Below are 72,089 nucleotides of genomic sequence, written 5' to 3' on the forward strand. Positions count from 1 at the left end.
TTAAAAGACTATAAATACATCATGTTGCTATAAGAAGAGAGAGAGAGGGAGGGCGAGAGGGAGAGAGAGAGAGAGAGAGAGATGTCTGGATACTAAGATAAACTCTATGGACACATACCAGCATAGCAGCATGTAGCAGTTCCCACATGGAATGGCAAAAAGAAAAAAAAATACAAAACAAAACAAAAAAAACCTCCCTTAATGAACATGAACCTTCTTAGTTGTCCTTAGGTTATTGAAGAAGAAAACAGGCAACTCGAAGAAAGCTGGTTCTGAAATGTTATTTTTTACTATACCCAGACTTGACTAAATTTAAAAAAATGGTTTAATCAGTTTCTGATTCAAATACCAGCTCCCACCCTCTGTGGTTGGGAAAGCAGGAAAAGATAGTTAGAAAAGACCTGATGTAGGTATCAAATTTTCTTTTAAAAAATTATAATCAGCTATTCTATTTTGTCAACTTTTAATTGTGGTAAAATACATATAACATTAAATTTACCATATTAACTATATTTAAGTGTACATTTCCTTGGTATCAGGTACAATTACACTGCTATGCAAACATTGCCACAGGTCATCCCTAGACTTTTCACATTGCAGAGTGAAACTCTGTACTGGTTAAACAACTACCAATGCCCCCTTCATCCCAGCCCCTGGTAACCATTCTACTTTCTATCTCTGTAAATTTTGACTTCTCTAAGTCCCTCAAATAAGTAGAATTACACAGTATCTCTTTTGTTGTGATTTATTTTATTTAGCATAATGTCCTTCAGAGTCAGCCACACTGTAGCGTACACCACAGTTTCTTTCCTTTTTAAGGTTCTATTGTATATCTATACCACATTTTGCTATTCATTCATTCATCAATGAACACTTGGGTTGCTTCTACATTTTAGCTTTGTGAATGATGCTGCTTCTAACATGGGTGTATAGATATCTACCTCTTCAAGACCTTGTTTTTAATTATTTGGGGTGTATACCTAGAATGAAATTGCTAAATCATAGGGCCATTCCATTTATGAATTTTTGAGGAACTGCCATACCGTTTTCCACAATAGCTGTAACATTTTGCTTTACACTCACTGTGCACAAGGGTTCCAATTTCTCTGTATCATCATTGACACTTGTTATTTAATTTTTTTGATAGTAGCCATCTTAATGAATGTGAGATTGATTCTCAGTGTGGTTTTTATTTGTATTTCCATAATGATTACTGATGATGAGTATTTTTTTTCATATACCCTTTGGCCTTTTGTATAGTCTTCTTTAGAGAAATACCTAAATAGATTCTTTGCTCATTTGGGTTGTTTGTTTGGTTGTTGTTGAGTTTTGCGTTTTAGGACTTCTCTGTATTTTTGGAAATCAATTCCTTATATTATTTATGTTTTATAATATATGGTTTGCAAATATTTCTAATATTTTGAGGGATGCTCTTTTACTCAATTGATAGAATCTTTTTGCACAATTGTTTAATTTTCATGAATCCCAATTTATTTTTCCTATTGTTACCTGTGGTTTTAGTGTTAAATCCAAGATATTTCCAAATTCAATGTTTTAAAGTATTTCCCTAATAATAGGTATTACAATAGTTCTTATAATTAGGTATTTGATTCATTTGAGCTAATTTTGTATATGATGTTTTGTAAAGGTTCAACTGTGTTATTTTGCCTATGGATACCCAGTTTTCCCAGCATCATCCGTTGAAAATTGTCCTTTCCACATTGAATGGTCTTGGCACCCTTGTCAAAGATAATTTGTTCGTAAGTGTGAGAGTTTATTTCTGGGCTTTCTATTGTTCTATTTTATTCTGTTTTTCTATATGTCCATCTTTCTGACAGGACTACAGAGTTTTGACAACTATTGCTATGTAGTAAGTTTTGAAATCATGAAATGTTAATTCTCTAAATTTGTTCTATTTTCAGGATTTTTTTTACTATGTAAGGCCTTTTGATATTTCATATGAACTGTAAAATAAATTTTTCTAATTATTTAAGAAAAGTCACTGGAATTTTCATGGTAATTGCATTGAATCCATATATAGCTTTGGGTAGTATAAACATCTTAATAGTAATAAGAGTTTCAATCCATAAACATGGGATAACTTTCCATTTATGTTTTATTTAATTTATTTTAGCCTCATTGTGTAATTTTCAATGCATAGAGCTTTCATATCCTGGTTTAATTTCTAAGTGTTTCACTCTTTCTGATGCTATTTTAAGTACGATTATTGTTTTCATAATTTCCTTGTCAGAGTGTTTGTTGTTAGTGTACCCTGCTCTTGTGTATCCTGCTACTGTGTGCCCTGCTACTTTGCTGAATTGATTTATTAGGACTAGACTACATTATTTGTGAAATCTTTAGTTTTCTATCGATATGATCATATTATATGGTAACAGAGGTAATTTTTTGTCTTCCCTTATAATTTTACATGCCTTTCATTTTATTTTATTTTTTTCCTGCCTAATTGTCCTGGCTAGATTTTGCAGTGCTAGGTTAAGTAGAAATATTAAAAGCAGTCACCCTTCCTTGCATTGTTCCTGATTTAGATAAAAAGCTTTTTCTCTTACCATTGATTATAAGGTTTGCTGTGGGGTTTTAATAAGTGCGTCTTATTATGTTGAACTAGTGTTTCTCCATTCCTAATTCATCGAGTTTTTTTTTTTTTTAACCATGAGAGGATGTTTAATCTTGTCAAATGCCTTTTCTTCATCAATTGGGAGAATTATACAGTTTTTGTCCTTCATTCCTTTAACATAATGTATTACATCAGTCAATTTTCATGTTGAAACATTCTCCAATTTAAGAAATAAATCCCACTTTGTCATGTTTAGAATTATTTTAATATGCTGTTGAATTCAGTTAACTAGCATTTTGTTGATAATTTTTTCACCAATGTTTACAAGAAAATAGCTTACAACATACCATAACATATCAAAACTTATGAGTCACAAGAAAGTTAGTTTTATTTTCCTATAGTGTCTGTCTCTGGCTTTGGTATCAGGTAATGCTAGCCTTATAAAATTAGTGAGGGCCTCCTCTTGTTCAAGTTTTAAAAAAAGATTTGGAGATAGCTGGTGTTCGTTCTTTAAATTATTGGTAGAATTCAACATTGAAGTTATCATGTTCAGGGTTTATCTTGGTAGAGATTTGACTACTAATCACCTTACTTGTTACAGGCCTATTTAGATTTTCCATTTTTTTTGTGATTCAAGACTTGCAGGTTTTCTCTTTGTAATAATTTGTCTGTTTCATCTAAATTATACAATTTGTAGGTGTACAAATTTGTAGGTGTTCACAGTACTCTCTTAAAATCATTTTTATTTCTTTAGAATTGATAATAATATCATTGCATTTGTGATTTGGGTAATTTACATCTTTTCACTTTTTTATTAGTCTAGCTAAAAGTTTATTGATTTTTATCTTTTCAAAAATCTAACATGTAGTTTCATTGATTTTCTCTACTGCTTTTCTATTACCTATTTCATTTATTTATGCTCTAGTTTTATCATTTCCTCCCTTATGCTACTTTTGAATTTAGTTTGTTCTTCCTTTTATTATTCCTTAAGTTTTAAAGTTCGGTTGTTAATTTGGTATTTTTATTGGTTTTTAGCAAAAGCATTTACTGATCTGAACTTTCACCTACAGACTGCTTCCTGATAACTCTTAAATTTGTGTGTGTTGTTTTCCTTTTCATTTGTCTCTAGTTAATTTTTTAAATTTCCTTTGTGGTTTTTTCTAAGAGTGTATTGCTTAATTTCCACAAAGTTTTCCTTCTGTTACTGATTTTGAACTTCATCCTGTTGCTGAAACACTTTGTATAATATAAATCTTTTAAAACTTTTGTGAGTCTTAAATTGTGGTCCAATACATTGGGTACACTGGAAAATGTTCTGTGTATATTTGATAAATATAGTTTGTTTTATTTATGAATTATTTTCTTGACTTTTTCCAAGTCTATCTTTAGCTCTTTGAACACTTTAAAGACAGTTGTCTAACAGATCTTCCATCAGTTCTTTTCTTTTTTTTTTTTCTTATACTTTAAGTTCTGGGATACATGTGTAGAATGTGCAGTTTTGTTACATAGGTATACACGTGCCATGGTGGTTGTCTGCAGCCATCAACCCGTCATCTACATTACATATTTCTCCTCATGCTATCCCTCCCCTAACCCCCCACCTCCGACAGGCCTGGTGTGTGATGTTCCCCTCCCTGTGTCCATGTGTTCTCATTGTTCAAATCCCAGTTAGGAGTGAGAACAAGCAGCGTTTGATTTCTGTTCTTGTCTTAGTTTGCTGAGAATGATGGTTTCCAGCTTCATTCATGTCCCTGCAATGGACATGAACTCATCCTTTTTTATGGCTGCATAGTGTTCCATGGTGTATATGTGCCACATTTTCTTTGTCCAGTATATCATAGATGGGCATTTGGGTTGGTTCAAGTATTTGCTATTGTGAACAGTGCTGCAATAAACATGTGTACATGTGTCTTTATAGTAGAATGACTTATAATCCTTTGGGTATATACCCAGTAATGGGATTGCGGGGTCAAATTTCTGGTTCTAGATCTTTGAGGAATCGCCACACTGTCTTCCACCATGGTTGAACTAATTTACACTCCCACCAACAGTGTAAAAGTGTTCCTATTTCTCCACATTCTCTCCAGCAACTGTTTTTTCCTTACTTTTTAATGATTGCCATTTTAACTGGTGTGAGATGGTATCTCATTGTGGTTTTGATTTGCATTTCTCTAATGACCAGTGATGGTGAGCTTATTTTCATATGTTTGTTGGCCACGTAGACAGATTCACAGCTGAATTCTACCAGAGGTATAAAGACGAGTTAGTACCATTCCTTCTGAAATTATTCCAAACAATAGAAAAATAAAGATTCCTCTCTAACTCATTTTATGGTGCCAGTACCATCTTGATACCAAAACTTGACAGAGACACAACAACAAAAAAAGAAAATTTTGGGCCAATAATTCGATGAATATTGATGTAAAAATCCTCAACAAAATATTGGCAAGCTGAATTCAGCAGCATATCAAAAAGCTTGTCCACCATGCTCAAGTCAGCCTCATCCCTGGGATGCAAGGCTGATTCTACATACTCAAATCAATAAACGTAATCCATCACATAAGCAGAACCAATGACAAAAAACACATGATTATATCACTAGATTCAGAAAAGGTCTTTGATAAAATTCAACACCCCTTCATGCTAAAAACTCTCAATAAACTGGGTAACTGATGGAAGATATCTCAATATAATAAGAGTTATTTATCACAAACCCACAATCAGTATCACACTGAATGGGCTGCAGCTGGAAGCATTCTCTTTAAAACTAGCACAAGACAAAGATGACCTCTCTCACCACTCGTATTCAACATAGTATTAAAAGTTCTGGCCAGGGCAATCAGGTAAGAGAAAGAAATAAAGGGTATTCAAATAGAAAGAGAGAAAGTCAAATTGTCTCTGTTTGCAGATGACATGATTGCATATTTTAAAAACTCCATTGTTTCAGCCTGAAATATCCTTAAGCTGATAAGCAACTTCAGCAAAGTCTCAGTGTACAAAATCAATGTGCAAAAATCACAAGCATTCCTATACACCAATAATAGACAAATAGAGAGCCAAATCATGAGTGAACTCCCATTCACAGTTGCTACAAAGTGAATAAAACACCTAGGAATACAACTTACAAGGGATGTGAAGGACCTCTTCAAGGAGAACCACAAACCACTGCTCAAGGAAATAAGAGAGGACACAAACAAATGGAAAAACATCCCATGCTCATGGATAGGAAGAATAAATATCGTGAAAACAGCCATACTGCCCAAAGTAATTTATAGATTCAATGCTATCCCCATCAAGCCACCAATGACTTTCTTCTCAGAATTGGAAAAAACTACTTTAAATTTCATATGAAACTAAAAATGAGCCCATATAGCCAAGAGAATCCTAAGCAAAAACAAAACAAAAAAATAACAAAAGTAAAACAAACAAACAAAAACAAAGCTGGAGGCATCATGCTTTCTGACTTCAAACTATACTATAAGACTACAGTAATCAAAACAGCATGGTAGTTGTACCAAAACAGATATATAGATCAATGGAACAGAACAGAGGGCTCAGAAATAATGCCACACATCTACAACCATCTGATCTTTGACAAAAACAAGCAAAGGGGAAAGGATTCCCTATTTAATAAATGGTGTTGGGAAAACTGTCTAGCCATATGCAGAAAACTGAAACTGAATCCCTTCCTTACACCTTACACAAAAATTAACTCAAGATGGATTAGACTTAAACGTAAGACCTAAAACCATAAAAACCCTACAAGAAACCCTAGACAATACCATTTAGGACATAGGCATGGGCAAAGACTTCATGACTAAAACACCAAAAGCAAAGGCAACAAAGGCCAAAATTGACAAATGGAATCTAATTAAATAAAGAGCTTCTGCACAGCAAAAGAAAATATCATCAGAGTGAACAGGCAACCTACAGAATGGGAGAAAAATTTTGCAATCTATCCATCTGACAAAGGGCTAATATCAAGAATCTACAAAGAACTTAAACAAATTTACAACAAAAAAAACAAACAACCCCATCAAAAAGCAGACAAACAATATGAACAGACACTATCAGGTCTTTTTATGAAAAATTTCTGTTGGTTTATAGATTTCCTTTAAATGAACGATATGTTCCTTTATTTGTATGCCTAATGCCTTGTTAAATTTTGGTTGAAAAATGGACATTTGAATACAGTAGTGTGGTAACTCTAGAATTCAGATAATTCCCTTTCCCAGATATTGCTAATCGCTAGTTTTATATGTACGTATGTGTGTAAAAAACATACTTTATTATAAATTGTCTTCTATTATATATTTACTTTTATCATAACACCAGTATTATGTATTATTATTTATTTCATTAAATATATAATTGTTGTGGCTCTCTCTGTGTCCAAAATCATCCTGAGGTTCTGAGGTTTAAACTTCAAGTCTTCTTAGGTCTTTTATAAGCCTGTTCCTTTCTTGGGCATGTGTGGTGACTTTCTAATTTCCTTGATATATGTGATTGCTTTTGAATTTCATACTTGTAATGTCTGGCTCTGAGAAGGGAAAAACAACAACAACAAAATGCAGTAAGAAAAACAGTTACTGGTTCTTTAAATGCCCTAGAGTTGGCTTCAGATAGAGGAGTGAACTTACAATAGCAAGCTGCCTCTGTGTCTGCAGCTTAAAAGCAGCAATCTGCTGTGATCAGAACACAGAAATTTGCTGTTATGTGGAGAACGCGGTCCTTATCCTCTTGGTTCCCCCAACCTTCTGCAAGGTCAAGGTCACCTGCCATGAGACTGGGGAGGGTGGGGGGCAGGAAATATGTATCTGCTGCCCAATTTAGAGCTAAATTAACCAAAAATTAGTTGCAATTTATGTCCAAGCCTTCCCCCGGACGTTGCGAGCTTCCAATAGAGTCCTAGAGGAGTTCCAAAATAGTTAAATCAAACAGATCTGATCTTTCCAGTGGAATTGTCTAGGTGGAGAAAGTATTTCTGGTACTTCCTGCTCTGCAATGTTCCCAGTATCCTGTATCCAATTATTTTTTTGAGGCTTCTCACTTCTTACAGATTTGACTCTTCCTGTTACATGGTATTTGTTTCTTAGCATGGTAACACCTTTCAAAAATGACAAATATGTATGAAGAAGATTCCATTTTATAGTTAATTTTTCTTTTTTATATTTATAACTATTTTTAAAAATATTCTCTTAAGACGGTAGAAAGACTGCTATGCCATTTGAAGTTATTGAAGATAAACATATTAGAGTGACAAATGGTGGCATACCACAGTGAAGTTGCTGTACAGAAAGTCAAAAGTCAAAATTAATAGACATTGAGAAAGATAGTTACAACCAGTTTTAGATATATTGAAAAAAAGAAGAGACCAAAATCAAACACCTGAGAACAGAGTTTTTGCTCTTGCTGTTGAAAATGCTATCATCTTCACACAAACATTCAATTAACAGCATGCTAACAGCAGTTGAGGGGTATCTAAGTCTGAAAATAGAAACTGGAATTGTACGTGTTCAGTTTAATCCTGCGGTGTTTAAACATAATCAAAGATAATATAGTTAACAGGAAAATTAAAAATGCAAACAGGGTTCACTCTCTTACGTTGAATTATTTTCAAGTAATTTTTCTCCTTGAGGATTTTTTAAAAATTAGACGTTATTTTTTACATCACCTTTAAGTTCAAAGCAAAACTTAGCGACAGGTACAGAGATATCCCATATACCCACTGCCTCCACACATACACAGACTCACCCAATACAGACATCCCCCATAGAGGGGTACATTTGTTACAACTAATGAATGTACCTGGACACATCATCAATCAAAGTCCATAGTTTGCATTAGAGTTCAGTCTTGGTGTTGAACGGTCTGTGGGTTTGGATAAATATATAATAGCATGTTTTCACCCTTATAGTATCATACAGATCATTTTCATTGCCCTATAAATCCTCTGTGCTCTGCCTATTTATTCATCCTCTTCCAAAACCCTTTGTACCACTAATCTTTTCACAGTCTCCATAGTTTTGCCTTTGTTTGGAATGTCATGTAGGTGGAATCATACAGTATGCAACCTTTTCAGGTTGGCTTCTTTCACTTAGTAACATCTATTTAAGTTTTCTCTATTTCTTTTCATGGCTTCCTAGCTCATTTCTGCTGAAGGTCGAAAAATATTTCATTGTCTGGATGTACCACAGTTTATTTGTCTACTTACCTACTGAAGGACACTTTGGTTGCTTCCAAGTTTGGGCAATTTTGAATAAAGGTGCTATAAACATCTGTGTACAAATTTTCTTAAGGACACATGTTTTCAAGTCATTTGGGTAAAATACTAAGTATGATTGTGGATCATATGGTAGGAATTTGTTTAGTTTTGTAAGAAACTGCCAAACTGTCTTCCAAATGGCTATATCATTTTACATTTCCACCTGCAATGAATGAGAGTTCCTGTTGCTCCGCATTTTCGCCAGCCTTTGATGTTGTCAGTGTTCTCTATTTTGGCCATTGTAACAGGTGTGTGGTTGTATCTCATTGTTATTTTCTTTGGGGCTTTTTAATAAACCTGAATAGTCGTTTTGACATATGAAAAAGAAAGAAATAATGTAAGAGAAAAGATGTTAATTATTCCATGACAAATGGTAAACATAATTAACAGTTAGTTGTCTTCAAGCATGGAGACAATAGTCAACAGGTAAAATTATTATTATTTTTATTTATTTATTTATTTTTTGAGACGGAGTCTCGCTCTGTCACCCAGGCTGGATTGCAGTGACCTGATCTCAGCTCACTGCAAGCTCCGCCTCCCAGGTTTACGCCATTCTCCTGCCTCAGCCTCCCGAGTAGCTAGGACTACAGGCGCCCGCCACCTTGCCTGGCTAGCTTTTTGTAATTTTTTTAGTAGAGACGGGGTTTCACCGTGTTAGCCAGGATGGTCTCGATCTCCTGATCTCGTGATCCGCCCGTCTCGGCCTCCCAAAGTGCTGGGATTACAGGCTTGAGCCACCGCGCCCGGCCAACAGGTAAAATTATACATTTTATCTCAAAGTTGACTTATCCTTTTTAATGTATCTTAAAAGTCATTTTCACATATAAAGTAGAATTAAAAAGATAATTTAATTGAAAAGGCAAAACATGGAATTTTAAAGAAGAATCCTTCTAGTGTGTCACATATATGACATTACCTTTTAATTAAAATTTTATATACATTCTCGTATTGGATCTTTTGAACTACAGAAAGTATAAATTTTAGAAACTGATAGAACTATGTTAAAGTCTTACTTCTATCACTTATGTGTGTAGCATTGGGCAGTTACTTAGGTTCTAAGCTTCTATCCTGTTTACTTGATTCTATCTTATTTACTTAGGTTCTAAGCTTCTATCCTATTTCTGACAAACAGGATAAAATAATATTCAAGGTTGCTAAAAGGATGAGAAGAGGTAATCTATAAAAAGTTTTTATTGAAGTACCAAATCTACTTAAGTTTTCTGTTTCTTTTCTTTAGAAATTTATTTTCTAAAAATAAATTTTACAAACTGATAGAACTATGTTAGTCTTATTTCTATCACTTATGTGTGTGGCATTGGGCAATTATTTAGGTTGTAAACTTCTATCCTATTTCTGATAAATGGGATACAATAATACTCAAGGTTGATAAAAATATAGAAAGAGATAATCTATATAAAGTTTTTATTGATGTACCCAGCTTATAGGATGTCCTTAAAAATGGTAAATGAGATAGAACACATTTACTGAACACTTTTAACTAAGCTTTATTCTAAGTATCTTATAGAATTAACTAAATTATCATCATAATCTAGAGTTTCTGACACTTCACTTCTTTCTGAATGTACATTTAGTAAAAAAAACTCATCAACTCTTACATATACATGTGTTTCACATATGTCAGCCATATACTCAATCATTTAATTATAATTTAGTAAAGAGGTAGTCACAGGTTCTGGAGCTAGGTTGCCTCAGTTCATATTCCAGGAATGCTGCTTATTCAATGAAGAAGCTCAAGTAACTTACTTAACCTCTTCTGGTCTCACAAATTATATGTAATAGAGTTATGAGTTAATACAGTCACAGTTCCTGTGGCATTGTAGGTGCTCACTAAATGGCTTTGACTTATATAAGTATTATTCCCTATAGATACTGGGGCATGAGCCTCATGACATGATATGATAGCTAACTAACGTAAGTCTGCCCAATATGGTAGGGCAAGATACATATATTGCCAATGATAGCATAGGTAGTTATAAAAAATAATGTATGGGATTTATGACATATACAAGTAAGACAATGGGCCGTTCCATTGAAGGGTCCTGGGTTTGGACTTAGAATATTAGAAACATTTACAGGGAAAGTGGCAAGAAATAATAAACCGGAAAAAAAAGGAAATAGGGTTAAAATATTAAAATTTGCAGTGCTTTACAGAATCTGAGTTATTGGAGAACTTCCTGTATCTGAAAGTAGCACAATGCAATGGATACTTGGCAAGAGTTTAATCTATGGACACAGGGAAGATCTAGGTAAGTTTATACAGGTTATTAAAGTGTTTCTAAATAGGATAATTGTATAATCAATAATTATGTTTTCAAAAATTTCAATGTTTAGTGTAGAAGAGACATTTCTAGAGAGGTAAATAGAGGCAGATTAAGAATAGAGGCAGGAAAAAATCTGAGTAAGAATTAAATACGTTCCCAGTGAAAGTGCTAATAAAAGGAAAATAAAATGTTTAAAAATGTTATGAAGGTAAAATCAAAAGTACATTGTCAATAATTGATATTTATGTTTTACTGAAGAGAAGTTTTCTAACATGGAGGCAAAATTTCTTTTCTTTGTTTTTCTCATCTTCACTGAGATATGATTGACAAATAAAGGTTGTATATATTTAGAAGGTACAACATGTTTTGATATACTAACAGACTGTGATATACTAACACTGTGAAAAGATTATGTCAATCAAATTAATTAACATATACAGCACCTCACATAGTTATTGTTCTGTGTATGTTGTGTGGTGAAAACACTGCACACACTTAGCAAATTACAAGTATATAACACATTATTATTAACTTTAAACACAGTGCTGCACATTAGATCTTCAGTACTCATCCATCTTATAACTAAATGTTTGTATCTTTTGACCAATATCTCTCCTTTTCTCCCAATCCTCCTATCCCTTGGTAACCATCATTCTACTATCTAGAACTTTGAGGGATTTTGTTTCCTTTTTTTATACTAAATATAAGTAAGATCATTCAGTATTTGCCTTTCTGTATCTGGTATTTTTCAATTGGCATAATTGTCCTCCGGTTTCATCCATGTTGTTGCAAAAGCCAGCATTGTCTTCTTTCTTATGGCTGTATAATATTTGAATATATATTTAACACATATGTAAATATAATGTATGGTTACACATATATGTGTGTGTGTGTATATATATATATGTCACATTTTCTTCATTCATCCATTGACACTTAGGTTGTTTTCATATCTTGACTGTTATGAATAATGTCACAATAAACAAAGAGAACAAATATCTCTTTAAGATAGTGGTTTTATTTCCTTTGCATATACACCAGAAGTGGGATTGCTGAATTATTTGTTAGTTCTGTTTTTCATTTTTGATACAATCTCTGTACAGTTTCTGTAATGGCTGTACAAATTTACATTCCCATCAACAGTGTATACAATTTTCCTTTTCTCCACATTCTTTCTAATACTTGTTGTATTTTGACTTTTTGATAAAACTCATGCTAATAGGTATGTCATCTTATTGTGCCTTAGATTTACATTTTCCTGATAATTAGTGATGTTGAGCCTATTTTCATGTACCTGTTAGCCATTTGTATGGCTTCTTTTTAGAAATGTCTATACAGGCCCTCAGACTGTTTTTTATTGTTATTTAATTTTGTTATTATTATCTTTTTGCTATTGTGGTCTTTGAATTTCTTAAATATTTTGATATTAAACTCATAAAATATATGGCTTGCATATAAACATATAGAAATATTTTCTCCCATTTTATAGGTTGCCTTTCATTTTGTTGATTATTTCTTTCGCTGTGCAGAAAGCTTTTAGTTTGATATAATTCCACTTGTTTATTTACACTTGTTTGTCTATGCTTTTGATATCAAATTAAAAAAAATCATTACCAGAAACCAATGTCAATGATCTTTTCCTTTATGTTTTCTTCTTTGAGTTTTAGAATTTCAGATTCTATGTCTTTAATCCATTTGGAATTGGTTTTAAATGATTTTGAATTGATGTTTTATGTAGTGTAAAAGTCCAATCTCTTCATTTTAATGTGGATATTCAGTTTTTCCAACACCTTTTGTTGAAGAGACTTTCATTTTTCCAGTACATCACCTTGGTACCTTTATTAAAAGTTAGTTTACTATATATGTGTAAATTAATTTCTGAGATTTCTATTTTGACCCATTGATCTGTTTGTTTTTAAGCCAGTAACATACTGTTTTGATTACTGTAGGTTTGTAATATAATTTGAAATCAGGAAGCATGGTGCCTCCAGCTTTGTTTTTCTTTCTTAAAATTAATTTGGCTATTTGGGGCCTTTTGTGATTCCATACAATTTTTTAATTTTTATTACTATTGTTTTAATATTTATTTATTTATTTATTTGAGTCAGAGTCTCACTATATCTCCTAGGCTGTTACACAGTAGTGTGATCTTCGCTCATTGCCACCTCTGCCTCCAGGTTCAAGCAATTCTCCTGCCTCAGCCTCCTGAGTATCTGGGATTACAGGCCTGCACCACCACACCCAGATAATTTTTGTATTTTTAGTAGAGATGGGGTTTTGCCAGGTTGGCCAGGCTGGTCTTGAACTCCTGAGCTCAAGTGATCCACCCATCTTGGCCTCCCAAATGTTGGAATTACAGGCGTGAGCCACCATGCCCAGTCAATTCCATACAAATTTTTAAAGTTATTTTTCAACTTCTGTAAAAATATTATTGAGATTTTGATAGAGATGTCATTGAATCCTTAGATGTATGTGCAAACATTTTAACTATGTTAAATATTCCCAATCATTGTCTCAGGATATCTCTGCATTTGTATGCCTTCTTCAAATTCTTTTATAAATGTTTTATAGTTTTCAACGTACAAATATTTTACCTCTTCTGTTAAATTTATTCCTTAATCTTTTATTCTTTTTGATGCTATTGTAAATGGGTTTATTTTCTTAATTGTTTCTTCAGATAGTGTATTGTTAGTGTATGGAAACATATCAGATTTGCGTTGTTAATTTTGTATTTTGCAACTTACTGAATTCATTTATTAAAGAGTTCCTTGTTGGTGATTTTAGGGTTTTCATTATATAAGATTATGTCATGTACAAACAGAAATACTTTCACATTTTTATTTACAATTTGGTGCCTTTTGTCTCTTTTTCTTGCCTAATTACTCTGGCTGGGATTTCCAGTACTATGTTGAATAGAAAAGGTGAGAGTGGGCACTATTTTCTTGCTCCTGATCTTAGAGAAAAAGCTTTTAACTTTTCACCATTGAGTGTGATATCAGCCGTAGGCTTGTAATCTATGGATTTTAATATGTTGAGTTACATTTTTGCTATACCTAATATACTGAGAGTTTTTTTATCATGAAAGCATGTTGAATTTTGTCAAATGTTTTTACTGAATCCATGGAGATGATTTCTGTCATTTTCATCTTTCATCGTGTTCATGTGGTTGATCACATCTATTGATTTGTGAATGTTGAACCATCTTTGCATCTTACCGATAAATTTCACTTGATCATTGTATATAATCCTTTAAATGTGTTGTTTAATTTGATTTTATAGTATTTTGTTGAGGGCATTTGTTCCTATGTTGATTAGGGATAGTGAACTATTATCTTCTTTTCTTATATTGTCCTTGTCTGGATTTGTTTTCAGGGTGGTGCTGTCCCCTAAAATGAATTTGAAAATGTTCCTTCTTCAATTTTTTGAAATAGTTTGAGAAAAATTAGTATTAATTTATCTTTAAACATTTGGTAGAACTCATCAGTGAAGCCATCTGTTCTTGGATTTTTCTATGTTGAAGATATTTGGTTACTGATTCAATCCCTTTACTTTTAATAGGCCTGGTGTTGATTGGTGAAAGCAGGTTTAACAGATACCATTTAAGTGATTTAGAGGAAGTGGACTAGTGGTTAAAAATGTTTGTGCCCTGTACATACATGTGTGAAAGTAACTAGTTCCAATTTGCTATATGCCTATAGCTCAAGGGAGCAGCCTGGACTGGAAATACAGTTTTGTGTCTTCTGTAAATATAAAAGCCATTAAAAATAATGCAATCTTCTTGGAGAAAGATGAGTAGAGAGGGAAGGTAATTTAAAGTAATTATGTGGTGTTGTGATACTATTAAAATACTATTGAATGTTTATCAAACCTAAATGTTCTCATTGAAATATTACCTGTCTTATATTTTTAGATTGTGCTTTTCTTAAATTTAGTGGATTATATTCACTTCTTTAGAAAAATAAATGTGATCCATTCTTTAAATAGGCAATGCCACTGATATCTAACATTTTTGTTTTAAAGACAAACTTTCACAGAAAGTGTTTCTACATTGTTTGTATAACATTACCTTGAAAACGGGATACATTTTCCCAATGTAATTTCCAAGTACATTTTAAAACACTTAGGTGTATCTGAAAAACAAGTTTGACACAACTGTCTCAATAACCTTGACTTGGACCTAAATAGAGAGTCAATTATTGGAATTTTAAAAATGCATTAAAATTTGGGGGACAGTTTAGATAGTCTAGAAATAAGATCAATAAAAATGTCATGAATAGCAGTCTATTTTCTCTCCTTTTTAAATTTGGCATAAATAAAAGATGCTGAGGTTGGGTCCCTTTTCCCTATCCAAATAGTGAACTATTTCAAGAACATTTTCATAAATTAGTCATGTTTCTCTTGCATTCATATTCACAATTGTTGGGGCATAGATCATCTTTCATTATATAGCAGTCGAGTTATAATTTCCAGATCCTGTAGGTATATCTGCTTTAAGCTAAAAATGCCACATGATACAGACATTATTTCTAAATCCAAACAAGCATTTTAAATTGTCATCAATACCCCATTAATGTAATGATGATAGTTTTCCTCATTACCTATCATTTGTGAAGTACCTACTGATTACCAAACACTGTACCATGTGTGTACAGTTCTTACAACAGTTTTATCAGATTTGTTTTCCACATACACCCTACACATATGAAGTATTAAGAAGCAAAACTAAGTTGCTTAGCATTTCCATTCAGTAAGAACCAGACCAAAATTCAAGGCTTTTTTCTAAGTCCAAACTATTCCCATTATATGTTGTATATAAATCAAATGTAATCTTTCTCAAATAAACTTGATACCTCTCAGTGGTCTAAATAAAAGACACTACTACCCACCCCATTGTTATCAATCAGAAATATGAGATACCTGACACCTGCTTTTTCTGTACTCTCAAATGCACTTTATGGACAACTCTTGATCTTTTACCTTCTTAACCACTCTAGAGTTTGTTCTTTCCTTTTCAAATTTAGTGTTTGGGGCTAGATCATGATCCACGTCTTGCTTAATATTTTATTTTGAACTTCTCATTGCTTTCTTCCCTTCCATAGGACCCTGCTTCACTCCATCCTCCATGCTTACCTTAAGATAATGTTTATGAAAAACAAATACACTCTGTATCTCAAAATCACATTAGTCTCTTATTTTACAGAGCTTAAAGTCCAAGCACTTTAACATGGCATTCAAATGTGTCCATTTTTGGTACCTGTACATCACGCTAGCCCATGTCTTGACTCCTAAACCTGCATGATACAGTTTCAGAGACAATGTGGCTCAAAATATAATTTCATGATACCATATTGAAATATTTGTTCATGCTTCATCATCCACCCAGAGTACTATTTCTCACCCTTCCTATTTGCACACATCTACTTAATTTCAGCATTCGGCTCAAATGTTCTATTTGCTATGAAAATTTTCTTGCCTCATCTTTGACTTTAAGAGAAAGTAGTCATTTACTTTTATTTGCCTTCTAAACTCTAACACTTTTATAGACTATTTAGGTACTACCTGTCCTGGCAAAATTAATTGCACATTTCTTGAAAAGATGATTCCTTTTCTCCTGACCATCCAGCATAAGATTTGGATATTGGTAGCTATCAATCAGATGTTCTTTAGTGAATGAATGACGATGTCTTCATTTCTGGCCAAACTCCTTGTAGTTATTCTTGTTGTGGTATAATTTATTGGCTTTATCTCTATTTTTTAGGAAAGTTTGCACCTAAAATCTTTATTGGAAAATTATTGTTAGGAGCTCAGAAGAAACATAAAGATGAATCCATCTACTATCCTTTCTTTAAGAATATTATAATAAAGTTAGGGTTCAGATATGCTCATAAAACCATTAAAAAACTGGCACATTAGATAAATATAATTATTATCATTAATAAAAAATGATAAATGTAGATTGTGTGGTAGGAGACAGATGGAAGTTGTATTAGGCAGAGTTCTCTAGAGAAATGAAATTAGCAGGAGATATAAATAGGTAGGTAGATAGATATACATATATAGATTAATTAAGGGAATTAGCTCATATAATTACCGAGGCCAAAAATTCCATAATATTCCACCTGCATAATATGCAAGCTGGAGAACCAAGAACGCCAGTGGTGTAGGTGTAATTCAACGAAGTTTGAATTTCTGAGAATCAGGGGAGCTGATAGTGTTACTCTCTGTTCAAGGCCAAAGGTCCAAGAATTAAGAGACTGCTGGAAGATGTACTGGAGTTAAAAGAAGAACCACAGTTCAGAGAACCAGGAGCTTTGATGTCCAGGGGTAGCAGAAGATGGATGTCCCAGCTCCAAAAGAGAGACATAAAGTTTGACTTTCCCTTTTCTTTTTGTTCTATTTGTATGAGCCCTCAATGGATTAAGGGATACTCACCCACTTTGGCTTGAGTCGGTCGTCTTTACTTTATCTACTAAATAAAATGCTAATCTCTTCCATAAACACATTCACAGACACACTGAGAAGACTGCTTTACCAGCTATCTGGGAATCCCTCAACTCCATCAAGTTGACACGTAAGATTAATCATCACCAAAGTGAAGGTAGATTTGTTTACAATGTTACTATACACATTGTGTTGAAAAACAAATAAGCTAGATGGAAATGTAAGAAGAATAATAGTGAGCCAGTCGTGGTGGCTCATGCCTCTAATCCCACTTTGGGAGGCTGAGGTGGGTGGATCACTTGAGGTCAGGAGTTCAAGACCAGCCTGACCAATATGGTAAAACTGCATCTCTACTAAAAGTACAAAAAAAAAAAAAAAAAAAATTAGCCAGACATGGTGGTGCATGCCTGTAATTCCAGTTACCTGAGAGGGTGAGTAGGAGAATCGCTTGAACCCAGGAGGTGGAGGTTTCAGTGAGCCAAGATCAGGCCACTGCACTCTAGCCTAGGAGACAGAGCTAGACTCCATTAAAAAAAAGAAAAAAAGAAAAAGAAGATTGATTGAGGGACACAGAAAAAAATCAGAATCTGGTAGCAAAAATAGGTTTGGTAATGAGAACTGAATGGAGTTTAGTGCAGTGAAATGTGAAATAAGTTCAATCAGTTCTTAAGGTTAATTATTGGAAAACCTTGCATCACAGGCTTTGGAGCTTGGACTCAATTTTGAACATGATATAAACAATCAATGGTATTGGAACAAAAAAAAATGAATATTGCTGCTTTGGAATTAAATGATCTGATAGCAGCGAGTAAAGTAAAATGAAAAGAAAATAAGGAGGAAGTTTGAAAATCTGTTAGGAAATTATTATCATAGATGATTCGTGGATTACCAGGATTTAAGTGGAATGACAGTGATAGAAATAAAATAAGTAGGACAATTGTAAAATTATTTGAATCAAATTGGTAAGTTTTAAATATACCTGGAATATGAAAATGATTTTATGCTTACCCAATAATTAATTATTGATCACCAATATGACAGAATATTAGCTTATAGATAGATACATGTGAAAGTATACCTATCAAAACAAAATATACAAAAAGAATAAGGATTGCAATGAAACAATATAGTGAGATTTTAATAGTTTGAATTGTAGTTGCAACAGAATGCTGACGTCAAATAGAAAATTAAAAAGTGAAGTAATTGATGATCAACTTAAAACATGCACATTAAACAGAACAACTTGTAATAATAAGACTTTGATAAGAGGCACCATTTACCAATTTTCCTTAATTAAACAGAGATTATAGAAGACATTGTTTTTGAAACTCTACCAAAGAAAACAAGATCAGTGGCAGTTAAGTTTCATAACATATATAATATGGTTTGGCTGTGTCCCCACCCAAATCTCATCTTGAATTGTAGCTCCCGTAATCCCCATGTGTTATGGGAGGGACCCTGTGGGAGGTAATTGAATCATGGGGGCGGATTTTTCCCATGCTGTTCTCATGATAGTGAACAAGTCTCACAGGATCTGATGGTTTTATAAAAGCAGTTCCCCTGCACACACTCTCTTGTCTGCTGCTATGTAAGACATGCCTTTGCTCCTCCTTTGCTTTCCACCATGATTGTGAGGCCTCCCCAGCCATATGGAACTGATGGTCCATTAAATGTCCTTTATAAATTACCCAGGCTCTGGAATGTCTTCATACCAGTATGAAAATAGACTAATACAATATACTTCTCATAGTATTTATTGCTGATTTTAAAGGAATTTTTTTTTTTTTTTTTTTTTTGGAGACGGAGTTTCGCTCTTGTTGCCCAGGCTGGAGTGCAATAGCACAATATTGGCTCACCACAACCTCCACCTCCCAGGTTCAAGTGATTCTCCTCCCTCAGCCTCCCAAGTAGCTGGAATTACAGGCATGCACCATACCATGCCCAGCCAATTTTTTGTATTTTTAGTAGGGACGGGGTTTCTTCATGTTGGTCAGTCTGGTCTCGAACTCCCGACCTTAGGTGATCCACCTGCCTCAGTCTCCCAAAGTGCTGGGATTACAGGTGTGAGACACCACACCCAGCCTAAAGCAAAATATTTTTTAAATGAATAAAAATGTTTATAAAAATCCTGAAACCTTTTGTCTAAGAATGCCATAATAACTAATTTAAGAACTAATAACTAAAAAGAGATTATGGCAAGCTGAAACCCTGTGGCAGAAAAAGGTCTTACATGCTCTTTCTTCCCAAAGTATTGCAGGTTTTGAGTATTGCAGGTTCTGCTCCCTCCCCCACCACAAACACCCACACCCACACCCACACCTTATATTACTGCTTTGTTCCCTCTTTCACTTGTGAACAAAATTCTGATAGTATCTATTACCTCTGCTATGACCAGACTGTCATACTGATTCTTTTGCTCACAGCAAATAAAATATTTTATGTATTTGCCTATTTTCTGGTGATCTTACTCTATGGTCCTCTAAAACAGAAAGTTGATATTGAAATGAAGGGCCAAAAGACATATTCATTTCTGGTCCACTTGAGCCTGTAGGTGAAATACCCACCTATGAATTACATGTAGTAGCTGAAATTCCATGTGGAATTCAATATTTTTGACACTTTAATTGATACGATTTTCTTATGGTTAATTCAGACAGGTAATAACTACAGCTTTCTATCCAATGAACTCAAACATTATTTCAATGAGAAAGCAACAGAGACTGGAGCAAAAATACTACACTTCTATTTTTTAACTTAAAGCATAGGGCTTAAGTCTATTACAGACAAACACCTAGAATTCAAAGCTTTTCTGATTTTCAAAGCTAGGCTTTAGGGATAGAAAAAAAATATGCAGTTTTAAAAAGTTGATGCTGAATTATCAAGGGCAAGTAAATGCTGAATTGAGTGGACATTGTACTTACTGCCACACCGTGAGTAGAGAGATTTTGAATGGTGCACATAGTGACAATTTTAATGTGTTACAAGGAGGAGAAGTGTGGAGAAGAGCATTTCCTAGACTGAAGGAGAGAATTTTGGAAGGCAGAGCATAATACATTAAATGTTAGTTTGGAATCCACTCTCTATAGTCACTGGGTTTGAAGTGGGAAGAAGTAGAAAGCTATATAAAAAAAAAAGAATAAAATTATGAGAGAAGACAGGAGATTTTTGCCACATATATTTTCTTCACTTTTCAGTGGAATTCTAGGAAGATTGTGTGTGTGTGTGTGCATGCTGTGTGTGTGTTTGTGAATATAGAGCAACCATAGTGGAATAGGAATTGTAGTTGTATAGCAAATTTGTATTAAGAGGTCTCAGAATTATACTTGATCTTTTCAACTCATTGAAGTCTGGGACAAGGGTGCTTCTACTCTCATTTCTATTATAAAACTTTAAAGCTAATTAACTTGAGTAAACATCAAGGAATACACCATAAACAAAAAATCTGAGAAACTTTGTTCTTTGAAAAATGTAAGTCCTTAAGCTATTTTACTTTTTAAGTCATATTATAAACTACAAGCCCAGAATAAAATGATTTTAAAAGTAGAAGTCTGAGAATACTGAAGCATCTCTCTGGTCTAAAAGTCAATCAGAGTGGCCTTTACTTCTGCTGGAGACAACCCAAATTCTCAGTTTCTATGCTCTGTAATATATTTAAGACCACTCTAGCACTGTGAGAGATTGTGTTTTCAAAGGCAGGTCTCCCTTGCCTCACAAATTTAATAAATTCTGTTTTGCTTTAATATGCCTTGCTATCTTGAGGTTTCTTTTATTAAAACCATCACCGACTCTCTCAGGCAAACTCAGTCACACATTTCTGCAGACTGGTTACAACTTTTAAATGCATGTGTTATAGTTACTGTAGAGGAACAAGCATATAATTGCTATATTATGACAGTAAATTACATTTTTGACATTTTATTTAATGTAAAATATAAGATTATTGTGTATATAGGTACGAGTATCTCACATATTGCTAAGCATATCTAAGAAATTAATATTTGCTGAAATAAGCATGTTCTTATAAGGAAACATTGAAAGAGAAGATAAAAACAGTAACAATGAGAAGTGCCTCAATTTAGGGCAAAGATTAAGAAAGCAAACCAAATGAAAAATTCAGTGGTATTTTTACATATGCAGAGGAATACAAAAAGAATTTAATGTCATGAAAGGCTAGGAGTGAAGCAGTAATAAGAAACATGTGGTCAACTATGCCAACATGTCTCCAGGGAAGTCAAATAGGATCAGGACCAAATGATTTGGAAAACAGTCTGTTGGTGGTAATGTTGAGGGATTATTTATTGCAGAGTTGTTTGAAAAGATAATAGGAACACAACTGAAAAAATGAATAGTGCTAGGTCGGGTGTGGTGGCTCATGCCTGTAATCCCAGCACTTTGGGAGGCCAAGGCAGGCGAATCACAAGGGCAAGAGATCGAGACCATCCTGGCTAACATGATGAAACCCTGTCTCTACCAAAAATACAAAAAGTTAGCTGGGCGTGGTGGTGGGTGCCTGTTGTCCCAGCTACTGAGAAGACTGAAGCAGGAGAATGGTGTGAACCCGGGAGGTGGAGCTGGCAGTGAGCCGAGATCGCACCACTACACTCTAACCTGGGCGACAGAGTGAGACTCCATCTCAAAAAAAAAAAAAAAAAAAAAAAAAAGAATAGCACTAGAAGAATAGATTAAGTTTAGAATATACATTACTAGGAATGTGTTACAGAAGAAAAGAAGATTAATAAAAAAGCATGAGGAATTTTTTTCTAGTAAAAATATTAAGAAAATATTTTAATATAGAGGAACATCAGTATAGAAGCCATTAAAACTCAGTTTAATTCAGGTAAGCAATCTTCCAAGCAAAATGACTAAATTTCCCAACCTTTATTATCGTAAGTCTAAATTCTGGCCAATGTGGGAAAAGAGCAGAAGTAGTGCTTCCAGAATGTCTTCTTGAAAGGCAGGGTCGTGCTCCTCTCCCACCTCCTTCCTGCTGATGAATGGAGGTTCTGTCACAAAGGAGAAAGACAAATATGATAATAGGTTAGACAACAAGCAGTCCCTGCAAAATCTACTCCTTTGTATTTACACATCCACATATTAATATAACCCTTTTCTGTTTAACATAATCCACTCATAAGTTGAACAAAGATAATAATTTGCCCTACACTCCTTCAGATCAGAGTCTGCCATGTAGTCATATAGTTCTCCCCATCAGAAATGGATGTGAGATCTGGTTTGACCAGAGAGCAGCAGGTAATAAACTAAAAAATAAATTATCTTTCATTATATAACCAACATGTATAATTAGAAGAGAAAAAGAATAATCATAATGAAAACTTTGTTTGAAAACAAATAACTTGAAAATCTCAACTGTTAGTGGATTAGCGATGGTAAGATTCTTCTGAGTAGGAGTATGGCAAGAGAGTACTTAGACTGCCTAGCAGTCACTGATTAAGATCTCTGAGAAGGGCTTCCTATTTTTTGTCCTCCTTTTATATCTGAATTTGCCTTCCTGGACACTTTTTTTTTGTTTTGTTTTGTTTTTTAACTGACACTATCTTCTGTGCTCACAAATGAGAAAGACTTTGGAAAGTATATAGTTCCTGAAGCTACAGCTGGGTGAAGACTAGAAATTTATTTGTGACTTGTCCAAACTCCATCTCAAGTTCCTCTGGCAATATAGTTACCTTGTTACCTCAAAAGCACAATTGAATTCTGGCTATTAGCTTCCAGTCAATTCTGTGTGTAAGTTACAACCAAAGACTTCAAGATTGAATTCTCTTGTCTTTTACATGCTGTCTCAGTGCCCTGCTCACCTCTTCTATCTTCAAATGACTGGTGGCTCTCGTAAGGCCTAGGACTGAAGGCTACACAATTAATCTGATTTAGTCTGAGTGCTAGATCCCATTGACTTCCAGAAAACATTTAATAGAAAGCAAACAAAAAAACAAAAGCAAAATAAAACCCTGTGATCACAGCCTTAACTTCTATTTAGGTATACTTCTGACGCAACTATTCATTACTGCTTCAGTAATTTGAAGTGTATCTGCAATTAGCTTTTAAGCCCTAGAATAATCCAAACCTTTTAACTTTTGGGTAATTTCAGTTGCAGGATTTAGGATTTCTTTTGCTGTGTACTTTTACATCTCTGCTTAAGGATGAATATCTTCTGGTCTATTTGAAATATCCCTTTCTTTGGGATATTTCTGAAAACCATGAGAAACAGCCTAAACATAGCAATATTTTCATTTTTCCTTCAATTTCTGTAACAGTTTAAATATGTAGTCTGTCTCTACAGTCTGTTTGTCATAAAGAAACAATTTGAACACTTATTTTGGCCACTGCATATTGTATATCAGTTATTATTTTAGTCACTAATGTCTAATCCCTTACCACCCATCTCCTATTTACCTTTAGCAAGCCAATGCATACTTAAAAAATTTCCTTTTTATTATTTATTTATTTACTTATTTTTGGACTTCCATTTTAATGTGCATACAGATCATCTGGGGATTCTGTTAAAATGCAAGTTCTGAACTGGAAGGTCTGGTATAAGTTCTGAGATTTAACATTTTTAATAAGCTCCCAGTCGATATCAGTACTACTAGTCGAGGACCACGCTTTAATTAGCAAGATTAGTGTGCTGCACTACTTCTATCTATTAATTACTGTCTTTATCAGTATTCCCAATTAAAAACAGCCAAATTTACTCTGGCTAGTTTAAATAGAAAAGCATTCACAGCTGAATCTCACTCCTGGGATGATCTGGAGGGCTGAATCAATAGTGTGAGGCTCCAAAAACAAATCTCCAAAACACATATTGGCCTTGGTCATAGGAGGAGTTGCTCCTTTGCCAACATCAGGCAGAATATTAAATTTGCCACCATAAACACTGCTTGCAAACCTTGAGCCTCTTCAAAAATCAAGAAGCTGCTAGTATAGCTCCTGGCTTCTAAACATTGCGTCTGCCATAATCCAGCAAAATGGATTTTCCACTCTTTGCACCTCTTAGTGCATCTGATAGGCAGAACCTAAGTGGCTCATCCTTCTAAATAGTGACAATCCTGGTTGCAAGGAAAGTATAAAATAGAATTTATAGCTTTCTACTTTATTCACACTAGGATGTTGGCATGGGGGTGTGATAGATAATCTACAGCATCAATCTATCATAGTCAAGTTTTCCAAGAGATAGATATTTTTCTACAACTGCTTTAATGGCTGAAGTAAGAAAAAAAAAGTGGAAAAATTTAAAGTAATTTGATATTTTGATATGAAATAAATTAATATAAATTAAAAAATAACAAAAGTAAAATTGAAACATATTTGTGAAAAAATGAAAAAAAGGAAGATTAAAAAACAGAAAGCAAAATGAATTCTTTCAAAGACAGCATTTAAGCCCAAAGGAGTTAATAGATTTCTTATCTACGTATACAAGGTTGGGTTTGGTGATCATGGTGGATGGGAGGCAAGGCTAGATTGCAGCTCCAGAAAGAGCAGCTTGTGGAGGCTCACAATGTGAATTTTAGATCCAGATCCACTCAAGAACAAACCAGCAATCCCGAGAGGACCCACAAACCATCTGAAAAAAAGTAGATTGCTTCTACAGGACCTGGGAGACACCCCAAATACTGTGAGTGCCCCAACCGCAGCAGCGGGAAAAGGAGACCCATCTCTCTGAACACACACCTCCACTGGAGAAGCTGAAGCAGAAGCTGAAGGTCTGTTTGCTGAAGAAGTTTCTGGCTTTACCTGGAGCTGAGTCAATCTAGAGAGCCCAGCAAAATACAGGGGTAGAAGTGGCAGCAGAAATGCCACGGGAGCTCGCTTCATCCCCTGTCAGGCTATTACTGCCTGACACCACAGGGATCTGTTGGGAGGGTGACCAGAGGAGCAGGGGATAAAACTCCACAGGGAGAAGGACATCTCTAGCTGGACTTTGTAACAATTTGAACGGGCCAGAAGCCTCCTGGCCAGAACTCAGGGGAGGGTGCAAATCTGGTGTGCAGACTCTACAGGCAAGGGAAGAACCAAGCCCTTTACTTTCCCAGCTGGAAGGCAGGTAGCCCAGAGGAAGTTTTCAAATCTGTCACGCCCTCCACCTGGAAACAGACTCAGGGCTGTTGCAGAAGGCACAGTGGAAGTGGGACCAGCCCTTCAGTTTGTGTGGAAGCTGGGTGAGGCCTGTGACTGCTGGCTTTGCCCCACTTCCCTGACAACCTGCGTGATTCAGAAGAGGCAGCCATAATCCTCCTAGGTACACAACTCCGGTGACCTGGGAATCTCACCCCCATCACCTACACCAGCTGCAGCAAGACCAGCCCAAGGAGAATCTGAGCTCACACGTGCCTAGCCCTGCTCCCACCTGGTGGTCCTTCCCTATCCACCCTGGTGGTGGAAGACAAAGGGCATATAATTTGGGGAGTTCAAGGGTCCCACCCACTGCCAGTCCCTCTCTGTATTACTACATCTGATGCTTTCTGGAAAACATCACCTACTTGCAGGACTCCAACCAGTACAAAAATAGAGCATTAAACAACCAAAGCTAAGAACCCTCACAGAGTCCATTGCAACCCCCCACCCCAACCTCCACCTGAACAGATGCAGGTATCCACAACTGAGAGACCCATAGATGGTTCACATCACAGGACTCTGTGCGGACAACCCTCAGTACCAGTCCAGAGCCAGGTAGACTCTCTGGGTGGCTAGACCCAGAAGAGAGATAACAATCACTGCAGTTAAGCTCACAGGAAGTCACATCCATAGGAAAGGAGGGAGAGTGCTACAGCCAGGGAACACCCTGTGGGACAAAAGAATCTGAACAACAGCCTTCAGTGCTAGACCTTCCCTCTCACAGAGCCTACCCAAATGAGAAGGAACCAGAAAACCAACCCTGATAATATGATAAAACAAGGTTCTTCAACACCCCCCAAAAATCACATTAGTTCACTAGCAATGGATCCAAACCAAGAAGAAATCCTTGATTTACCTTAAAAAAAAAAATTCAGGAGGATAGTTATTAAGCGAATCAGGGAGGGATCAGAGAAAGGTGAAGCCCAATGCCAGGAAATCCAAAAAATGACACAAGAAGTGAAGGGAGAAATATTCAAGGAAATAAATAGCTTAAATAAAAAATAATCAAAAATTCAGGAAACTTTGGACACACTTTTAGAAATGTGAAATGCTCTTGAAAATCTCAGCAACAGAATTGAACAAGTAAAATAAAGCAATTCAGAACTTGAAGACGAGGTCTTCCAATTCACCCAATCCAACAAAAACAAAGAAAAAAGAATAAGAAAATATGAACAAAGTCTTCAAGAAGTCTGGGATTATGTTAAATGACCAAACTTAAGAATAACCAATGTTCCAGAGGAAGAAGAGAATTCTAAAAGCCTGGAAAACATATTTCAGGGAATAATCAAGGAAAACTTCCCTGGCTTTGCTAGAGACCTAGACATCCACATACAAGAAGCACAAAGAACACCTTGAAAATTTATCGTAAAAGATCTTCACCTAGGCACATTGTCATCAGGTTATCCAAAGTTAAGATGAAGGAAAGAATCTAATCTTAAGAGCTATGATACAGAAGCACCAGGTAACCTATAAAGGAAAACCTATCAGGCTAACAGCAGATTTCTCAGCAGACAGCCTCCAAGCTAGAAGAGATTGGGGACCCTATCTTCAGCCTCTCAAACAAAACAATTATCAACCAAGAATTTTGTATCTAGCAAAACTAACCATCATATATGAAGGAAAGATACAGTCGTTTACAGATAAACAAATGCTGAGAGAATTCACCATTACCAAGCCACCACTACAAGAACTGATAGAAGGAGTGCTAAATCTTAAAACCAATCCTGGAAACACATCAAACTAGAACACCTTTAAGGCATAAATCACACAGGACCTATAAAACAAAAATACATGTTAAAAAGCAAAACCAATAAACAAAGTACACAGGCAACAAAAAGCACTATGAATGCAATGGTATCTCACATCTCAATACTAACATTGAATGTAAATGGCCTAAACGCTCCACCTAAAGGATACAGAACCACAGAATGGATACAAACTCACCAACCAACTGCCTTCAGGAGACTTCACCTAACACATGAGGACTCACGTAAACTTAAAGGGGTAGAACAAGGCATTTCATGCAAATGGACTCCAAAAGTGAGTAAGGGTAGCTATTTTTATATCAGACAAACACATTTGAAGGCAATAGCAGTTTAAAGAGACAAAGAGGGACATTAGATAATGGTAACAGAACTTGTCCAACAGGAAAATATCACAGTCCCAAACATACATGCAGCTAACACTGGAGCTCCAAACATTATTAAAAAATTACTAATAGATCTGAGAAATAAGATAGACAGCAACACAGTATTAGTGGGGGACTTCAGGACTCCACTGACAGCACTAGACAGATGATCAAGACAGCAAGTCAACAAAGAAACAATGGATTTAAACTATACCCTGGAACAAATGGACAGATACATACAGAACACTTTATTCAAAAACTGCAGAATACACATTCTATTCAACAGTGCATGGAACTCTCTCCAAGACAGACCATATGATAGGCCCTAGAATGAGCCTCAATAAATTTAAGAAAATTGAAATTATATCAAGCAATTTCTCAGATCACAGTGGAATAAAACTTGAAATCAACTCTAAAAGGAAACTTCAGAACCATGCAAATACATGGAAATTAAATAACTTGCTCCCGAGTGAGCATTGATTCAAAATCAAAAACAAGATGGAAATTGAAAAATTCTTCAAACTGAATGACAATAATGACACACCCTATCAAAACCTCTGGAAACACAAACACAGTGTTAATAGGAAAGTTCATAACACTAAGTACCTACTTCAAAAAGACTGAAAGAGCACAAACTGATATTGTAAGATCACACCTCAAGGAACTAGAGAAACAAGAACAAACCAAACCCAAACCCAGCAGAAGAAAGGAGGTAACCAAGATAAAAGCAGAACTAAATGAAATTGAAGCAAAAAAGGTTAGAAAAGATAAATGAAACAAAAAGCTGGTTCTTTGAAAAAATACATAAAATTGATAGGCCATTAGCAAGATTAACCAAGAAAAGAAGAGAGAAAATCCAAATAACGTCACCAAGAAATGAAACAGCAGATATTACAACTGACACCACTGAAATACAAAAGATCATTCAAGGCTACTCTGAACACCTTTATGCACATAAACTAGAAAACCTAGAAGAGATGGATAAATTTCTGGAAAAATACAACCCACCTACCTTGAATCAGGAAGAATTAGATACCCTGAACAGACCAATAGCAAGCAGTGAGATTGAAATGGTAATTAAAAAATTACCAACAAATAAAAGTCCACGACCAGATGGATTCACAACAGAATTCTACCAGACATTCAAAAAAGAATTGGTACCAATCCTTTTGACACTATTCCACAAGATACAGAAAGCAGGGACCCTCCCTAATTCATTTTATGAAGCCGGCATCACCCTAATACCAAAACCAGGAAAGGACATAACCAAAAAAGAAAATTACAGACTGATAACCTTCATGAACATAGATGCTAAAATCCTTAACAAAATACTAGTTAACTGAATCCAACAACATATCAAAAAGATTATCCATCATGATCAAGAGGGTTTCATACCAGGGATGCAGGGTTGATTTAACATATGCAAATCAATAAATGTGATACACCACATAAATAGAATTAAAAACAAAAATTACATGATCGTCTCAATAGATGCAGAAAAAACATTCAACAAAATCCAGCATCCCTTTATGATTAAAACTCTCAGCAAAATTGACCTACAAGGGACATACTTTTGCATAATAAAAGCCATCTATGACAAACCCACAGCCAACATAATACTGAATAAAGAAAAGTGGAAAGCATTCCCTCTGAGAACTGGAGCAAGACAAGGATGCCCACCGTCACCACTCCTCTTCAGCATAGTCCTGGGGGTCCTAGCAAGAGCAATTAAACAAGAGAAAGAAATAAAGGGCATAAAAATTGGTAAAGAGGAATTCAAACAGCCACTGTTTGCTGATGATATGATCATTTACCTTGAAAACCCTAAGGACTCCTCCAGAATACTCCTAGAATTGATAAAATATTCAACAAAGATTCCAGATATAAGATTAACGTACATAAATAAGTAGCTCTTCTATGCACTAATGGGAACCAACCAGAGAAGCAAATCAAGGACTTAACCCCTTTTACAATAACTGCAAAAAAATTAAATACTTAGGAATACACATAACCAACGATTAGAAAGATCTCTGCAAGGAAAAGTACAAAACACTGCTGAAAGGAATCATAGATGACACAAACTAATGGAAACACATCCCCTGCTCATGGATGGGTAGAATCAATATTGTGAAAATGACCAGACTGCCAAAAGCAATCTACAAACTTCATGCAATTTCCATGAAAATACCCACTCATTCTTCACAGAATTAGAAAAAAAAAACAATTTTAAAATTCATATGGAACCAAAAAAGAGCACATGTAGCCAAAGCAAGACTAAGCAAAAAGAGCAAATCTGGAGGCATCACACTACCTGATTTCACACTATAGTATAGTGCCATAGCCACCAAAACAGCATGGTACCAGTATAAAAATAGGCACATAGACAATGGAACAGAATAGAGAACCCAGAAATAAACCCAAATACTTACAGTCAACTGATCTTCAACAAAGCAAACAAAAACATAAAGTGGGGAAAGGACACCCTTTCCAACAAATGATGCTGAGATAATTGGCCAGCCACACATAGGAGAGTGAAACTGGATCCTCATCTCTCACCATATACAAAAATCAACTCAAGATGGATTAAGGACTTAAACCTAAGACGTGAAACTAAACAAATTCTAGAAGATAATATTGGAAAAACCCTTCTAGACATTGGCACTGGTAAGAATTTCATGACCACAAACCCAAAAGCAAATGCAATGGAAAGAAAGATAAATAGCTAGGACCTAATTAAACTAAAGAGCTTTTGCATGGCAGAAGGAACAGTCAGCAGAGTAAAGAGACAACCCACAGAGTGGGAGAAAATCTTCACAATCTAACAACTGACAAAGGACTAATATCCAGAATCTACAATGAACTCAAACAAACCAGTGAGAAAAAAAATCAAACAACCCCATCAAAAAGTGGGCTAAGGACATGAATATACAATCCTCAAAAGAAGATCTACAAATGGACAACAAACACATGGGAGAAAAATGCTCAACATCACTAGTGATCAGGGAAATGCAAATCAAAACCACAATGTGATACCACCTTACTCCTGCAAGAATGGCCATAATCAAAAACACAAAGAACAGTAGATGTTGGCATGGATGCAATGAACAGGGAACACTTCTACACTGCTGGTGTGAATGTAAACTAGAAAAGCCACTATGGAAAACAGTGCAGAGATTTCTTAAAGGACTAAAAGTAGAATTACCGTTTGTTCCAGCAATCTCACTACCGGGTATCTACCCAAAGGAAAAGAGGTCATTATTCAAAAAAGATACTTGCACACACATATTTATAGCAGGACGATCCACAATAGCAATATTATGGAACAAACCCAAATGCCCGTTAATCAATTCGTGGATAAAGAAACTGTGAGAGAGATATATATATATATATATGGACTAGATATATAATATATATGATGGACTAGATATATATTATATATGATGGAATAGATTATATATAATATATAGGATGGAATATATATAGAATATATATAGGATGGAATATATATGATGGAATATAGGATGGAATATATATGATGGAATATATATATAGGATGGAATATATATTTATGATGGACTATATATGATGGAATAGATATATATATGATGGAATAGATATATATGATGGAATATATATGTGTATGATGGAATATATATATAGGATGGAATATATATTTATGATGGACTATATATATGATGGAATATATATATATATTATGGACTATATATATATTAGATGGAATACTTTGCAGCTATAAAAAGGAATAGATTAACAGAATTTTCAGTGACCTCAATGAAATTGGAGACTATCATTCTAAGTGAAGTAACTCAGGAATGGAAAACCAAACATCATATGTTCTCACCGATATGAGGGAACTAAGCTATGAGGATGCAAAGGCATAAGAATGATATAATGGACAATGGATTTGGGGGACTTCGGGGGAAGAATGGGAGGGGGAACGAGGGATAAGATTACAAATATGGTACAGTGTATACTGCTCCAGTGAAGTGTGCACCAAAATCTCACAAATCACCACTAAAGGACTTACTTATGTAACCAAATACCACCTGTACCCCAATAACTTACAGAAAAATAAAAAATAAAAATAAATAAATAAATAATAATAAATATATAAACAATGTTAAAGGATTTTCCCCCATGACAGCATAGTTAGTTAAGTTTGTATAGCTATATATAACATTCAATTTCTAGGTTAATAATTTTTATAAGCTTGGTTTAAATAAATGATCTAGTTTCCAATCTTGTGAACTCTAAAAATATTAAGCTGTTTTATTTTATATACCAGATATTAACAACCTAAATTTGCATTGCCTTACTCAGGGAAGGGGAGATATAAATAGTTGTTTTATTAGAGTTATTCTAGAGTGAGTTATTCTAGAGCATATGCCATTAGGATTTGGTGCCCAAAAAGATTATACACGTAGAGCAGAAATATTCATCATTTTAGAGAGCTTTATTTTCACTTTTATTTTACTTTTTTCTTTTTGCCTTCTGTTTTACAAATACATATTACTTCATTTGATACAAGAGATATTGTTTCATTTGATGTAAGAGATGTTACTGAAATCGGAAGCAGTAAAATCCAACAAACTGTTAATTGCACTGATTTGCTACTGATTAACATGTTTATCAAGTAATATTGTTGATGAAAATGTGGACAGCAGTCTTGAGATTTAAACATTTTATAAATTTTCTTTATGTCATAGTCATATTTTATTTTTATAGAGCCAGCTGCATACTGTTTACTACCTAAGCTGAATACTTCAACTATTAAGTTTCTGCATACTTTACTGATTGAAGTGAATATATTAGTAGTTAAATTTGCATATATACTGATTGCCCTGAATATTGTGCAAGTGTGTTGTTAACTACAAAAAAAAATTTGTCTAAGTAGTTACTTCTATTAAGGAGATTTAAAACAAAATTAACCTAGTTGCGAAGATCTGGTGAGATTCCTTGTTGCCATTTTCCTAATCTGCTACTAATATGAAAGATTGCTTTATTCAATCCTGGTGAGACATTATCAGTCAATTTAAAGATAAAACTGTTTTCTCCCCCCAGCAAGATGGTAGATTAGAGGCAATGTTTGCCTGCCTCTCCCACTTGGAAAGGCAAAATAGTGTGTTAAGATTTATTCTGTGAACTTGGTTTTCCATGAAGCAACGCAGGAACTAAACAGAAAAAGTCAAAGAAACCACAGGCCTTTTGAAAGGAGCAATGGGCTGTAGCCTACACCGTGGGCCACACAGAAAAGTGTGAGTCTCCAGGTCACGAGAGGGAGAGAGATGGTGCTGTGACACGCACTCCCACAGGCAGCCGGGCAATCTAGGCCACAGGTGAAGGTGTTAGCCCTTCCAGGCTCTGGAGCTGATTTAGTGAGTGGTGGGAATATAGAAGAAGCGGCATCAGGATGTGCTTTGCATGCACTCCCAGACCCCAGTGGGTACAGAGCCACTCCTATTCTCACCTCACAGGGGACATCATGGAAGTTGGCCAGCTAACTCAGGCGGTGGTCACAGGTTGAGAGAATCTCCCAGCTGAGATTTTCAATATGATCTTGAGTGGGAATGAACCCCATCAGCCAGAATGGAGTGGCAAGAGGAAAGTGTGCTATAGCCACCTGTTTCATAGGTTGGCTGGGCGGGGTATGGCTTGAAAGCTGTATTCTCCACCAGTTTCGAGTTCTGGGTAGAGGCTGCCTGGAACTCAGCTAGCTGTTTCTAGTAGAACAGTATGAGTGTGAGATGTACTTTGCCAGGTGCGTGGGACCTGAGTGGGACTTACTGCTGCCTGCTACCCACCGCTCCCTGTGCAGATTATTTTATGCAGCACAAGAAGCTGCACTCCTCCCTAGAACATTACCCCAGTGGCAAGTCTGATCCTCATTGGAGCCACTGCTTGAGCTTGCACATGGGGAGCCAGAGCACGAACTTGCCTGACCCAGCCTCCACCTGCTCTGACTTTACCCCTCCATCTGCTCTGGTTGTGCAACACAATAGACAGGGATGTTTTAGAGCTCCATGATCCCGCACCTTGCCTGAGACACCAGAGTACTTTCTCTGGGAAACATAAGGCAAGCACAAACCCCACTGCTACCCCTGTAGTTGGTACTATTTTGCAAGCACCACCTCCTGGCTGGAGGCCAACCATTACAGCATCTGCAGACAGAATAACATAGCACTCAGGAAAGAGAAAACTTTTGCATGCCCTCGGTTACCACCATTTCTTGCATCAACCTGACTGACCAGGAGGACTTGAGTCTGTTCACATGCCCAGTACAATAATACTAAATTTGGCCTTTGAGAAAGCCAACACAATAAGGCTATATATAACTAACGGAATCTCAGAGTCTATGTAAGCCCCCTCCCACCCACTTAGAGCTGGTGCTGTTACCCACTGCAGGGAGACTAGAGAACAGCTCACATCACTGGATACTTAGCAGACATTCCCCAGCACCAGACTGGAGTGTGGTCACCCCACCGGGCAGCTAGACATAGAGGAGCATCAGGATTCACAGTAGTCTGATCCTCAGGAATGGCTATCTCTAGAGCATATGGGAGGGCACCATGTAACCTCCCAATGGGTTCACCTTCCCCGCTGCCTAGACAGAGCTAATTTATCAAGACAGGGGGATTGCAATGGAGAAAGAGTAATTCATGCACAGCCAGCTGTGTGGGAGACCAGAGTTTTATTATTACTCAAATCAGTCTCCCTGAGCATTCCAGGATAGGGAGTTTTTAAAGACAATTTGGTGGGTAGGGGCTGGAAGAGGGGAGTGCTGATTGGTCAGGTTGGAAATGAAATCACAGGGAATCAAGATGAGGTTTTCTTGCTATCTTCTGTTCCTGAGTAGGATCACAGAACTGGTTGGGCCAGATTACAGGTCTGGGTGGTGTCAGTTGATCCACCCAGTGCAGGGTCTGCAAAATATCCCAAGCACTGATCTTAGGTTTTATACTAGTGGCATTATTTCCAGGAGCAATTTGGGGAGGTTCACACTCTTGGAGCCAGAGGCTGCATGACCCTTAAACAGTAATTTCTAACCTTGTAGCTAATTTGTTAGAACTACAAAGACAGACTAGTTCCCGCGTGAGAAGGAGGTCTTTTTGAGAAAGGGCTGTTAGCAGTTTTGTTTCAGAGTCAAACCATAAACTGAATTCCTTCACAATAATTCGACCAATGCTCAGGAATGAATAAGGACACTGATAAAGATTAGAAGCAAGATGGTGTCAGCTAGGTCTGATCTTTTCACTGTCATAATTTCCTCGGTTGTAATTTTTGCAAAGGCAGCTTCAATCACATTAAGGGAGTACCTTGTGGAACAAAAGAAATCAGACTGCAGGCCTTCAGTCTCTGAACTTTCCACTTGTGGGAAGTTTCTTTCAGCAGAGGCACAGGTAAAGTGTTTGGCTCAGTGGGGAAAGTCTGCAAGTGTACCTCAACAGTCAGGGCTCCCTAGTGCTTTTGAAGGATTTTGTACTTCTTCTCCCCAGACCCACCACTGAAGACATAGCTGGCACTTCTTCCACAGGAGTTTTTGACAGGAGGGCATCTGTACACAGCTTTTCTGGATCACTTTGGAGTGACTGTGTACCCACGGGAGGAGTGTCCTGTAGGCTCAGACTTGCACAAGAGGTATAGTCATAATTTCTCTCTACATGGAACATCAGCATTCCTGCAGATGAAAAGAGGTGGCTGTCCTATCTGAATAGCTGAAATACCAGGTCAGGAGTGTGAATAAGAGGTGGATAATTTTCATGTTGGCCTGAAATGAGAGCTGTGTTGGTTACCTCCCTTCCCTGCTAAAAAATCAGTAGTTTCAACTGATTTTTACTGGTAGGCACCTCCTATATACCTGAGCCCTGAATGTTCATCCCAGTGAATAAAATACTAGAAAAGAAAGTTTTTAAAAGTGCACACCACTGAGAAGTAAGATAAGATTCATGAGACTGTTACCATTTCAGCCCCACAGAAGATAGTGAACCTGCCGATACACCCAGCACATCACTTCTATAACCAGCATTTGAGAAAGCCATCATAAGAACTCTATAACCGTGGAACTGATTCCGACTCTTCACCACTGAAAGCACCCAGAGCTGAAACTAGATGAAAATAAACTATAAGCATTAAAGTCACATCTGTAGGGAAGCTAAATATATTTTTTTTTTCTAAAAACCCAGTTGAATCAAAAATAAACTTAAAAATAATTAGAAAAATCAGCCTCCCCAAATGAGAAGGAGCCAGAAAAATAATTCTGGCAATGTGAAGAAAAAGAGTTCTATAACACCTCCTAAAGATCACAATACCTCTCTAGCGGTGGATGCAAACTGAGGTGAAATCCTTGAAATAACAGAAAAGGAATTTAAAAGGTTGATTATTAAGTTTCTCAAGGAGATACAAGAGAATAGTGAAGATCAACATAAAGAAATTCACACAAAAGCAATTCAGGATATAAATACAAAATTTTCTAAAGAGACAGATATTTTAAAGAAAAACCAATCAGAATGTCTGGAAATGAAAGAGACATTTATGAAATTGCAAAATGCAATGGAAAGTTTTAACAATAGATTAGAGGAGTCTTTAGTGTTTTCTAGGTGTAAGATTACATCATGCAAACAGAGATAGTTTGACTTCCTCTTTCCCAAGATGCTGAAACAAATCATAGCTCATAGATAAGGCTTTCAAATTTAAACCATTCAATCAAACAAACAAAAAAGAATCAAAAGAAATAGTCTTCAATAAATATGGAATTATATCAAATGGACAAAGTTAATAATTGTAGATGTTCCTGAGGGAAAAGAATAAGGAAAACCTGTGGAAAATCTACTTAAGAAAATAATTGAGGAAAACTTCCCTGGACTTGCCAGAGATTTAGACATTCAAATACAGGAAGCTCAATGGAGATACAAGAACTCCTGGGAGACTCATTGTAAAAAGGACATCAATAAGGAATGTGGTCATTAGGCTGTCTAAAGTCAATGTGAAGGAAAGAATTCTAGGAGCAGTGAGATAAAAAAATCAGGTAAACTTACAAAGGAAAATCTATCAGACTAACTGCAGTCTTCTCAGCAGAAACCTTACAAGCCAGAAGGAATTGGGGTTCTATTTTCAGTCTCCTCAAATAGAATAACTGACAGCCAAGGATTTTTATATTCAACAAAAGTAAGTTTCAGAAATGGAGAAATAAATTATTTCTCAGACAAGCAAATTCTGAGGAAATTTGTCAATACTAGGTCAGCCCTACAACAAATGCTGAAAGACTTTATAAATCTTGAAACAGAAGGTCAATACTGACCAGAATAGAAACTACTGAAAGCAGAAAATTCAAATTCAAAAGGTTATAAAGTAATAACGTAGTGAAGAAAACAAAGTCATTAGGTAAAAATCAACATGATAACTGTACAGTGCCTCAACACCCAATATTAACATTGAATGTAAATGACCTAAATGCTCCACTTAAAAGATAGAGGATTGGCAGGATGGATAAAAATTCAAAAAGCTCTGCATTCAGGAGACATGTGTAACACACTAGGAATTTTATAGACTCAAGGTAAAGGAGTGGAAAAAATATTTCACAAAAATGGAAGCCAAAACCCAGGAGGAGTAGCTATTCTTATGTCAGATAAAATAAAATAGGCTTTAATGCAAATACACAGATGTTGGGATGGTTCAATATATTCAAATTAATAAATATGATTTATTGCATAAACAGAATTAAAGAGAAAAACTATATGATCATCTCAAACGATGCATAAAAAACATTTAATAAAATCTAGCATCTCTTTATAATAAAAATCCTCAAGAAACTAAGCATAAAGGAAACACACCTCAAAGGAAGAAAAGTCATACATGACAAATCCACAGACAACATCATACCAAACAGAGAAAAGTTGAAAGCGTTCCCCCTAACTACTGGAACAAGATAAGGATGCCCATTTTTACCACTTTCCTTCAACATAGTACTGGAAATCTTAGCCAGAGCAAGCAGGCAAGATAAAGAAATAAAGCACATCCAAAAGAATGGACTTCCTCTTGGAAAACAGGAAGTCAAACTATCTCTGTTTGCATGGTGTGATCTTATACCTAGAAAACACTAAAGACTCCTTTAAAAGACTCCTAGTTCTGATACATGAATTCAGTAAGATCTCAGTTTATAAAATCCATGTAAACAAATCAGTAGCACTTTATATACCAACAATGACTAAGCTAAGGATCACATCAAAAACTCAATCCATTTTATGACAGCTGAAAAAAAACGAAAATACCTAGAAATATACTTATCTAAGGATGGAAAAATCTCTACAAGAGAACTAAAAAACACTGCTAAAGGAAATCACAGACACAAACAAATGGAAATACATTTCATGTTCATGGACTGGAAGAATCAATATGAAAATGACTATACTGCTAAAAGCAATCTACAGATTCCATGAAATTCCTATCAAAATATCAACATTATTTTTTCACAGAATTAGAAAAAAAAAAACACTAAAATTCGTATGCTACCAAAAAGAACCTGAGTAGCCAAAACAATCTTAATCAAAAATAACACATCTTGGGTCATAACATTACCCAACTTCAAACTACACTACAATGATATAGAAACCAAAGCAGCATGGTACTGGTATAAAAGGATATACATAAACCAATTGAACAGAATAGAGAACCCATAAGTAAAGACAAATCCTTACAAACAACTGTTCTTCAATAAAGCATGCAAAAATGTAAATTGGGAAAACGGTACTCAATTCAGTGAGTGGCGCTGGGAAAATTGGATAGCCACATATAAAATAATGAAATGGGATTACTGTCTCTCATCATGTACAAAAATTAACTCAAGGTAGATTAAACACTTAAATATAAAACTTAAAATCATAAAAATTCTAGAAGAAAATCTAGGAAAATCCCTTTTGGACACTGGCCTAAGCAAATAATTCATGAATAAGATCCCAAAAGAAAATGCAACAAAAATAAAAATAAATAAATGGGACATAATTAAACTAAAAAGCTCCTGCACAACACAAGAAATTATCATTAAACACACAGTCTACAAAATGGGAGAAAATATTAATATTTTTAAATTATACATCCAACAAAGGACTAATACCCAGAATCTACAAGGAGCCTAAACAAATCAGCAGGAAAAATACAAATAATTTCATTAAAAAGTGGGAAAAAGACATAAATAGGCACTCCTCAAAAGAAGATGCACAAATGGCCGGTAAACATATGAAAAAATGCTCAACATCATTAATCATCAGAGAAATGGAAATTAAAACCAAAATGAGATACCATTTACCCCAGGCAGAATGACCATTATGAAAATGTCTAAAGACAACAGATGTTGACATGGATGTGGTGAAAAAGGAATGCTTATACATTACTGATGTGTATATAAATTAGTACAATCCCTATGGAAAATAGGATGGAGATTTGTCAAAGAACTAATAGTAAATCTACCATTTGATCCAGCAATCTCTACTGGGTATCTACCCAAAGCAAAAGAAGTCACTATATCAAAAAGACACCTGCACGCATACGTTCATTGCAGCACAATTCACAGTTGCAAAGATATGGAATCAACCTAAGTGCTCATCAACTGATGAGTGGATAATAAAATGTGGTACATATACCATGGAATACTACCCGGCCACAAAAATAAATAAATAATGTATTTTGCAACAACTAGGATGAAACTGGAGGACATTTTTCTAAGTAAAGTAACTCAGGAATCAAAACTCAAATACTGCAAATTCTCACTTAAAGTGGATGCTAAACTCTGGGTACCCAAAGGCATACAGAGTGATATAATGGACATTGGAAGCTCAGAAGCAGGGAAGTCAAAGGGGGTTAGGTTAGACAGGAAACACTACCTATTGGATAATCACTTGTACCCCTAAAGCTATTGAAATAAAAATAAAATATTTTATATGGCAAGAAAACAAGAAAAAAGAAATATAATGCCATACACTAGTAAAAATACAATTCTATTAGTTAGCTTTTGTAAGGTATGCTGTGTAACAAATAATCCCAAAATCTCCATGGATAGCAACAATAAAGCTTTATTTCTCTCTTGCCTTATTGAATAAATAAATAAACACAATAAAACTTTATTTTGGTAATCTAGTGTATTGATTTTGTGACTGGGTGCCTCATTGCTTTAAGATAAAAAGAAAAACATAAAAAACCCTCATTTGCAATACACCTTCTGTTACTGTGGTAATGGAAATACAGGTACATTAATGTATACTTTTTATATGCTGTAATTTAATTGATGGTTCTGTTTACATAATTTCTATAAACATGTGACTTAGAATGATAGAAATATTAATATTATTGATTATCTAATATATGCCAAGTGACTAAAAATATGTTTTTCTTTTAAATTCTCTCAGCAGCTAATATCATTTCACAGATTAGGAGACAAAATTCAGAGATGTTTAAATAAACTCCCAAAACATCACCCACCACCGAATTGGTACAGTTTGGACTCTGCTATGGAAGGATCCTAATTCAAATCCTCTACAGTTTATACTATATCATTTCCTAGACTAAAATAATCTTATTTAAGAGTTCATCTTTATCACTTACTAGGATTGTGTTGCTGAACAAGTCACTATGTCAGCGTCCATTTTTGAACTTAGGATAATACTTACCCTTCATCTTCACTTAATTTATGTAAGGGTCAAAAAATAGAAGAAACAGGCTCTTAAAAAATAATAAAGCACACCACTATTTAAAGATATCTTAAACTTTTACTAGTCAATTGAGTTATGTCATAATATAAAGAGATGGTTTTTGATATGGAGTATTAATTAATGATGAGGACTAGAACTTACCATGCTCTCTAAAAGTCAATATGTAATCTAAGAATATGGAAACAACCATTTGTCTGCAGCAGTGATGTTCCTGGATTTCCATGAACCTTGGTATCATTGCCTTTTCACATGTTGTTTCCTTTATGTGGAGCATCCTTTTCCCCTTATGTCTTGTAAATGCCAATCGTTCTTTCTCTTTATGTCTCCTCACTCTGAAAAATCTTCCCTGATCAATTTCCAACATACTTTACATCTCTGTTCCTGAAGTACTGTGTGCATAACCTCAGCATAGGATTTATACAGCTTTCACTTGACTGTTTTTTTTGTTGTTGTTGTTGTTGTTGTTGTTTTGTCTATATCCCTTGCTGGTCTGAGCATCTTCATTATATAGTAAATGCCCAAAATTACTACTTCAGCGAGTGAGAATGTTATTATTTCCACTGTAATGTAACTATAATTAGGTGATATTTATTATTTAAAATATAGCAGTTTAGCTTTTAGAGTGAAGCATATGATACACACAGCAAAGTACACAAAACATGAATGAAGTGCGATGAATTTTTTTAAAAGCCGTCAACTACTAAGGTCAACAAATCTCTCATTTTTAGAACCCCAGATGTTCCCTTGTGCCTTTCCCAATCACTACCCTCTTCCTGCTTTCAAAATTAACAAGTATCCTGACTTCTTAACTATACTGAAACTTCCTAACTGTGCTGATTATTCCATCTATAGTTGAGTTATACCTATTTGTTTAATTTTATACAAATATATATTTACCATTATCACCATTTTTATTGTAGTAAGAAACATATCACATGAGATTTATCCCCTCAATACACTTACGTTTTTAGGATGGTATTGTTAACTGTAAGCACGATGTTATACAGCAGACATCTTGACTTTCTCAGCTTGCAAAACCGAACTTTTTAACCCCAGCTACTGTAAGAAAAATATTTTATGAATAATAAGCAGAGTATAATATTGAATTTATCAGATTTATTTTACTTTCTAAGAAATCTTTTGCTATAAATTAGCCCCATATCATAAATAAGGGTATATTTCCAAATATATTCTCATACATATACACACTGATATGAATATAAATTTTATATTATATTTCCATAGCTACATTATATGATATATTGAAAATATAGAAAGGTACTTTGAGGGTAAGAAAATAAGAGATTGTAAAATACTACAAAGAAATATTTAACTAAATTTCTGTTGATTATTTTATAATAATGAATGTATTTTATAAAATACTTAATATAAGGCATGTCATGATTTTGACACTAAATCTTTCTGAAAATTTTATATTAATTAAACTTAAAAGGTGAATAAGTAAAATGAGGAAACAAGAAAACTCCAGAGTTAAAAAATTCAATTTTTGCCAATAATGACTAGGACCTGATTAATAAATTGTGCTACATTTAGCACTCAATTATTAAACCTGGCAACCTAATCAGAAAATCAAGCTTCACAACCTGTAGCATAGTTTAAAACTCAGCAATTGTAACATCAAAGTGTGCAGCTGTATCAGTGGAATTGGTGGTTGAATCATCAAATGTGCAGTGCAATTAGTTGAGTATGAAAATCCCCCAGTGTTATAATATGGAGATGAATCAGCAAAGCTTCCTGGTGATTGCTCAATACCTGACTACTTCCTCAGTAACTATAATTCTTGAATAATTTCCTAAATAAATATGGAAATGAAGTTTAATGAAATGAAACAGTGAATATGAAATAGTATTTGATAAATTTGAAAAATTGGTATATCTTGAAAGAAACTGGACAATATTCTTTTACATACGCCCACTTATATACAGGGCCAACTAGAATTTACTACATGTTATTTTTGTTCTCTTAATGTTGTGGGGGTCATTTAAACATATCCCACTAGAGTTTACTCAATAGGTGAAATTACTTCATCCAGAAGAAATAAGTCATAGGAATACAGTATTTGCATACCTTATCTCAATAGAGTCATCTAGGCAGGTGAATCACCTGAGGTCAGGAGTTCGAGACTAGCCTGACCAATATGGAGAAACTCTGTCTCTACTAAAAATACAAAAAAATTAGCCAGGGTTGGTGGTGCATGCCTGTAATCCCAGGTGGCTGAGGCAGGAGAATCGCTTGAATCCAGGAGGCAGAGGTTGTGGTGAGCCAAGATCACACCATTGCACTCCAGCTTGGGCAACAAGGGTGAAACTCTGTGTCAAACTCACCTTTTCCATGGTGAAGAACTAACCATTTACTTGTTAATGAGATTCAAAACAAAATTTCTGGAAATTGAAATTCCTGTATATAGAAAGTTTCATAAGTGTGGAAGAATGGAAGAATACAGTACTATTTCTAAAATTTCAGACAGGAAATGTAGAGGAGCTACATTTGCGGATATGTGGAAATTTGAAAGCTCTATGTTATGTACAGTGTTTTCTTTCACTTCAAAAATGTATGATTGAAAGTTCAAGTTCAGTGCTTTAAAAAACATTTCCCAAAATATTTAAACTTCAGTGAGATTGTTTAGCTATCAGATGTCAGCATTCTATCAGCTGGCATTCCAGGTCCTGCGTAAAATTCGTGAAAATATTTTAATATGACTATATTACAGATCACACAGTTTTCATTGTTCTTTCTTTCTTTGGAAAAACAATTACTTTTTGAAATAATTAGGCCTTCGATTTGTTTTTCAACAAACTGTATTTTATTTTATTTATTTTTATTTGTATTTTTTTGAGACAGAGTCTCGCCCTATTGCCCAAAGGCGCTATTTGGGCTCACTGCAACCTCTACCTCCCAGGTTCAAGCTATTCTCCTGCCTCAGCCTCCCTCAACAAACTGTATTTAAAAAATACATATAAAGAGTGAAAATGTGATGTCAAAACATTTTCAGTTCTTCTCTCCATACCTCTAGACTGAGGGCAAAAAATTCAAGTGTCTATGAAGTTCGGGGAGGTCACTGAGGCGTGAGATTGGAAGACAAAAAAGGAACTAAGAGGTCTCTGAAAAGGGTAATATATTTTCCAAAGAGGCAAACGACTCCTACTCCAGCTAAATGCTGCCATTCAACTTGATAGAATGTGCAGCTATTTTGAGGAGATATCAGATTTTTTTAACTTCAAAATCCTTAATTTTAAAGAAGTTGGCTACTCTTTAAAAAGAAATAACTGTACCTTTCAAATACAATACATCTGCTTTCCGTCAGCTTGGAAGCTTTTATGTAAATGGAACTCTATTACAGAGGTCATCTTCTGTCGACACAGTTAAAGGAAAGGAGTGTTGACTATTTTGTAAAGCAGTTCCCTTAATTAGAAGTCAATTCTGTTAGAAGCTATATGTATATATGTATTTAAATCAAAGACAAGCAATTATAAGGCAGGAAAGACAAAAGATCATTCAATTCATCGTTTTATTTTAAATGGGAAAACAGAGACTCAGAAAAGTTCAAATCATTCACACAAAGCCATGCAATTGTTTTTTAAAAGTCCCAGAAAAAAAGATAACTGAACTAAATGAACAAAACACCTGCCTCTAGAGAAGTCCCATGGTTTGTGATGTCATATATGATATAGTACATAATCTTCAAAAAAGTACTGTGATGAAGATAATGTTAGCCACATTCAAATGAACAAACAGCTTCAGGTCAATTTCCCAACATTACACACTATTTTCTATTCCCTACTTATATTGATTACTATTTATTAATAGGCACAACCGATTTGATGTAAATTGTGGAGGGATTTTGTGTATTTCAATCATTAGCTGAGAGAGGGCTGCAGTACTCATCTTTGGTTAAATCTGAAGACATGCTACTGCTATTTCCTACTAGGCACAAGAAATCAAATAGCCCTGTAAGCTTTATTCTCTCCAAAACAAGCCTTAGAATGCATTGCTGCCAAATATCATTTTAGTCAGTTCAGCACATCTTAGCTGGGACACACACCAAAGAACCTGGACTGACAGCAAACACCCAGTGAAATGAGCCCACTGGTGCAGAGCCAGCCATCTTTCCTGTATTCAGGAATTTCTCATTGATAATAGAGGAAGTGCTGAAGTAAGCTCTCCTTTAGCAGAAAACTTGGGATCCAAATCTCTCAGACTAAATGCAGTTAAGATATCAAGGGTGTTAACATTTATTTTAGTACTTATGCCTATTGTTCAAGTTATGTAGATACCAGGTGGAACTAAATTAAATGTAATAAAAGTAGCAATAAATTGTATTTATCAAACACAGATTCATGACATACTTAGAACAAAGAGTTAGTAATAGAATATGCCAGCAGTATCCAATATGCTAAAAATTAATTTTAACACATTTTAATAAATTTAAGAAAAAAGTTATCTAAATTTGGCCATCCTGTTTACTTTATCATTTTCCATTATTTATTCCTTTCCTTAGATATAATTATTTAATGTTTTATTTATTTGAATACAAGTAAATAGCTTCCCTTTTCATACTAGAATCTAAGTGAAATGAAGGTGAAGGTCTTGTCTTATTTGTTGATTGTAAAGTTTGGCAACGAGTTTAAAAACAAATAATCAATTAATTAATTGATGTAAAATATTAATTACAGAGGAGAAAAAAGAATGTTAAGCACTCTTAATGAGAAAAGGTTTAGATAGTGAGGAATATAGCAAAATTTATAGGAATTAAATTTAACCAGAGAGAGAAAATAGTATTTAGAATTTTCAATGAATTCAAAAAATTTAAAATATAACACACATGAACAATACAGGAAGCTAAAAGTAAAGGAAAAATAGGCTAACTTGTTATGAAATTAATTTAATTAGACCTTAAGTGGCTAGGAGCGATGAGATGGAAGAGAGGGGAAATGCTCTCGTTAGGCATTATTGGTTATCTTAGTTTGATAGTCTAAGTGAGAGAAAATCCTAATGTTTCTCTTTAAGACCAGTAAATATATGTAGGTACATCCTGGACTTTAACCTCTCTTTTTTCAAGTCTTGAAAGGTATATATGTGTTGCCAATTATTTTATTTTAACAACTACTTTGTGAAAATCTTAGCGTGGATTATAATTAGATGATGGTTCTTGTTCAAGATCTATATACTTCACTTCCAAAACTCTTTACCAAGTGAAATGTACAATTTATCTATTTCTTCTTCAATGTCCTCTAGTTTAGTTTTGCTCACATTCTTTGTTACTAGAAGTTTGTACACTTTTACCAATATCTCCCCATTTCCCTTACTGCACCCTGACACCTTCAGCTCCTGGCAACTATTCTTCTACTCTTTGCTTCTAAGACTTTGGTATTTTTTAGATTTCACTTATAAGTGAGACCATACAGTAGGTGTTCTTCTGTTAACTGACTTACTTTACTCAGTGCAAAGTCCTCCAGGTTGATTAATGTCACAAATGGCAGAATTTCCCTATTTTTTATGACAGAAAGTATTTCATTTTCTTTATCCATTCATCTAGATGTACACTTATATTGTTTTCACATATTGACATTTGTGAATAATGCCACAATAAACATGGGAATGCAAATTTTTTTTCAGAATAGTGATCTTATTTCCTCTGTATATATAGCCAGTATAGCCAGTAGTTGGACTACTGGATCATTTGGTAGTTCTATATTTAATTTTTTTGAAGAACCTCCATAGTGCTTTTCCATAATGGCTGTGCCAATTTACATTCTCACCAACAAGTTTCAGAGCTCCCTTTTTTTTTTGCACATTATTTCCAACACTTCTTTTTTCTTTTTGATAATAGTCAAAGAGAGATGAGGTGATATCTCATTGTGGTTTTTATTTGCTTTTCCCTGGTGATTAGTGATGCTGAGCACCTTATATTCCTGTTGGCCATTTGCATTTCCTTTTTGGAAAAATGTCTATTTTTTCTCTAAGATTTGGAATAAGAAAAGACTTGTACTCTCATCACTTCTATTTAACAAGGTAGTGGAAATTCTAGCCAGAGCAATTAGGCAAGAAAAAGTAATAAAGACATCCGAATCAGAGAGAGAAGTTACACTGTTTTTGTTTGCAGATAACACAGTCTTATATAAAGAAACTCTAACCACCCAACCAAAAAAAAAATCTTAAAACCAATACATGAATTCAGTAAAGTTGCCAGAGACAAAATTAACATACAAAATCAGTTGCATTTCCATACACTAACAACAAACAATCTGAACAGAAATTAAAAATTTCATTTACAATAGGATTAAAAAATACTTAGGAATAAATTCAGTGAAGGTTGTGAAAAATCTGTACAGTAAAAACTACAAGATATTGATAAAAGAAATTGAAGATGGCACAAGTACATAAAAAGATACTTTAAAAAACTTATTGATTGGGAGTATTAATATTGTTTAAATGTTCATACTACACAAAGTTAACTACAGGTTCAATGCAGACCCAATAAAAAATCCAATGGCATATTTTACACAAGTAGAAAAAAATCATACAATTCACTTAGAAACAGAAAACTGGCATAACCAAAAAAAAAAAAAAATTTGAGCCTGAAGAACAATGGTGAAGATATTATACTCCCTTATATCAAATCACATAACAGCACAACAGTAATCAAAACAGTATGTTCCTGGCATAAAAATAGACATGCAGAACAATATAACCTAATAGTGAGTTCAGAAATAAACCCTGATCTTCTTTAAACCCAGAAATAAGTCAACTGATCTTTGACAAGGGCACCAATACACAATGTGGCAAGAATAGTCTCTTGAATAAAAGGTGATGGGAAAACTAGATAATCACATGCAAAAGGATGAAATTGGACACTTGTCTTATACTATACATAAAAACTAGCTGGAAATGGATTAAAGACTTAAATGTAAGACCTGAACCTAGAGAAAACAGAAAAAAAATCCTTGGTATTAGTTTTCAGTATAATATGATGTTTTCAGTATAATATCAAAAATACAGGGGACAAAAGTGAAAACAAATGAGTAGTACTGCATCAAACTAAAATGTTTCTGTTAACAAAGAAAACCATCAACAAAATGAAAAGGCAATCTACAGAATGGTAGAAAATATTTGCAAATCATGTATCTGATAAAGGGTTAATTTCCAAAATATATAAGGAATTCACATTATTCAATAGCAAAAATAAATACATAAATATGTTAAGTGAAAAATAGGCAAAAATCTGAATAAGTATTGTTTTTAGATCCAATTCCCCTATCTAGCAATCTAGTAATTATTTGGTGTCTGAACATATTTGTCTTCATCATCTCTCCCTCAAGTCTTCTCCATTTAATCAATATTTCTTCATCCTTTTGTAGAGTAAAATCTTTTTAATCAAAAAGTCATTTGGCTTAAGGCAAGAGACCAGGTAGAGGCAGAACTCTTGTGACCTCTGTTTCTTAGAGAACCTGATACAAAATCATTTAAACCAATTTAGATTCACTGTCTCCTTTGTATAGACATGCCTATAAGGAAAGGTAGAAGCAATATTCTATCTGGCAGCTTTTTATTGATTCAGGAGTTATACAAGTGATACATATATAGAGAAAATTGGTATTTATTTAATATAGGTTGTTGATCATTGTTAGCTTTGGTGGCCATGAAAGTCTACCCTTAGACTTCTATCTTCAGAGATTGTGATGCTGCTATTGCCCTCTGAATTCCATCTCTATGTTTCACCAGTAAAATGCTTCTCATGGGCTGCTTCTAGCCAATGCTTCAATATAGCAGTGATAGTAAATCTGGCCCATTCCTAGGTGATGAGTAATCAGTTCCTCTGATGGGCAAGTGTGACTCAAGGAATCCACATGAACCTCGGCGAACTGTTAGAATCGCACTGCAGTCTAAGAGTCTCCTACTTCATCTTCTTTCCCTTCCTCCCTTAGAAAGGTTAGGCCTGTGTAGTGGTCTTGACATACCTCCCAGCTGTCCTGGCATCATGCACTTCACTTCACAAGCTTTTCTATATATATATATAAAAAATATGGAGTCTCACTGTGTTGCCAGTGGTGCCAATGCAACTTCTGCCTCCTGGATTCAAGCGATTCTCCTGCCTCAGCCTCCTGAGTAGCTGAGATTACAGGCATGTGCCACCACCCCCAGTTAATTTTTTAACTTTTTTTTTTTTTTTTTTTTTTTTTTTAGTAGAGATGGGATATCAGCATGTTGGTCAGGATGGTCTCGATCTGACCTCGTGGTCCACCCACCTCAGCCTCCCAGAGTGTTGGGATTACAAGCATGAGCCACCGTGCCCAGACAGCATTTCTCCTAATATTTTTAATATCTAATCCCAACTTGACATCTGCTTTTTAGGAGACCTGGATTACCCCATTGGGCTTAGCCTCTCCTTGTTGTCAACATCAACAATAACTTAGATAGCAAGCCAATAAAAAAAATCATAGAATTTTTCGTATATGAAAAGTGCTTTGCAGATACCTGGTTAAACACCATGGATACAGGGATCTACTTTTACTCTCTACTGGACTTCAATGATAGTGGTAGTTGAATTAAAGACATAAATAATCATGTAAAACTACAGAGTAAGTGGTAAGGTAACAGCAGATCAGAGATGTCAACAAACATTTTGAAATTATATAGCAGGTAGGGAGTGGTAAATTAATTAACAGAGTAAGGAAATCAGAGCGAAATGAAACTTCAGAAGAGATGCCAATGAAAAGCAGCCTCTGTCCTTCAAGTGTCCATCTATATAGGGAGTTAATAATGGTACCTATTTTTAATGTTAATTTGAGAAGAAAGTGAGCTAATATATATCAATCACTTAGAACTTAGAATGTCTAGCTCATTCTATAGTCAATAAATATTAAGTAAATAGTCAATAAATATTAAGTGTTATTAAATTATTATGTGAACTATTATCATTCTATCCAATTAAAAATATTCTAATTTATCTGCCAGAATAACTGGCACTTTGGTAAAATACATAAAGTCTCAAAAATGATGAGAACACTGGTATGTCTCCATATAATCTGTCGGATCTGCTATAAGTACAGAATCTTTGGTTTTAACCAGACCTGCTAAATCAGAGTCTCTGGAGTTTGAGTTTTAGAATTTGCATTTTCACAAACTCCCTGAGGTTATCTTTGCATTTTGAATTATAAGAACTACTTCATCACGGAAGCATTTTAAGCTGGTTAACATGTAACGTGAGTCATGTCATTATTTGCCCACATTGCCAACCTGTCTTACTGATTTTATACCAATAGCACTCTACAACCTTTGTATTCTCCAAGCAAATGTCAGTTTCTTCCTGTTGTTGAACATATTTTTTGTTATTGTTGTTGTTGTTTGTTATTGTTGTTGTTGTTATTCTTCTGCTCAGGCTGCTTTACCCTCTAATACTCTTAAAAATTTAACTTTTATATTTCACAATCTGCTTCAGGTATTATTCCTTTGAGAAAGCTAGTCCAGTATCTGATAAACTCTGATAGAATTGATCATTCATGGTCCTCTCACATGCTAGGTATGATAGCTGCCTGGGGCTCTCACAGTGTATTATAATTTGTTTCTGTCTCCCTCCTGGACTTTGCATGCCTTAAGTTCAGGGCCTATATGATATCTTTCTCTTTAATACAAATCCCTAACAGGCGTGAGACTTTAGTACAGTTCTTATAGAAATTTGATGAATGATTTCCTATAAATGGAATGTACTTGTATATTCACACAGTATTTTTCTTTTCTTTCTTTTTTTTTTTTTTTTTTTTTGCAATTATTTCTGAAACACAATTTTGTTCATGGAGTGCTCTTCATGACATACTCCCAATAGATAGAAGGAACCTATGTTGAAGAAGATATTGAGTTTTACTCATTAATTCACTGGTGTTAACAAGTACTGAGTTCAAATTAGAGATAAAATATTAATATGGAGAAGCAAATCAAACTATGGTGTTTATGTTTTCTCTTTAAGAGTAAAGTTGCTTAAGATAGTTCTAAACTAAGTTTTAATTTTAAATGCATTTCTTACTTTTTAAAAAAATTAAATTTAAAAGGGAAAGTAAAGTGTTCCTTTATTAATCTATCCTCTTAAACTCTTATACAAAGTACTTCCAAGTTCTCTTTACAGAGAAAATATGCCAATGTCTCAGTTTAAGGACCAGATTAGCACCTGCTTTAAGAATTTGGGAGGCACTAATTGACCTGAAAACAGCCCAACATGAGCAGCAGGCATGGTGTTATGTTTGCTCCAAAATCTAAGTCTCATTGTCAACGCTTACCTAATGTAAATATAAGAAAAAACAAATTGAACAGTACTGTTGATTGCACGTGATAAAGCCATATCTCATTGAGCCAAATTCTCCCTGGGGTATGTCATTCCTTGGAACTCAGATAAGCATCCAGTGAGATGAATTAACACTATGAAGTCACTCGGGTATCATCAAGACTTTTCTGTTGATGATACTATGTCTTTGGTGCTGGGGAAAATCTGGCTCATCTTGTTAGTAGCAGAAATAATGTAATTTAAGTGAACTGCCAGGATAATTAGAGCAGGTGAACAGTAGACAGAAATAATGCCCTAAAGAGACAAAAGAAAATGCTTAGATTCTTTTTCACTTTATTTCAGTGCTACTAAACGCTATTGGTATGTGTTTGCTTCTGTGTCTCTGTCAATGCTGAGTAGCAAATTAGGCATTTGGGGAGACATTAACTCTTCCAAGCCGCTTGGAGACTATTTAATGCATTTCTGAGCAGTGCTAATTGACAGAATTGTAAATGAAAACATAAGAAAAATGTGATATTTATCTTTACTGAATTAGGAATTTTAGAAAACCACAGGAGAATGACTCATTGACATCCCTTTTTAGAAAGAAATACAATTCCAGATTTCTGCCATATTTAATTATGTGATAACCACGAGGCAGTGGCTTCTTACACTGGTATTCAGACTAGGTATGTGCTAAAGTTTTGTAGACTAGAGAGTTAACTTTCCCAAACCTTAATAGCTCAAATCCATAAGAATAAAATGTTAAAAGTATGTGGTTGGTTTTCTAAGGGCATTTAGCTGCAACCTATTTGATTAATGTAATTTTCAGTAATTCTTCTGTGTAAAATCAACCAAGTGCTTCACAAAGTCTAGCCTATTAGTTTCTTCCTGCATATATTTTATGCATTGTGTTCTCATACATTTTTGCTTATGTCATTGCTCTTAATTGAAATGATCAGTCTCTCTTTCCTAATGAAGGTTGGGCTCCATTGTATGTCTTATGTTTAACTCATGGTGACTAGACCAAAAAATTATTTGAACAATGAGAAAATTTTAGAGCAATGAAACTATTCTGTATGATACAGTAAAGGTGGGTGAATTACACTATACATTTGTCAAAATTCATAGAACTATACAGCAGAAAGAATAAAACATGCAAGTTTTAAAAAACTCAAGCTGGAGTATTCTGTGGAATGTGGCAAAATAATCTATCTTTATTATAATTATATTAAAATCTTCACTGAAGAAGTGAGGGTAAGATATTGATCTAAGTAACCTTGGAAATGAGTGGAGTTTATGAAATTAGAGGCCTGTAGAATTTTATATAAGTACTGTACTATATATATAGTTGATAAAGTTGTTTTCATTGGGGGTATGGTTCAACAATTCTGGTATCACTGACACTGGACATCTTTACTAGATATGAACCATTAAATAAATGGATTGAAGATGGTGAGAATAATTATTCTTACTGATGGAGTGGGAGATTTCATGGAATCCAAGAGGAAAGGCAAGATACATTGGTTGGAGAACATATTTAGGTCAGCATACAGAAGGTTAAATATAGAAATATTTATAAATATGGATATACTTATATATACACAGACTAGTATGTACAAACACATTCCCTTGCTCTATCTACTGAAAGGGCATAGAAACAGTAGCAGTAGCATCTTCAGACCTCACTTCTAATTCTAGTTCTTTTGCTATTTCTACCACATCTGTAGTTAAATCTGCCACTGAAATCTCGAGCCCCTCAAAGTCATCAATGAAGTTAAAATCCACTTCATCCAAACTCTTATTTGGATTGATTTTTTGATCTCCTCCTGTATGTCAAGAATTTTCTCAATGGCATCTATAATGGTAAATCTTTTCTAGGAAACTTTCAGTTTACTTTGACCAAATTTATCAGAGGAATCACTACCTATGACAGCTATAGCCTTAAAAAAAAAAAAAAAAAAAAAAGTCTTTTCTAAGTAATAATACTAGAAAGTTGAAATGACTCCTTGACCATGGGCTGAAGAATGGATGCTGTTTTAGCAGGCATGGAACAACATAAATCTCCTTGTACATCTTGTACATCTGTATCAGAGTTCTTGGGGGACCAGGTGCATTGTCAATGAGCAGTAATATTTTGAAATGAATCATCTTTTCTGAGCAGTAGGTCTCCACAATGAGCTTAAAATGTTTAGTAAACCATATTGTAGAAAGATGTGTTGTCTTGCAGCCTTTTTTATTTCATTTATAGAGCGTAGACAGCTTTAACTCTTAAGAGCCATAGTGTTTTCAAGGAAATGAGCATTGACTACAAGTTAAAGTCAACAACTGCATTTCTCCAAACAAGAGTGTCAGCCTGTCCTTTGATGCTCTGAAGACAGGCTTTGACTTATCTCTAGCTATACAATAGCATGGTTTCCAAATAAGCCTGCTTTGTTCACATTAAAAATCTATCGTTGAGTGTACCCACCTAATCAATGATAAAGTTAGATCTTCTAGATAAAGAACTATGACTTCTACATCAGCACTTGCTGCTTGACCTTGCACTTTTATGTTATGCAGATGGCTTCTTTCCTTCAACTTCATGAACTAACTTATGTTAGCTTAAAAAAAAGTATTATTATTAAGATTAGTATTTTTTGAGATGGAGTTTCACTCAAAAAGAGTTTCACTCTTGTTAACCAGACTGGAGTTCAATAGTGCTATCTCGGCTCACTGCAACCTCTGCCTCCCAAGTTCAAGCGGTTCTCCTGCCTCAGGCCCCCGAGTAGCTGGGATTACAGGCACCCACCACCATGCTCAGTTAATTTTTTGTATTTTTAGTAGAGGTGGGGTTTCACTATGTTGGCCAGGCTTGTCTTGAACTCCTGACCTCAGGTGATCCGCCTGCCTTGGCCTCCCAGAATGCTGGGATTACAGGCATGAGCCACCGTACCTGGCCCAGCTTCAAAATTTTATTTTGCAGCTTCCTCACCTCTCTCAGTCTTCATAGAATTGAAGAGTTAAAAGCTTGTTCTCTTTTAAGGTTTTGCTTAAGAGAATGTTGTGGCTGGTTTGATCTTCCATCTAGACCACTAAAATATTCTTCATATTATCAATAAGGTTGTTTCACTTGTTATCATCTTGTGTTCAATGGAGTAGCACTTTTAGTTTCCTTTAATAACTTTGTTTTTTGCATTTATAACTTGGCTAACTGGGCAAATAGCATAGTTTTCAGCCTATCTCAGCTTTCAACATGCCTTTCTCTAATCTTAATCATTTCTAGTTATTGTTTTAAAGATGTGTGTGACTTTTCATTTGAACACTTAAAATCCATTTTAAGGTCACTAATTGGGCTAATTTCTATATAGCTGTGTCTTAGAGAATAGGGTAGCCCAAGGCAAGAAAAAGAGATGGGGAAATGGCTAGTCACTGGAGCAGTAAGAACACACACAGCATTTATTGATTATGTTTGCTATCTTATATAAGCATGGTTCCCGGTGCCACAAAACAATTACAATAGTAATATCAAGGATCACTGATCACAGATCTCCATAACAGATACAATGATAATAAATTTTTTTGAAATATTTATCAAGTCAATGTATGTATTGTTAATTGTGACAATTTATAAGTTTGATTTCTGATAATTAAATCCTCTTGTTTGCCTCAAACCTACAATTTGCAAAAAAAAAAAAAAAAAAAAAAAAAAACATAGTATTCGTGAAGTGCAATGAAGTGAAGCCGAATAAAACAAGATATGTCTTGTTCACTTGGGAGAACAGATTACTGATGACTACTTTCATAATAATTGTTTTTTCCTTCAGGAAAAATCAAATGGATTTCAAAATGTCTTTTATTAAAAGGAAACATGAAATAGAAAAATTAAAAGTTTTAATCTCAATTAAAATATTTAAAGTGTAATACTCTATGAATTTGCTGGACTGCCATATCAGAATACTACAAATTGGGTGACTTAAACCACAGAATATTTTTTCTTGCAGTTCTGGAAGCTAGAAGTCTACAATCAAAATGGCAACAGGGTGAGTTTCTGCTGAGGCCTCCCTTTGGCTTGAAGATGGCTGCCTTCTCCCTACGTCCTCACATGATCTTTCCTCTGTGCTCACACATCCGTGGTGTCTCTTCCTTGTCATATTAGAACAGTCGTTCTAATTAAGGCCCATCCCAACAGCTTTGCTTTAGGTTAATGATCTCTTTAAAGGCCAAATCAGTCAAATTATAAGGTACTATAGGTCAGGGCTTCAACATAGGAGCTTTGAGGGATATAATTCTGTCCATAACCCTTACATTTTAAGCAAATATTTCAAAGTTAAATAAGAATGATTATCAGAAATCAAACATAAATTTTTGCAATAAACAAATATGTACATTGACTCAATAATTGTTTCAGAATCTATTTCTATTGAGTTTGATAATAATCTTGGAGAAAAAAATGAAACAAATAAGGTATTAATTTCACCTTTAGTGTGCTTTCTGAATTGGGGAAGAAATGGACATAAAGACCAGTATATAATGGTAGGATGTAGGTTGTTTTTAAAAATGACTATGCAAACTCGAGTAATAAAGATTCCAGCTCACCGTATCAGAAGTAATTTGGGAGAGGTAAGAATGTTACAGTTGATTTTTAAATATGATTAAGACACAAAAACTGCATTAAATTTTGTAATCTATTTGTATAACTTATCTTAATTTGTACTGCTTGACATTGTGCAAAGAAATGAAATTAATCTGCAACATTTGAACTTAACTGGGCTGTGTTAAACAATGTACCAGACCAAGAAAGTTAAGTGATTTCTTCATTGGTTCCACTTATGCTATTAACTGCTATGTAACCTTAAGAGAGTCACTTAACTTCTCTGGGCCTTGCTTTCCTCATCTGTAAAATATGGGCATTAAATTAGATGAACTATGAGATTCTGATTACTTCCTTACTGGATGATCACTGTTTATCAGCTTTGAGAAGTCTGAATAGTCACAGAAATTTTTATTAACTTTTCCCGAATTCTCCTAAGAATAAAGTTTAATATAGAAAAGTTAATCCCAGAGTCTATTCAATTCCTGATTAATGCAATTTTGTTTTAAAAAACGTCATAAAATGAGAAAACAATATTCAAAAATTTAATAAATATTTTAGAGGTAATAGAATGTATGGCAATATAGACAAAAGGAATCTTAGAGACCAACTATTTTATTTTTTAAGTCAGTACCCCAAATTCCATAAACTGAAAAAGGCAAGACATACACTAAAATGTGAAATTTTGAAATCCTTGCATTTTGTAAACTCCCTAACTTGTGACTTAGTTTTACTTCCCATGATAACAATTTGTTTTACTATAACCAATTCCTGAAATCTAGTTGAAGAATAGGTAACACATGGCTAGTTTTAGAAACTGAGACCCTCAACATTGCATTACACTTATACAAAGCTATAGGAATATCCTTGGTTCTTAGGATCCTGGAATAAAAGAATAAAAATCAGAAATATCATTTCATATAGGGGTCAGATAATACAACAGATATGGCTGAAATAATAAATTAGTGAGTTGGACTATAAGGTGAAGATAGCACCAGCAAGGAAAAATAAATGGCAAAATATGTGTGTCTGCATGTGGGTATGTGTGGAATGTATCTGCATGGGAAACACAGAGATAGAGACCTATATTTTAGTTCTTGACATTACGGCAAGTTAACAAGTGCTACCGTCTCCATTCTCTGTACCTAATACCATAATTCTGATGCCATAGAAAATGATAATTGAGAGAAAAAAGAGAGAATGACTTCGATACATTGCAGGGAAAGAGAGTGTTGAGTAACCACAAAACAGAGCGGAAGCCTGAGCAGCATCACATCAGTGTACAGTTCAGGTGTACCTTGCTTGGAATGGTCATTGTCTTGCCTTTTTATCAAGTTGGAAAATGTATATCTTCAGATCACAAATGTAAGAAAAGTATTTTCTAAGAGCATAAACACGAAGTTCTTCTTCATCTCCTCCTGCATTTTTTGTTGCCTAAGGAATTACAGCTGATGGAGAAAGTTCTTAGAAATATCAGCACCCAAAATGTACAGCCATAGAGGTTTTCTAAGAGCCTACTGGTTTCTGCCATAAGACCACTCCTTACACAACACTTGAGAAACAGAAACTGTTGCTCAGTCTTTGAGTTCCTCACCCTGAGTAGACAGAAACAACAAAGGTATGTAATACACCTACGAGAATATCTGAGAACAATTTCTTTAAGAATTTAGAAAAGAAACCTAATACTGTATTCTAGGCAAGATAGATAGACCTATCTCTTTCTTTATCATCTCGATCTATCTCTAACTCCTTCCATGTTAATTCAGAGAGTCTGAGAATTTAAAATAATTATGGTAAACACTAACTAGATAAATGAAAATATATTAGTAAAAAAAAAAACAAGCAATTTTGAGAAATAATAAACTGGAAATGCTGAGTATAAAAATATTAAACATGAAATAAAGCTTCCAAGAGCTGTAATATAGAGCAGAATGAATATAGTAATGAAAAATAAATGAATGAGTAGGCTGTAAGAAGTTGAGCAATACATCAAGTAAGAAGAAAAATATGATATTTTTTAATAGAATTTGTAAGGAAAGGACTAAAAAACAGGATTTAATTTCAATTTCAGAAAAAAATCAAAATGAAATGAAAAATATGAAAAAATATCTAAAAATCTTCTAAAATTAAAGAAAGATAATGCTTTTCAGATTGAAGAATACTAGACAGGATAAATAAGGAATAAGCCCACAACTGAGCACATTTTATTAAAACTTTATGATGTAAAAATCACATCTAAAATATTTTTGAAAAAAACAAGAACCCATCACTTACAGTAGAACTGAGTTTAGATTAACAAATGACTTCAATGTTACCAATGACAAGTGGGGAAACACTGAAGTGAAATCTTCAAACTGCCAATGAACTAAATCTCAACCCTACCTTTTATACTCAGTAAAAGTCTTTTAACTGAAAAAGGAAATTATTCTGAGAAAGCCAAGGTCTAACAATGTTTAATTTATTATCTGCTTTGAAAAATTCTTATATAGAGTAATTGTATAATTTATAGTTTAAACTATGACACTTTTTAGCATGGCTAAATGCTGAATAATGGTCAACTAAATAATATCTATAATTGTGCTTATCAATCTAAATAAACTAGGTCTTCCCTATGCAAACTCAGACAAATGAACACACTACTCTTGAAAAAGATACACTTTCAAAAAGAAAAAAAAATCAGGTGACGCTCTATATAACGAAAAATAATATGTGGTAGCTCAGTAAAATATTGTTTTGACAAAATTTTACATATCATATTCAAAATTTCAGACTTGAAATTCTACATAATAGCAATGCAACAGTAATGATGGTAGATAGAAGAGGCAAGGGAAGCTGAAAGGTAGTGAGAGTACTTTTGAGGATAGCGTTTAGGATGTCTACATCCAATTTAATAAATTTATCTAATTAACAAAGAAATATAAACATAAGACTGAGTTTCATTGAGCTAGGGGAAGTATAACAACAATTAGAACAGAATTCATGATTTTCCAATCAACGGAATAGTAAACCCTTTCAATAAAAGCCAGGAAGCAAAACAAAAACAAGATAGTGTACATAGAAAACATAAATAAAAGGGAAAATATGTTATATCACATTTATTACAATAAATATGAGATATATCATCAAATCAAGAATGTCGTCTATCAACAACTTGTCCACAAGGAACATAATAAAGCAAATCAGGAAAACTAAGCTTATTCAGAGAAGCATAAACAAAAAAAAAGGGTTATCTATTTTAAAATTAACAATATAGAATAAGGCATTGACATAAAGATAAATAAAAATTTTTACTATATATATAAAAAGTTTAACTACCATGAATATATACATTTAATACACACACACACACACACATAGACACACACTCTTTCACCTCAGAATATATAATGCAGCAGCTGAATAAAATAAAAGGAGAAACAGATAAACAGTAGTTGAAAATTTAACAAATCTTCATAAATTAGTATCAGGCAAAAATATTGAAGATTTTATTAGTTGAATTAAATTAAGTCAACTAGAAGTTTACAACTGAAAGAAAAAAAATCTTTTCAAAGGCATATGGAGCATCATATTAAGCTTGAAAGAAACTTTTAATACATTTCAAATAAATTCAATTCATGCATTTTACGTTTATTTTATTGTATTGTATTGTAGCTTGTTGACACAAGACCTTTGTATCAGTTCATTGCCACACTGCTATAAAGACACACCCAAGACTGGGTAATTTATAAAGGAATAAAGGAAAGAGGTCTAATTGACTCACAGTTCTGCATATCTGAGAAAGCCGCAGGAAACTTACAGTTATGGTGGAAGGCAAGAGAGAAAGCCATGTCTTATGTGGTAGCAGGCAAGAGAGAGAGTGAATGAGCTAAGGGGGAAGAGCCCCTTATAAAACCATAGATCTTGGGGGAACTCAGTCACTATGATGAGAACAGCATGGTAGAAATCGCCCCCATGACCAATCACCTACCACTAGGTCCTGCTCTTGACATGTGGGGATTATAGGGATTAAAATTCAAGATGAGTTTTGGGGGTGGGGCACAGAGCCAAACCATATTATTCTGCCCTGGCCCCTTCCAAATCTCATGTGTTTTCACATTTCAAAACCAATAATGCCTTCTCAATAGTCCCCTAAAGTCTTAACTCATTCTGCCTTTAACTAAAACGTCCACAGTCCAAAGTCTCATCTGAGCAAAGGCAAGTCCCTTCAGCCTATGAGCCTGTAAAATCAAAAACAACTTAGTTACTTCAGGCATCTGGTACATTCAATCAAATGGGAGACATTGGCCAAAACAAAAACGCTAAGGCCCCATGCATGTCTGAAACCAGACAGGTCAGTCATTAAGTCTTAAAGGTCCAAAATGATCTCCTTTGACTCCATGTCCCACATCCATGTCACACTGGTGCAATAAGTGGGCTCCCACAGTCGTGAGTAGCTCTGCCGCTATGGCTTTTCCAGGCACATGGTGCAAACTGTCAGTGAATCTACCATTCTGGGGTCTGGAGGACAGTGGTGTTCTTCGCAAAGCTTCACTAGGCAGTACCCCAGTGGGGACTCTGTGTGGGGGCTCCAATCCAAAATTTCCCTTTGTCACTTGCCTAGAATAGGTTCTCCATGAGGGCTCTACTCCTGCAGCAAACTTCTGCCTGGATATTCAGGTCTTTCTGTGCATTCTTTGAAATCTAGGCAGGGGTTCCCAAACCTCAATTCTTCACTTCTGTGTACCTACAGGCCTAACACCACATGGAAACCACCAAGGCTTGGGGCTTGCACCCTCTGAAGCAACAGCTTGAGCTGTAAGTTACCCCATGTTAGCCACAGCTGGAGCTCGAGTGGCAGCAGCTGGGACACAAGATGCCAAGTCCCAAGGCTTCACAGAGCAGCAGTGGGCTGGGTAGGTGGGGTCCTGAGTCCAGCTCATGGGACCATTTTTTCCTCATAGGTCTCTGGGCCTGTGATGGGAAGGTTGCTGTGAAGGTCTGTGACATACCCTGAAGACACTGTCCGCATTATGTTGGTGACAAACATTTGGCTCCTTGTTATTTATGCAAATTTCTGCAGCCAGCTTGAATTTCTCCCCAGAAAAGAGGTTTTTCTTTTTTACTACATGGCCAGGCTGCAAATTTTCTAACCTTTTACTCTCTGCTTGCCCTTTAAATGTAAGTTCCAATTTCAGATAATCTCTTTCAAGTTCCAAGTTCCACAGATCTTTAGGGCAGGGGAAACATGCCACCAGTCTCTTTGCTAAAACATAGCAAGAGTGACCTTTATTCCAGTTCCTCATTTCTGTCTGAGACCACCTCATCCTGGACTTGTTGTCCATATCACTATCAGCATTTTGGTCAAAACCAGTAAATAAGTCTTAGGAAGTTCCAAACATTCCCACATCCTTCTGTCTTCTTAGCCTTCCAAACTCTTCCAATGTTTGCCTGTACAGAGTTCCAAAATCATTTCCACATTTTCTGGTATCTTTATAGCACAGCCCCGCTCCCAGTACCAATTTACAGTATTAGTTCATTCTCATGCTGCTGTAAAGACATATCCAAGACTGGCTAATTTATAAAGGAAAGAGGTTTAATTGATTACCAGTTCCACATGGCTGGAGAGTCCTCAGGAAATGAAATAATGACAGAGGGTGAGAGAGAAGTAACAGAACATCTTACATGGTGGCAGGCAAGACAGAGCAATGAGTCAAGGAGGAAGAGTCCCTTATAAAATCATAAGCTCTTGCAAAAACTCTCACTATCATTAGAACAATGTGGGGGAAACTGCCCCCGTGATTCAATCACCTTTCACCAGGTCTCAACCTTAACACCTGGTGATTATGGGGATTATAATTTGAGATGAGATTTGGGTGGGGACAGGGAGCCAAACCATATCAGCCGTGCTTTGCCACCTAGAATACAATGCAGTGTTGTGATCAGAGCTCACTGAAGCCTCAACGGCCTCAAACTCCTGTGCTCAAGTGATCCTCCTGTCCCACCTTCCTGACTAGTTGGGGCCAAAGGCGCATACTTTTTTTTTTTTTTTTTCTTTTGGTGGAAACAGAGTCTAGCTATATTGCTCTGGCTGATCTCGAACTCCTGTGCTCAGGCAATCTTCCCACCTCAGCCTCCAAAAGTGATTGGAATTACAGAAGTGAGCCACCACCCTTGGCCTATTTTAGGCTCAGAATATAAAGCAGTAAAATGCAATCAATAAGGAAAGGATGATGAGTTGGATTGATGGGTAGAGATATATATTTATATAAACCTGTAGTTCAAATATAATTTTGTTACATTTAACTTTAGAAAACTATATACATAATATATATATATATATATATACCCATCACCACCCCCATACATATATATATACACATAAAAATCCCCCAAAATTATTAATTATTGTTCTAATGCATGATTTTATTGACTTTATAGAGCATTTTCTTTTATAAATGCGAATTTTAAATCTAATGCCTTCTTACCAGATATTAAGCAATTTGCCATTTTTGTGTATGATAATTACTAAAAAATATGCTTACATACAAAGCTCTCTAAATATTTCTAATTTTTTGTTGATGATAACATTCTTGAAGAAATTATTCCTGAATTTTACATGAACTGTTGCTTTTATATTCAGAAGACTTTTGCAATAAAAATCATTTATATAAATTTAGAAATCTTTCATCATTGTTTGTTTGTTTATTTATTGTGACAGAGTTTCACTCTCGTGGCCCAGGCTGCAGTACAATGGTGCGATCTTGGCTCACTGCAACCTCCACTTCCCGTGTTCAAGCAATTCTCCTGCCTCAGCCTCCTGAGTTGCTGGAATCACAGGAGTGCACCATCACACCCAGCAAATTTTGTATTTTTAGTAGAAATGGGGTTTCATCACGTTGGCCAGGCTTGTCTTGAACTCCTGACCTCAGGTGATCTGCCTGCCTTTAACTCCCATAGTGCTGGGATTACAGGCGTGAGCCACCATGCCCAGCCATCATTGTTTCTTAAGGTCTGAAATGACCTTTTTTTGCCTAATACAAAAGACATTTTCCCCTCTTATCTAAATTTGAATTCTTAGAGCATTGCAAACAATTAACCGTTGAAACGCGATCTTCCAGTTTTAATGATATTTTGAGTGTACTTTTCTCAAATAAAGGTGGCTATTTTTTCATCTATTTTCTTACTCCTCTCCACTCTACTTGATGTCTAATTATCAAAATGCCTCAGGGCTCTCACTATACCTCTTCCCATCTCCATGTATATGGTATAGATATATGCTTATGATTGCTAAAAGCACTTCCCAGCCAGAGCCATCCTGTTAATTCCCAATTCATCTATAAGCTTTGCTTGATTCAACTACTTGGATGTCTTTGAGCTATTTCAAATTTAATATGTCTGTTATGGACTGAATGTTTGTTTACTCTCTAAAATTCAGATGTTGAAGCCCTACCTCCCAGTATAACAGCATTTGGATGTGGGGCTTTGGGGAGGTAATTAGAATTATACTAGGACATGAGGCTGGTGTTTTCATAATGAGATTAGTGCTCTTACTAGAAGAGACCAGAGACTGTTTGCTCTCTCTCTCTCTCACTCATACTATATATATGAAGAAGAGTTCGTGTGTGCTCACAGAGAGATGGTAGTCACATATGAGCTGTGAAGCTGTTTTACTGTGTAGTGATCGCCAACTTTTTTCAGTCCAGTGGGACAAAAGGATCATGCACAAAACATGTTACATGAAGTGGTTTATTATTTACAGATAGGCAGCAAAGGAAAACGAGAATTCCTTTTGAGCTAGTTCCTCAAGACTCAGCAAGATTCCTGGGGTAGATAAAGTCTTACCTGCACAGGTTCTACCTGCACCATAGCTGAGGGACTCCAGGAAGTAACATGTCCTGGGTTTTATACATCAGGTGTCACAGAAAATGCTGGGTGAATGTGCTGTCCTGGCCAGTCTCTTTCCTATATCAGGAAATTAAGTTCCAAGCATATTCTATAGTTATTCTTTAGAACAACAAATTAGAAAGTAGGGGAGAACCGGGTTGGTTCAGTGCCACCCAGAGGATTGTCCTGAAAAAGCCAAAAAGAAGGGGCCTGATGATAAAACCTACATTGTGGCATCTTGATCTTAGACATCTCAGTCTCCAGAATGGTTAGAAATAATTTTCTGAGGTTTAAGTCACCCAGTCTATGATATTTTGTGTTATGGTTGTCTAAGCTAGCTAAAACAATCTCTAAAATAATGTTCTTGATTTTTACTTCAGAGTGATTCACCAGTATTTTCTTGGTAAAGAGTAATAAAATCTACCCAGATGCCAAAGTCAAGAATAACAGTCATGGTTTACTCCACCCTCTGACCACTCACAACCAGTTCAGCAGAAAACTTTGTCCTTTCTGACTCTGCAATATACTGATTCATTCTCCTTCTCTCCATCTCTGCTGATACCACTCTTGTCCAAGTCACAATTAATTCTTGGAATGCTGCCATGGACTTTTAACTGCTTTCTCCAGTAACTTTCTAATACCTTCTTTGCTGTGGAGTGATTTTTAAAAATGTAATTTATGTCATGTTGGTCACACACTTTAAATCTTGCAATAGCTTTCCATTAGATTTTGAATACAATCTAAACTCCTTAACATGGCCTGGTGACTCAGGTCCTGCTTCTCTTTCCAACTTCATCCTTGAATACTTGCCCTTCTTCACTCAGCTCCAGTCACAACATTCTTTATATGTTTCTAGATCATGCTAGTCCATATAAAGCACCAATGTCTTGCCCAGCCTATTCTCTTCCTTTACCTGGAGTAGTCTTCTAGACTTTTGCCTATTCCTTTCTTTACTTTTGGAGATATAAACCTAAGTAATCCTATGATGTCAAATATTTTCTGTGACCCCTAGTGGAACCTTGCTTCCTTGTCAATACAATTGGCCATTGCTTCATCTAGTTTTTTATTTGTTTTGAATAGTTTTCTCTTTTAATTTATACAATTTTTTGTTTCTCTAATTAGAACATAAGGATATGAGAGTAGAGCTTGTGTTTACCTTGCTCTTCTCTGTGAATGAGAATTTACTATTTATTATGGTATCTGGCCAAGAGCTTTGGCTTAAATTATTACATACAATAATTACATGAGGGAATTTTTGTAGACCTTAACCAACAGTGAGTATTTACAAAAGACTTCTATTATAAAATCCATATATACAGAAATTTTTTAAAATCTCTAGACAAATGAAAATTAAAACAAAGCTTACCAAAACATATGAGGCACAGCAAAAGTGATCCTAGGAAGGAATTTTATAGCAATAACCACCTACATTAAAAAGAATAAATGTATCAAATAAATAACCGAACTCTATACATCAAGGAACTACAAAAAGAAGAAACTAGGACCAAAGTCAGCAGAAGAGAAATACTAAAGATTATAGCAGAAATAAATAAATAATAGAAGAACAACAGAAAAATCAACAAAATTAAGAACTGTTTTTGTAAAAAAAAAAAAGTTGACAAATTATTAGTTAGACTAATAATCAAAGAAATAAGACAAAGGACATAAAAACAGAAATGAAAGACAATACATTACAACAGATGCCTCAGATATAATAAGAATCAGAAGGAGCTATTAGAACAATTATATCTCAAAAAATTAGATAGAATGAATGGATAAATTTCTAGAAACATACAATATACTAAAACTGAATCAAGAATAAATTGATAGCTTGAACAAAGGAAATATGAAGATGAAATCATTAATCAAAAATCTCCAAATAAAGAAAACTCCAGGCCGGGCGCGGTGGCTCAAGCCTGTAATCCCAGCACTTTGGGAGGCCGAGACGGGTGGATCACGAGGTCAGGAGATCGAGACCATCCTGGCTAATACGGTGAAACCCCATCTCTACTAAAAAATGCAAAAAAACTAGCCGGGCGACGAGGCGGGTGCCTGTAGTCCCAGCCACTCGGGAGGCTGAGGCAGGAGAATGGCGTGAACCCGGGAGGCGGAGCTTGCAGTGAGCTGAAATCCGGCCACTGCACTCTAGCCTGGGCTGCAGAGCAAGACTCCGTCTCAAAAAAAAAAAAAAAAAAAAAAGAAAACTCCAACACTCGATGGCTACATGGGTAAATTTCATTTAACATTCGAAGAATAATTAATACTAATTCTTCTTAAATACTCCCCGAAAATATCAGAGGGAACACATTCAAACTCATTTTAGGAGGTCAGTAGTATGCATCCCAAAGCTAGAGAAAGACTGCACAAGAAAGGAAAGCAGACCACCATGCGTAGTGAACGTTCATACAAATATCCACAACATAATACAAATAAACCAAATGCAACAGCACATTAAAGGGATTATACATCATGACCAAGTGGGATTTATTTCTAGGATGCAGAAAAGTTCTACATGCACAAATCAGTCAATCTAATGGGCCACATTAACATAATGAAACATAAAAGTGACGTTATTATCTTAGTAGATTTATAAATGGCATTTGAGAAAATTCTACGTATATTCACCATACAAACTCTCAACAAAATAGGTATAGAAGGAACTTATTTCAATGCAATAAAGATCATATATGAAAAGCCCAGTGCTAACATCATAATCACCTGGGAAAAATTGAGAGCTTTTCTTCTGACATCTTGTACAAGGCAAGAATACCCATTCTCACCATTTCTATTACAGATAGTACTGGAAGTCTTAGCTAGAGAAAGACAGAAAAAAATAAATAAAAGGAACCCATATTGGAACGGAAGAAGTAAAATTATCTCTCACAGATGACATGAGCATATATGTAGGAAAACCCTAAATAGTCAACAACAATTAATGTTAGAACTAATAAACAAATCCAGTTAAGTTGCAGCATACAAATTAAACATACAAAAATTAGCTATGTTTCTATCCACAAACAATGAGCTATCAAAATATTCCACTGACGATAGTAAAAAAAGAACAAAATACTTAGGAATCAACTTAACCAAAGGGTGAAATACTTATACACTGAAAATTATAATACATTGTTGAAGGAAACTAAAGAAGACACACACAAATGGAAAGACATCTTCTGTAAATGGTTGGAAGAGAATTAATATTTTAAAAATGTTTTTAGTATCCATATTGATCTACAGATTCAATGCAATCCCTATCAAAATTCCAACAGCATTATTTACAGAAATAGAAAAAAAAAATCTAAAAAACAAGATCCCAAATACCCAAAGTAATCTTGAACAAAACAAAGCTGGAGGCATCACACATCCTTATTTCAAAATACAATACAAAATCACAATAATCAGAACAGTAATATACTGGCAAAAAAAATGGTCATATAGGTCAATGGAACATAAAAGAGTCCAGAAATAAAGCCATATATTTATAGTCAACTATTTCTTAAAAAGGGTGCTAAACACACAAAGGAAAAAGGATAGTCTCTTAAATAAAAGTTCCTGGGAAAACTGGATATTCACATGCAAAATTATAAAACTGCACACTTATTTCACACCATATAAAAAATCAATTCAAGGTGAATTAAAGACTTAAGTGTAAGACCTCAATACATAAAACTGCTAAAAGAGGGCTGGATATGGTGGCTTACGCCTCTAATCCCAGCACTTTAGGAGGGGAAGGCTGATGGATCACTTGAGCCCAGAAAATTGAGACCAGCCTGGGAAACATGGTGAAACCCCATCTCTACCAAAAATACAAAAAATTAGCCAGGCATGGTAGTGCACACCTGTAGTCCTAATTAGGAGGCTGAGGCAGGAGGATCATTTGAACCAGTAAGGTCAAGGCTGCAGTAAGCCAAGGTCTCCCCACTGTCCTCTAGTCTAGGAAACACAGTGTGACTCTGTCTTAGAAAAAACAAAAGAAAGAAAACAGGAAAATACATCTTGACATTAGTCTCCGTATTTATTTTGAATATGAGGCCAAAAGTACAGGCAACAAAAGCAAAAATAGACAAGGGGGATTGATTCAAATAAAAAACTTTTACAAAGCAAATAAAACAATCAATAGAGTAAAAAGGCAACTTATGGAATGGGAGAAAATGTTTGTAAACTATATATCTGATAGGGGTTAATATCCCACATATATAAGTAACACAAATAATTCAATAGCAAATAAAGCAATAACCTGATTAAAAATTGATCTAAGGATCTGGATAGATACTTCTTAAAAGAAGACATACAAATCGTCAACAGGTTTTTGAAGAGGTACTCAATATCACTTATCATTAGGGAAATGTAAATCTAAACTACAATAAGATATCGCCTCACACCTTTTAAAATGGCTATTACTAAAAAGTCAAAGTAAGTGTTGGTGGATGAGAATGGGGAGAAGAGGGAACCCTTTCACACTCTGGTAGGAAAGAAAATCGACACAGCCATTATGAAAAATAATATGAAGTTTCCTAAAAAAATTTAAAATAGAACTACCATATGATCCAGCAACCACACTTCTGGATGAATATACAAAATAAAATAATTCAGCATCTCTGAGATATTTGTGCACCCCCATGTTTAATACAGCATTAGCCTACATATGTAAGATTTGGAAACAAGGTAAATGTCCATTAATGGATGAGTAGACAAAATAAAATATGGTCTAAATGCATATTCAATGGAATGTTAATCAGCCTTTAATAAAAGAAAATCCTGCCATTTGTGACTGAATAGATGAAACTGGAGGACATTATTCAAAACCAAATAATTCAGACACAGAAAAGCAAATACTGCATGACTGCAATTATGCGTGGAATCTAAAATAGTTGAACTCATAAAAGCACAGAATAGAATGGTGATTGCCAGCAGATAATGATTGGGGGAACTGGGGACATGTTAGTCAAAGGTGCAAATTTCCGTTATTCAAGATGAATAAATTCTGGAGATCTAATGTACAGGATGATGACTACAGCTGATAATATTGTATTGTATATTGGAATTTTGATAAGTGAGTAGATCCTAACTGTTCTTATCACGCACCAAAAACAATGGTAACTTTGTGAGGTGATGGATATATTAACCAGCTTAATTGTGGAGATCACTTCACAATGCATACATATATCTAACATAAAGTTGTACAACTTAAATACAATTTTTTATTTGTCAATACCTCAAAAAAGTTGAAGAAAATAATATTTGTTAATGACAATCCCTATAATTTGGATGAGAAAAATAAAAATAGTGTTTTTATTTTTATTTTTATTCCAATTCCACTTAAACGTTTTATTTACAAATTCACCATTGATATCTCTCAGTTGCTCAAAGGTCTATATATTTTTTAAGCCTCTGTTAGTTATTTTTATTTTTATGTGGATAGGAAGTCTCATGATATTAATCTCATAATATAATAGTGTGCATATAATGACATTATGCTGAAATTTTCCGTGTATATTTTACTATTCCCTCAAAACAAGGGATATACATGGGGTTTAACCTGTCTCAGTTTCCAGTTTACTTATCTACAAAATGAGGAAAATCATAATATCAAATTTAGATATTTAGATATAAATTTAGATATTTGATATTATGATTTTCCTCATTTTGTAGATGAGTAAACTGGAAACTGAGACAGGTTAAACCCCATGCCTAAGGTTACATAGCTCATTTATAGACATACTTTACACTTAGATAGCTGCCTCTCAGAAAAGTCTACTAAATTCACTGCCTATAAAATGCATCAACACAATCTAAATATTATGTGCTAGAAACCACTAGTGCCGGTGTTATAAATATGCAAGCTCTCCTGTTCCTGCAAGAGCTACTGTAGGTAATTTCCACCTCTCTTGAAGCTATTTGGAACCATGAAACTGGTTTCCAAATATGAATTGTGACAGAAAGCAATGTCAATTAATTTTAAGAGGTTCTTAAGAAAATTTTCTACCCAATTGTTGTCTATACCTGTAGGCTAAAAACTGAGGCAAAAGAAGGCTTATGAAACCACAAGGTTGACGGATAATGGGTTCATGAATATCTGCATTCAATGGAAACACCCGCACACACCTACTTTAAGCAGACACCACCCACACACCTACTTTGAGCCGAGAATGGAATACATTTGGTACTAAGCCACAATGTTTCTGTGATTGTTTATTTTAGAAGCTAAACCATCTAATTAAAAGTTGACATGTTTTATTTTCTCCTCTGTTTTCAGGACACACTTGCATTTTGTTCAACAGTGTTTGAAGGATAAAAATGATTCTTGCCTATGTGAAAAAAATTGTTCCATTATCATTTCCTCTGTTTTACGCTTTGAAATAAAAATTATTCCCAATGGCAGTCATTTTCCTCGTCTTTCTCAAGATATAACTTTTACTTTTATGTCTTTAAATAATTCAATGTTAAGGTACGAATTAGATTAAGATAAATCAACTTTTAAAAGAAAATTCAACCATGTTTTTCTTTAGACCATTTATTGAATCTTTATTTCAATAACCTTTGATTCGAATGTCACTTTTATGAAAACAAAATTATTGAAAACTTTAGCTTTGTCTTTGTATTCTAGTCTATTGAGCTGTCTATAAATTCTCAAATCTATGTTGTGCTATTTTATTTAACATATTTCTATTATACATTTTATTATACACTTTTTAAATGCTGACAGTCTCATTCACTTATTTTTCTATACAAAGCTTAAATCTGCTTCTAAATATTTACAAAAACTCTCAGTTTAGAAATTTTAATTAAATTCTCAATTAATTTAGAAAGCAGAACAACTACAACAAAAAAACTATTGCAGATGTGATATGTCACATTTTTTTATTTGTTCAAATGTTTTGTTATTATAAATATTTTATATTTACTTATTATTAATATTGCTTTTGTGTCTCCAAATTCTCTATTTATTTTCTTGGATTTTGCCAGTAAAGAAATATGACAATTCTAAGTACAATATTTCCTTTCCTAGAGGTAGTTCATCTTCTAATACTTATATTTATGTTATATTTATGGTAATAATTCTTGCTGTATCTCATAAATAAGTGCTTCAGTATGGAAATAACAGCTTATAATAATTTTCTCTCCAAGTTTCATAGGTGGTGCTCCATTTCTTCTTTACTTAATTTTTTTCTTTTTTTTTGAGATGGAGTTTCTCTCTTGTTGCCCAGGTTGCAGTGGTGCAACCTCAGCTCACTACAACCTTCGCCTTCTGATCTGAAGTGATGCTCCTGCCTCAGCCTCCTGAGTAGCTGGGATTACAGGCGCCTGTCACCACGCCCGGCTAATTTTTGTATTTTTAGTAGACACAATGTTTCACCATGTTGGCCAGGCTGGTCGCAAACTCCTGACCTCGTGACCAACCCATCTCGGCCTCCCAAAGTGCTGGGATTACGGGCATGAGCCACCGTGCCTGGCCTACTTACATTTTTAAAGCTGATTTTGCGGGACAAAATATTTTCAGCATATATAGGTATTTTCTTCCTATCTGGCACAACAGAACTTTTCCCTCGTCTTTAAAATTCAAAATTTGTGACAAAATATGTTGAGACATGTTGCTATTTTTTTCTGCAGTACTTGGTAAGCTTTTACAATTGTGCCAACTCAAAACTCTTGAGCTCAAGAATGCTAGACTTTTTTTTTCATTATATCTTAGACCATCGTTTATTTTCTTTTCTTCTGCTTTCTAATTTTCATTGTTTTTCAAAAGAATCCTGATCTCATGCATATACATATTTTTTTCAGAATTTAAATTTAATTTTTTAAATTTTTTAATTTTTTAATTTCATAGGTTTTTGGGGAACAGGGGTATTTGCTTACATGAGTGAGTTCTTTAGTGGTGATTTGTGAAATTTTGGTGCACCCATCTCTTGAACAGTATACACTGAGCCCAATCTGGAGTCTTTTATCCCTCATTCCCTTCCTACCCTTTCCTTCTGAGTCCCCAGAGTCCATTGTGTCATTCTTATGCCTCTTCATCCTCATAGCTTAGCTCCCACTTATGAGTGAGAACATGTGATGCTTGATTTTCCATTCTAAGTTACTTCACTTAGAATAAGAGTCTCCAATCACATCCAGGTTGCTGCAAATGCCATTAATTCACTCATTTTTATGGCTGAGTAGTATTTCATTGTGTATACACATAGTATATTGTGTGTGTGTATGTGTGTGTGTATATATATATATATTCCATTTGTGTGTGTGTGTATATATATATACACACAATGGTGTCCAATGGTGTCCAATGGTGTCAAGAAATCTAATATGACTGAAACAGCATGCTTGCAGGTATTCTCAGTTTGGATATTAAGTGCTAAGAACACTTCAGTTTAATGAGTAAAGAAAGTATCTTGTCCCTAAGAGGATAAATTTAAGCCAATAAATACCGAACAATATAGTTTTGAGTGAAAATGATTATTTCCCTTGAGGAAGATAAAAATAGAACATTTAAGAATGTAACTCACATTCACCGGGCATGGTGGCTCACGCCTGTAATCCCAGCACTTTGGGAGGCTGAGGCAGGCAGATTACAAGGTCAAGAGTTCGAGACCAGCCTGACCAACATGGTTAAACCCTGTCTCTACTAAAAATACAAAAATTAGCCGGGCGAGGTGGAACGTGACTGTAATCCCAGCTACTCAGGAGGCTGAGACAGGAGAATTGCTTGAACCCAAGAGGCGGAGGTTGCGGTAAACAGAGATTGTGCCACTGCACTCTAGTCTAGGCGACAGAATGAGACTCCGTCTAAAAAAAAAAAAAAGAATATAACCCACATTAGATCTTTTTTCAAATCATGCATAGGT

The sequence above is a fragment of the Piliocolobus tephrosceles genome, chromosome X, assembly GCF_002776525.5.
Source record: "Piliocolobus tephrosceles isolate RC106 chromosome X, ASM277652v3, whole genome shotgun sequence".
Classification (NCBI taxonomy): Eukaryota; Metazoa; Chordata; class Mammalia; order Primates; family Cercopithecidae; genus Piliocolobus; species Piliocolobus tephrosceles.